The sequence below is a fragment of the Gorilla gorilla genome, chromosome 22 (assembly GCF_029281585.2).
Source record: "Gorilla gorilla gorilla isolate KB3781 chromosome 22, NHGRI_mGorGor1-v2.1_pri, whole genome shotgun sequence".
NCBI classification, from domain to species: domain Eukaryota; kingdom Metazoa; phylum Chordata; class Mammalia; order Primates; family Hominidae; genus Gorilla; species Gorilla gorilla.
Window position 1 is genome coordinate 37,407,317 of NC_073246.2, and position 72,089 is coordinate 37,479,405.

Sequence of the window (72,089 nt, forward strand, 5' to 3'; positions counted from 1 at the left end):
CTCTGATCTGTTGACCCAATAGATTCATCTCTCAATGCAATTATTGTTAAATGTGACTACCCTTCAGTGGTTCTTTGCTGTCTCCTGCATAAAGAACAAATTCTTCAGCCCAGTTATCAAAGGCTTCAACATTCCAGATAAATTTTCATCCAAATTAGCCTAGTTCTCGTATTCACACACAAACTCTGCTCTAAGAAGCACAGTCTCATGTCCCCCTAGACACTTTCCTCACATCTTCATTCAATTCCTCTCACCTGAAAGAAACTCCTACATCTTACCTATCCTTCCAGAACTAGCTCAAATCTTCCCAACACTGTCCCTATATACCTCTCCACTCCCTGGGAACTTAACCACACTGTGTGATGTGTATTGTCTGTTATCCCAACAAAATGTATACACCTTCTCAAGAAAATGAATTTTCTTACTCCTCCTTTATCTCCTACAATATCTATGTCATTGCTTAGTTACACATTACATCACATTAAATACTGTTAAAATGTGTATTCAGGAAACCAGAAAGATGCATGGCCCAGTAGTTGTGTTTTTCTGGTCAATTCTAATTAATTTCTCTCTATTTCAGAGAGTGAGGGTATTGGGTGCCCAAAGTGGGTTATTATAAGAATAAAAAATGATCTCATAGGTAGAGAGAGGAACCAAAAGCACAGCTGGTCCACACAACCGGGAAGCTCTCAGGAAAAAAAAAAGCCTCCTCATTACTCAACAGCCCTGTGGTCTTCCTTCTTCCTCTATTTCTCACTGCCTCTTGGGATTTTTCCTGCCTGCCTCTTCTGTCTCTTCAATGAAGTCAGTGTAGACACCAGTCCTGCGTCTATTAGGTGCAATAGCCATCACCAATTGGAGAGACTCTCTGTCTCTGTTTAAATTTGTAAGAGAGATACTGATTGGTCACTGGCCAACAAGCTGATTGGCTGGCATTGGGTCAGGTGTCCACTTCTGCTCCAATCGTTTATGGCAAACCTGGTGAGGTAAAGGAGCCAAGCATGGCCACCTGGGCCAACCTCCTCAGCAGGGATTATGAGAACAAGTCCTTAGAAAACAGGTCCAGGAGTCTAGCAGATGCACTAAAGCATGCCATCAGGTGTGAATCATTAAGACCTTGAATTTGAATAATGTGTGTGAACTGGGCAGAGCTCATGAAACATGTAATAAGAGACACAATTAGGATTTGCTAAATACTGGTCCTAGGAGAGCACAGTGTGTATGCAGGAGCGTTTCTATACCAGCCGTGCTCTTTCATGCCTGTCCTTCCATAACTGTGGGATGCCCTTTATACATCACCCGTCATCAAAGGCCAATTCACTCATCAAAGGCTGGAACCAACGAAGAGCTGCTCTGCTTCCCTCGCAGAAATAGTAGCTCCTACAGCAACATGTCTTCATTCATTTTTTATTCATTCATTTATTCATTTATTTTATTATTTCTTGAGTCCCTTATTCGTGCCAAGTCTTCTTCTAAGTTCTGAGGATACAGTTGTGAACAAAACAAAGCCCCTGCCCACATACACTTTCCATTCTGTCTGAAGGAGACCATTAAGAAACACTCATCACATAGACACTTGGTCAGCTATGGAGAAAGTACTAAGACAAGTAACACAGGGTAAGAAAACACTGATAGAAAATGGTATTTAGGGTGGCCAGGAAAGGCCTTTCTTAAGAAGTGATATTTGAATAGAGACTTGTGCAAAGGTGTAAAGCAGATGAAGACCTGAGAAATATGTTCTAGGCAGAGGAAACAATAAGGGCGAACTTCCTGAGGTGCCATGTTTTGCATCTTAAATGTACAGCAAGAAAGTCAGTGGTGAAGAGAAGGAATGGCTGGAAATGAAATCAGAGAAGTGGCTATGACCCAGTTTATACACACATTTCCCCAATGCCATCTTCTATTGCAGTATGGCTAATACTATAAGTAGGGCTGGTTTTATAGACAGGCAATCTTGGAGTTACACACGGACCTTTGTTCACAATGGTCCCTGAGTTGACTCAATGATGTTATGTCATCATCATCTTGAAATTCTAAGTTTTTGAGCAAGGGGCTCCACAAATAGGTAGCCAGCCCTGCTGATTATAATTATTTGTATAAATGTTGAATTCTCTCTTTTTTGTTTTAGATTTTGAGTTCCTGAAAGCAGAGGATGTCTGATTTATTATAAATTTTTATTTGTAAACATTAATTTTAATCACCCTGATAATTGAGTGCCATTCATAGCTCAAAAGCAGTGCACCAAAAGAAACATCAAATGACAATTTTTTTTTTCAAATATTCAGAACAAATACTGCTTTCAAGAGGGAAGTCACCTTGTATTCCACTAAATGCAAGAGTGTTTGAAGCATGAACATGGAGTCTCCATTAATATTTTTATAAAAACTAAAAATTCAAAAGGGAGGTCACCCTTTGGAATAATGAAGAAGATATAATGGGCCTCCTCACTGAATACAGATACAACATATTTAGAGTCACCTTTGTTGTTCCTTTATTTTCCTCAATCTTAACCACCACTGCTGCCTACTTTTATTGTTCCCACTGTCACTGTAGAAAATGCTGAATATACTCCTTTATAATTAATTTCACAATAAATTTGAATGCATTTGACCTCTGCATGGCATTGACAAGAAAGATGCCCAATATAAAAATGGAGGGAAAACTATTCACATCTGAGTTTTTCAGTCAACCCAGTCTCCTTATTTGTTCACCTTTTATTTCTACTCCCAGATTTCCAGTGTGCCTAGAAATGGTCTCCAAACTACTGCAGAGCTACCTCCCCACAAATACACTGAATCCATCAGAATGTATATTAATACCAATGAATAGTGCTCCATTGGAATTTCCTATTTTAAAAAACATATAAAAGAACTCTCTTCTCTCTCTTTGTCTTCTCCACCACATTCCGTTTTTTGACTTGTTCACATTGAGCTAAACATATGGGTAACTGGGCCTCAGTAGGATCATTCCTTCTTAATGTCAAATGGAAGCAGAAATGAATAAATTTAATATGGAACCAGGACCACCATTTTGTGTGACTGTAGTGATTTCCAACGAAATATTTCAATGCTCTTCATTGCTGCTGAGATTTTCATAGCTTGGAGCTTTCTAATCCCAATTTATCTCATGCATTTCTATTCCCTAGATTTTTTTTTAAAGTAATATGAAGTATTTAACCCTTTCCTGACCCACATCCCTTTCACCTCCCCATCTAAAATGAAAAAAAAAAAAAAACCCAGGAAACAGCCAGCTAGAACAAACTCTGTTCTTTTTTATTATCGAAAACTATCTTACAATTTAGGCTTCCTGCTCTAATTCTATATGCACATTTCCAGCTTTCTGATTAATCTGCATTTGTGGATCAGCTGCCAGTGCCTGATAGTCCAAGTGCTGAAAAACTAACTTATTTTCCTTTTTCACCCCTACCTCTGTTTCAGTTGTATAACCAGCGCTCTCTTGCTCTCTCACTCTCTCTCCCTCTCTCCCCTCTCCTCTCTCTCCCTCCCTTTCTACCCCATCTCTCTCTGGTCTTCTTTACCCCCACCTCCCATCCAACATTCTATCAATGGCTAAGTGGTTAGTTCCAAATACATGATATCTCCCTAATGGATCTACCATTTTTATTCCCACTGGCAGGCCATGCCCCTGTCTGCTAGGCTAGTGCAGTAACCTCCCAATGGCTAGCTAGCCTGGAGTCCTCCTCAATCTCCTCATCTTCCATTCTGCTGCAAGTGTTAGGATTCTAAGAATGGTATAATCTCAAGCTTTTCCATAGATCCCCTGCTCCCCATACCTACTGTATACAAAGCAACATCCAAATTCATTAACCTGGCACCAGAATCTCTCTAAATTCCTTTTTACTTAATCTGCCATCCTTGCCTTACATATTGTAGTGGATTGATTTGGGTCCCCAGAAACGATATGTTCAAGTCCTACCCCACCAGGTACCATGTGACCTTATTTGGAAATAGGGTCTTTGCAGATGAAATAAAGTTAAAATGAGGTCATACCTGAGGTGGGGCCTAAATCCAATGACTGGTATCTTTATAAGAGAAAGGGAGGCTGATTTGGAGGCAGAGATATGAAGGAGACCCAGGGAAGAAGGTTGTGTGATGGCAGAGGGAGAGATTGGACTAACGCAGCTACAAGCAAGGGAAGACGCCAGAAAGGACCGTCCCCCAGAGGCTTCTAGCCTCCAGAACGGTAAGAAAATAAATTTCTATTGTTTAAATCACCCAGTCTTTGGTATTTTATTATGTTTATGACAGCCCTAGCAAACTAATAAGCCATATTTTAAAAAGGAAAAAGAAACGATTGGAATTAATTTTAGCAACATATTATTGGCCCAATATAGCCAATATATTATCATTTTAACATGTAGTCTATACAACAACTATTAGTCAGATATTTTACATTCTGTTTCTGGTACTGTACAGAGTCTTTGAAATCCTTAGGCACCTCCCAAATTCCCTTCCCTTCCCAAGACACTCAGCCTTGTCTCTGTTTCTCCCAAGTGTCCAACGTTTCAGGCACCCCAATGAGTGAGATGGAGTCAGTGAGCAACAAAACTTAACATCATGTCGACTTGTGTGGGATTACCTGTAATTTAATGTTTACTTTTTCTAGTAAAGGTTAAGCTCTACAAGGGCAAGAACCAAGTGTGATTATTTTACCAAAGGGGGCATTGATATTTCTTGAATGCAAGAAATAATCATTAAATGAATGAATAAACTTGATCTTTATAGCATCAGGCAAAACTGCATATTTGACAGATGGCCTGTATCACATTGTAGCATAATAATGGCTTTTCCATAAATGAGTTTCTGAGCTTTCCATTAGAACTTTAAAAATGAGGAAAGAGGATCTCAGGTTAAATTTTTTGGTATCTCTCCCAGTACCTCATGTCATCCAATATGCATAGTAGATGCTCAACAGACTATAAACAAAAAGTATTTGAAGATATGGATTGTAATATTTTTTGTCTATTTTCTCACCCATTTTGTTATTACAAATAGATGTGAGCAAAAATAAAAAAAAGAAGGGGAGAAAGAACGGGACTCCAAAATGAAATGGTGGCCACTTACTTCTTGATTTGAGTGGAATTTCTTCCAGACATTCAGATGGCACTTTAACTAAAATCAAAGCCTGTCAAATGTGACTGCAGATAATCCAGATTATTCCAGGTCTGTGCAGTGCTCACTACTCACATCTGACACCTTCAGACACTTTGTCCCAACTCCACCCAGCAAAAGGCCAGTAATTACAGAATACCTCCTACCTCCAAAAAGTTTGTCTTTTAAATTAATAGACTCTAATTTTTAAAAAACAGTTTTAGGTTTACAGAAAAATTGAGCAGAAACTGCAGACAGTTCCCAAAGACTCCCCCCTTGCCCCAAGTTTCTTTTTATTAACATCTTTTATCAGTGTGGTACATTTGATACTGATATTGATACACTACTATTAACTAAATTCCAGAGTTTACATTGGGAAGCCTCTTTGTGTCCTGTATTCTATGGGTTTTGACATATGCATGATGTCATGCATCCCCCGTGATGGAATAGTGTCACTGCCCTAAAATTCCCCTGTGCTGCATTTACTCACACCTCCGTCTCTCCCTCCAAATCCCTGGCAACCAAGTATGCATTTATGCAACTATAAAAATGCAGGCTTTATGCAAAATACTATGTAACTACCTTCTAATTTAATATTGACTTTTCCCCGGAAAATCCAAAGTATTGGAGATTTATCATAAGCTGATCTTTTCACTGTCTCTATAGTTTTGCCTTTTCCAGAGTGTCATACAGTTGGAATCATACAGTGTGTAGCCTTTTCAGATTGGCTGTTTTCACTTGGCAAGAAGCATTTAAGATTCCTCCATGTCTTTTGTGGCTTGATAGCTCTTATCTTTTTATCGATGAATAACATTCAATCCTATGGATTATTCCAATACATTTCATCACCTACTGAAAGACATCTTGGTTGCTACACATAAGGATGCTATAGACGTTTGTGTGCAGGGTTTTGTATGGACACAGGTTTTGAGCTCATTTGGGTAAACACCAAGGAGTATCCTTGGTGAGTCTCCTGGTAAAACTATGTTTAGTTCTGTAAGAAACTGTCAAACTGCAAAACGTGGTTTTGATTGCCATTATCATTTTGTCTCCTTTTTTTGGAATAATGATGTTTGAGAGTTAATCCAACCCAACTGGTCGTGTTATACCCACAAAAATAAAGGCTTCAGGGTAGAAGGAAGGGCAGGGGAAAGAGAAAGGAAGAAAGTGCATGTGAGAACATAAGCTTCTCAGGATTTTCAGCCAGTTGTCAAGGGGGAGGGCTTCCTGTTTTTCTCCTCTGTGTTACAGACCAAACGTTGCTGGTCTCATCATCACAGACAAATTAAAGCAGCTGCCAGCACTGCTGGGAAGTCCTAAACCCAGCAGGCAGCTTCTCAGTTGCAGAGACACCTTTGGACAAATTCGACTCCTCCAGGGCCTGTCTGGAGGGAATGTGTGAGCTGTTCAGCTCTTGGGGCACAACACATAAACCAGCAACAAGCGTCTTCTCTGCATCGTGGTTGACATGCATTTAACCGGTGAATCTGAACCCACATCTGTTCATCCCCATAACACATGGAACATGCTATGATTGTCAATGCCAAAAACCTGAAGTTCTAAAAAGCAGCTCCTGAAAGTTCCTTTCCTAAACAGTCTGGGGCTTAACCCAAAGCATGTGTCCCTTGGTGAGAGAGGAGGAGTGGGCTATACTCTCAGATATGGGGCCATAATCTTAGAAACTTCCCTGTCTCCCACCTCCACCCTCAGCAGCCAACATTAAACAGGAATAACATCGGAAACCAAAGGAGCCACCCAGACAAAACACAATTTATAATATTTTAATCACTACTGGGCTAGACAAATGTCTTCCAACACAAACTTCCCACACATCCTCCATTCCTTTTATTTTACTCCCACGAATCCATAAAGTTCCTCCACGGAGATATTGCAAAACCTTTGTGCAAACGGGATATAGCTTCCAGCTCTTTGTATGATTTCATGGGAGCTTTGGTACAAAAGAGTGGTTTAGTATCTTGGAAAGTCTCCTTCCAAAGAGAAATGGGATGACATTGCACATTTAAGGTGTCAATCTAAGACTAATTTGCAAGTGACACCTCTGTACAGAGTATGTCAGTGCTAGAAGCGTAGGAGCCTGGGTGGGATCTGCAGCTGGCTTCTGCTGAAGCAAAGTGTGTGTAAATTTGGAGAAAAAGCTCAGGGACTGTGCATTTCAGTTCTCTCTTCTCTTGTGAAGGAACTGCCCTAAGTGTTCCTCTGAAGCGTATAATAAACTGAAAAGTTTATTTACTTATTTTTATCAGTAGATGTCAAAAAGAAGCCTATCCTTTATATCAGAGTTAAAATTTGTACCTTTCTGTACCTGGAAAAATTCTCCTGATTTTTAAAACAGGTCTCCATACCTTTTATAAGCCACAACAGGGCTTCTTTGGAGGCAAGCCACTGTCTGGTGGTCTCAGACAAAAAGAATTCTTGCAGTAAGCCAGGCAAGCAGTACATATCTAACAATATCTATTCCTCCTCTTCTCCCTGACTTAATTTTTTTTTCTTTTGCCAGGAGCAAGTATCAAAGTATAGAGCCTTCAAAAGTGCTCTGGATTCCATTACAAAGAAAATCATGAATAATGCATCCCCACCTCCTGCTTTTATTTAATCTCAGTCAGTGAGAGCTAGAAGTGCATTACTGTGTCCAGCTGCATCCCTGGCTCCGGAGGCTGGAACCTGGGGCTGAGGGACCCACAAGCCCCACAGGTGCTGTGCACCGCAGAGCCAGTTAACCAGCAATCCTGCTCAAGCCCCGGGAGACTGTAGCACCAAGGGCTCAACCCTTCCGGATGCCTGGCTTGCCGTGGATGGTTCCTATACCTAGGGAGCTGCAGAACCCACTTTGAAACTGACACAGCCTGTGTATCCCGGGATTACATCTCCCTTTCTCTGTTTTAATAAAGCTGTATTCCTAATAAAAGGAACAAACAGCCTATCCCACATGCTGAAAGATCATGACGAGAAGTCTGCCCAGTCTGTTATGATTCGATGTCCCATAAGCTAAGTCCCTCTGCACTCGTGCACATTGAGCACGAAATATAGGCAACTTGTTATTTCCGTCCATCAAGAGCAAATTATGATGATAGCTGGCTTTTGAATGTTAGAAACTACAGTGTTTTTCATTTCTGGGAGCACATCTTGTGTGTCACTATGTGCTATGCCTTTATGTTAAATAACATGTTTATGCTGGGATACAAAACAGTACGATGGCCACATGAAAAAGACTTCATAAGGTACATACATATGTCATATATCAATATAGTTTAATTAGTGTAAGTTCAACATATAGAAAAACAGCTACTCTTGGCTGGATGTGGTGACTGACTCCTGTAATCCCAGCACTTCAGGAGGCCAAGGCGGGTGGATCGCTTGAGCTCAGGGGTTCGAGACCAGCCTGGGCAACATGACGAAACCCCCTCTCTATAAAAACAATTAGCCAGGTGTGGTGGTACACGCTTGTAGTCCCAGCCACTCTGGAAGCTTAAGAGAAAGGATCATTTAAGCCCAGAAGGTCAAGGCTGCAGTGAGCCAAGATCACACCACTGCACTCCAGCCTGGGCCCCAGAGTGAGACCCTGTCTCAAAATTAAATAATTAATAAATAAAATAAACAAAAAGAAACAGCTACTTTTTGTAATTTGGAATCAGAAGTTTTATATAACACTTTTGAAATAATCAGGAATGTAAATTTACGTAAATTTAGCTGGGACTCTGTGTTAACATCTTTTTCGTTGTGCCTATTTTTCATGTTTTGCCATGCTAACATTTGCTATGTGCCCACACACACACGTGCAATTCTTTTCTCCTCTATTAGCCTCTGGTTCTGTACGTTTCCATCATTAACTGAAGCATTTGCAGAACGAAATGGAGGTTTAGCACTTTGAGAGTTGTTTTATTTTTACAACCTTGGCAAAGCAAGTGTCATTGATTAAATGTCTGAATTCCAGGAGAGAGAAACTTGGCAGATTTTTGCTAGGATGTTGGACTGGTCCCAACCAAAGTAGAGATTGCAAGCGATGGTTCTTATTTTAATGTATGCTAATAGATATCCTGTGGCTTGTCATTGGGTCTCCAAGGGAAAAACAAAAAGAGTATGTGGTGTATTGGGGAGAAGGATAATAGTCTCTGCGTATAGGGTGGAAGGAGGAGGCATCCTGAAGATGAGCAACTGCTTCATTCATTTTTATCTCTTAGAGTAACATGTGCCTGCGTCAGTCCTTAATAACTCTTGTTCCAGAGTGTCCCCAAATCATTATTCACTTGTTTCACTAGTTTTGGTGAAAAATGATGGATCAAGGCTTCATCCTAGCTTGAGATCATTTTTGGATGCTTTTGCTGTTTTGACACCGGTATGTACAGCTGGATCCAAGGAGATACCACCCTTATATAGTTTCACTGCAGCCCACACTTGGTTTTGATTAATTTATTAACCCAAGATGTCCCTGGGGAGAGGGGGGTTACGGGAAACACCTTGAATTCTTTTGTTTTAACATTTCAGCATTGCTATTCATAGAAACTACCAAGCCTTTAAATCCCCTATCTGTTCTTGCCAGCAAAGTAAAATATGTTTTTAAGTGTTTGAAAACAAGGGAGAGTAAATGTGTTTTAAATGTATCACACACACACACACACACACACACACACTTTGCCCAATATTGTTCCTGGTCACTTCTTACATCCAGAGGCTGAGAACTTAGACCTGCCCTCTGACCTCCTAAATTATCAGAGGTGAAACTCCCTCTTAAGCAAGATCTATATCTTGGAGAGTTTCCTCTCCCTCCTTGCATTCCCCAGGCCCATCTTTTCTACAAAGTGCTAGAGTGTCAGTTTTATGGGATGCTGAAACCTTGCCAGTATAAATTCTGCCCGCATTATTCTTTTCAGGAAGGCTCTGCAAACATTTAATAATAAAAGTGAAATGGGTGCGACTCTTAGTTAATAAAGACCTCATCTTGTGGGAAACATGAAGCCTTGAGCATAAAACCAGAGCTATCTTTTCATCTGGGCCTGTCCATCATCACAGTGCCCAAGTGCTTAATTTAAACTGCCACTTCGCCAAAAACTCAACTGGGCAGAGGATGCACTGTTCATGCCAACCACCGTAAGGCCAAATTATTCTATTTCTAGCAACAATCACCTTCTTCAGGAATCTATAATTTTCAGCTTATGATAAACCTTCAATACTTTGGATTTCCCGGGGGAAAGTCAATATTAAATTAGAAGGTAATTATATAGCATTTTGCATACAGGCTACATTTTTATAGTTACATAAATGCATACTTTATTCAAAGAGGTGTTAACCATATGTGTCCCAATTCAGTTTCTAACAAATTTCCTTTCACGAAAAAGATAAGAACTTATAATGGTCACGTAATACAGATAGGTTATTTTAAGAGGTATGAAAAATTAAGTTGAACATCTTCTGGATATGTGCCTGATTTTGTTTGCCCAAGTCTTACCCTTTGAGCAGATGATGCAAACTATATATTAGTGACTTAGGAAATAATAGTATTTTATTATAAAATTAATAATTGGTCAGAAAGGAAACATCTGCCAATATCATTCTCCTTCAATGTCCTTCAATTCTGAAAAAATAACTCAGATGACATTTTTATTAATACTTAAAAACTGATACTTAAAAATTTCTTAAAAAAACATAATTACAGTCTGAAATATAATAGATTCTCAAAGAAAAGTACACATTCTCCTTTCCTCTTCATTTAGCACCTGTTGTTGGCCAAACAACAGATGATGCCTTGCCTTCAGGGTAAAAATCTAATTTGCATGTAGGCGCTTGAATGAAATTAAGCTCCACAAGGTGTGAATAACAAGGGGTGGCCTGCTCTAGTGACAATAGGCAGCTCTTCTCAAACAAGGACCTTGAAAGCTTGTTAGTGCTAACTGAACTACTTTGCAGTGTATATCCCCATCTGGAGGCCGACATCAAATTTGAGAGTCACAAGGAAACACAAAGGTCACTGTGGAAAACCAGGGCCGTGGCATTGCACAATTCTAGCCAGAAGCCAGACTCCTCAAAGTCTAGATGTATGGTGCCCCCTGGAGCTGTGCAGTGCACAACCTGTGCATCTGGATAGGTCAGTCCTGAGGCCAGCCAACTCATTTTATAAGGCAAGAAACTGCAGCCCAAAGAATATATATGCCTGGTTGGAAGTTAAGCAATGAGGCACATTTCAACTCAATATGAAGAAAACATTTTTGAAACAGGAAGCTGTCAAAGATGATGTTGGTTGACTCAGGAGGTAGTGAGGACCAGTTACAGGACATTCGCAAGCCTAGGCTGCTCTACCATCTGGTATGGACTTTCAGAGGGGGCTTGAAATTAAGGTGTGGGTAGGGGCTGGCCTTCATGGCTGTTAAGGTTTTTCCCAACCCTTAACTAAGGAATCCACTGTTCAAACACAAGTCTTCAGGCTACTGAGCACCAATCGAGGTATGGGGACCCTGAAAGGCAATAGAAATCAAAAGATCTATTTTGAGAGGACTCTAACTTAACGACAGGAGGCAGCAACATCAGTGACTTTCTCAGCTGCTACAAAAAGTAAACCATTGTCACAGACACAATTTTCCCATTCTCCCCCCTGCACTCGCGTCATACCCAACTTCCCCTTCCCCTCAACACTGCAGAACTTACTGATAACTAAGCCATGTCTAACCCTCTAGGAGTAGTTCAAGAGTCCTGGTAAAGACCTAACAGGAAGTAGAAATTACATATGAGCAGCATGTGTGTGTGCATGTGTATGTGGTGTGTATGTGCACATGCATGTGTGTGGTATGTATGTACACATGTGTGTGTGTGTGCATGCACACACTGCATGGGTGTATTTCCTTAAGCCTGCTTTACAAAATCAAAAAGTACTTCCAGCATCCATATTAAGGCTGTCTCCAGCACTGCATGCCATTGACATGCTGTAAGTCACATAGAGGATGAAACCAGGGTTGGGCAGTCAAGAAGGGGCATTTGTAAGGGCTGGTGGCATGACGGCTCCCATCTGTTCTCTCACTTTCTTCAGAAGTGAAAAATTAGCCCTGGATGGTGTTTTATGAGATACTGAAACTAGAATTCCCTTAACCTCATTCATAAAACTCAAAAGGCAGGGTAGCAATTAGAAAGGTCATGGTTTTTCGGATCTTCAGTCCTGAGTTGCAATCCAACCTCTGCCACCTTGTACTGTGAAACGTCGCCGAGTCCAATTAAAGTTTCTGAGCATGGATTTCCTCATCGATAGAACAGAGAAAATACCTTCTGCTGCATAGGGTTGTTGTGAGAATGAATGAGATAACACAAAAGAAACTGTGCCTGGTACCTTAGAAAGACACAGACGCAGGTGGTCATATTTCAAACCCACAATTCCTTCCTCCCGACATCAAAGCAAACATGAGCAGAAAGAGTTGTACATGAAGAGGCATGGCTCTCTCTTTAGTAATTTTCAGCTTATGATAAATCTCCAATACTTTGGATTTCCCGGGGAAAAGTCAATATTAAATTAGAAGGTAGTTACCTAGCATTTTGCATAAAGCCTGCATTTTTATAGTTGCATAAATGCATACTTTATTCGAAGAGGTATTAACCATATGTGTCCCAATTCAGTTGCTAAACTACATTCGGTTTGTCGTGGCAGTAGTCCAATAGCATTCCCAGGGCTTGTTCATGAACCAGCTTCACTCAGGCAAGGCTTTTCCATGTTTTGGTTGCCCCCTTTGAACAAAGCAGCCAACTTAGTTACATTATTAATGAAAATATCTGCACTTTTCCCCAAATATCTAACTGTGTGGTTCTTCTGAGATGCACACTGAAGAAATGAAGCAAATTCCTAGGTAATTCAAGCACAAACTGAATGGAAACCTCAAATTTCAGGCAAAGGGAACACCTTAGCATGAATCACATAAAGTAGAACCTTGCAAGTGTAGACAGGCTTATGGCATCCTATGCCACCTATGTGAAGTAGGAAATGCAAAAGGAGACGAAAGCCATCACCCCAGAGAAGCAGCTCATTCACAGTACAACGATGAACTCCAAAGCCAAATGAAATAGCATTCCTAAGCTTCCCATGACACAAGATTTCCTATCATATTCCTTTGAGTACCAATGAGGTAAATTCTCCAGGAGAATAAAAGATGCAGGGGTTTGTGGAATGTGCGATCCAGCAGTCCCACCCAGGGGCACTGGGACAGGACCCACAATGGGGCTGTCAGGCAAGCTCTCTATCTGTCCAGAAAACAAGACCCCAGTGAGCATGGTTTTGGGGAATGATGTAGATGGTATAAATATCAACCAAGTCACGTGACATCACTCCTCCCAGATCATTCTACTCCTCTCTCAGCACCCTAGCCTGTAGAGAAAGAAGAGTCACAGGAGGAATGAGAATGTATGACAACTTTGAGGACAAGGAAAAAATACCCCAAATAAATGTATGATTGCATGTGGCCAAAAAAGAACAAAAATGTTGAGAAGGTTTTGTCATGCATGGTAGGTAGGTTCCATTCATTTACCAGGGCAGGAAAAATGTAAGTCTCTATGATCCCCAGGAATGCTGCTTCTGAATTGAGCCCCTGGGAAATTTTCTGAAAGTGCTCCAGCACGTTGTTTCTCGATCAACTGAGTACGCCCAGTGGTGGTCTCTTTACCTCCCCCAGGAGATCTACAAAGAATAGATAATAGCAATGTTTCACCCTGCCTCGTACCAGATGTGTGGCTGCAGGAAATTTGCATGATCTACCTAAGTCTTAGTTTTTCACGTTTGTAAAGTGGGACTGATAATACTTACTTCAGGGCACAGTTGTTGATTGATAGAGGGTGTGGGTGGGCTTGGCCTCCAGAGTATGTCATATATAAATCAGTCTTCATTTAGGGGATTTTTTTCTCCAGGATCAACTTTACTCTGTAATTCTCTTTGCTGTTGTCACCCTGCCCCACCCAGTCCGCCCAATTCTGCAAATAATAGACTTTCTTTTTCTGACTCATGATAGAAAACTTGAGACATACAGGAAACTATGAAGAAGAAAACAAAAACCTATACTCCCACAATCCAAAGGAAACACCAGTAAAATTTTCTTAGGTATACTTCCAGTCTAAAAAAAATTTTACAGCTAAGCTCCTATTATTGATATAACTTTTAGGTTCTTTTCTTTTCCTATCATTTTATTATGACAGTTTTCTCTTGTCACTATAACTTTTGTTTGTAATGTTATCTGTGGTTTTTGTGTGTGTGATTATAAAAATGATATACTTTGCCTGGAGGCCTTCTTGTTTCATGACAAGTAATGAAGCACCTATAATTGCCCAAACCCATGATGGCCAAGAGGAAGGGCCGGCTCCCAGGATAGGAACAATTATAAAATGGGACTTGGGAAAACCTTTCTTGGTGAAGCCACGTGGCAAGTGTATTAAGGGCTACATAAATGCAATCAGCAAAGACGCACCATCTGAGTTCCCACACCAGCTCTGAGATGGGGCATGAATATAGACCTGTGAGTCACTGAGCCCTTGCTACAAAAAAAAAAAAAAAAAAGAGAGAGAGAGCTCTGGAAAAGCCATGTAGCCCACTAGGAAGCTGAAATGCCTGAAGTATAGCTAAAATGCAGTATTCCTGGTGTGCTTATGGTAGGTATGGTTCTGTTATACAGGCAAAAGTATAATTTTAAGGAAAAGATGAAAGGAAAGCAAAGAACATGATCTGCAAGGGCTAGAAGTCTTCTGAATAAATAAGGACTTTAGAAACAGCCAAGGGGATAAAATATTCAGAATGTAGAAAATAATAGTCATGACCAAATTATTTCAGGATAATCCCTGAAAAAAGGATGTATTTTCAATTGTATTTTTCTATATACATTTTAATAAAAGTTGAATCATAAAGCTTATCCAACTCTACTCCTGCTTTTGATTTTGCATGTGACTACAAATTTCTTACTCCGTTAAAATGACTGCAAAATATTCCAGCAAGAGGATGTACCAGAATTTATGTCATTGTGTGTATGGTTGTTGCATAATTATAAACATCTCAGTAATAAATATCCATGCTGAGAGCTTGGTTTTAGCTTCTTGTTATTATACTTCCAAGGAATAGATACCTAGTAGGGGAACTCTGAGTGAAGAGTATCAACTTTTTTATAAGATTCTTACTATGCAACACCATTTAAGTTTCAGAAAAATCATTTCAATTTCCACCTCCCTTAGCAATGACTGAGCAAGTCTACGTGGGCACACCCTTGCTAACAATGGCTTAACTAGGATGGATCTTTGCTAGTTTGATGTACAAAATGCCATTATGGTTTAAATTTGCATTCTCTTTTTTTTTTTTTTTTTTTTTTGAGACAGGGTCTCGCTCTGTCCCCCAGGCTGTAGTGCAGTGGCGCGATCTCGGCTCACTGCAAGCTCCGCCTCCCGGGCTCACGCCATTCTCCTGCCTCAGCCTCCCGAGTAGCTGGGACTACAGGCGCCCGCCGCGACGCCCGGCTAATTTTTTTGTATTTTTTAGCAGAAACGGGGTTTCACCGTGTTAGCCAGGATGGTTTCGATCTCCTGACCTTGTGATCCGCCCACCTCGGCCTCCCAAAGTGCTGGGATTACAGGCGTGAGCCACCGCGCCCGACCTAAATTTGCATTCTTTAATGTGATTTCTTTGGTTTTGATTTTGATTTACTTGGGATTTGCTTGAGAAACATGTTTTCCCGTTTGCTTACTGCTATTTGAGTTTCTCCTGTGACTTGTCTTCATAGCTTGTCCCTATTTTGCTCCTGGAGTTTCCATGCCTTTCTTGTGAATTGGTAGTTCTTTACATAAGGATGATTGCTAACCACAATCTATCTGTTATATTTGAAGCAAATAATTCTTCTAGTTCATTTGCCTAGTAATGTTTATAGTATTTGTGACACTCAAATGTCTTTGATTTTTATTATCTAATAGTTTTTGGGTGATTTTTTTCTATTAACTTATGCTTAGAAAAGTCTTTCCTAATCTGTTCACGAGATATTCACTTCTATTTTCTTATGCCATTTTTGAAAATGGTGTTTCATGGAGTGTTTTGAGAAACACTTTTGAGTTTAAGAATTTCAGAAACCAGAATTTCCATTAGCCACAAAAGCAGTGTTGGAGAAGTGTGACTGTTGCTGCCTGGATTTCAGAACTATGAGACTGTCATTCATTGGTTGATCTTTATAGCACATGTGCTCAGATAGTACCATCCAAGGTTGGTCAGGGAGGGCTTAGAACTGGTTCTGGTGACTACATCATCCTCTGTTCAAATAATAATCATTTTCCCTTCCTGAACTGGAAACATGGAAAATTTGTATTTTCAGTATCCATCCATCTCTACCTCTTCCACATCTCCCCCACTTTCCTGTATTTCTATTAACTTCTCTTTTACATTGCTTTATATATTCTCTATTTTGTATCTATCTACCTTCCCTACTGACCTATTGACCCATCTATCTATCTATCTCTTACCTATCTACTTATCATCTTCCACTGATATCTAACTCTTTAATGTCTATGAGCCAATATTCTATATTTATCTTTCCACTCATCTATATCTATTTCGTTATTTCATCTCTCTATATTTCCACAATAATCTAAAAAGGTGTCTAGAACTTTTTATTATCATTCAGATTTCTACAGTGTTGATTCTGTGGTTTATCTAAAGTGGGTTTTAATCCAACGTTTGCAACTTCTAGTTTCCTTGCAAATCCGCTGCATTTTCTCCACCTCTCATTTCATATTGGCCTGCATCTTAACCAGATATTCCTTTCCATTTTAGTCTGTTACGTTCTCACTTCACTTTTAAATTTTATGTTATGAAATTCATATTGTCATATCTTATATTGAGAACACAAAACAGATGCTTTGTAAAGTTTTCCTGCTGGTGATAAAATGTTTTATTTTAATATGCTTTATTTCTGTGCTATGTGTTGAATTATGCCCCCCTCCCGCCCAATTCATGTGTTGAAATCCTACTGTCCTAATGTACCTCACAATGTGACCTTTTTTGGAGACAGAGCTGCAGATACAGTTAGTTAAGATGAGATCACATTGGAATCAGAGGGATCCCTAATCCAGTATGACCAGTGTCCTTATAAAAAGGGGAAATTGGAACACAGACACACAAACACGGAGAATGTCATTTGAAGATGGCTGCCACAAGCCAAGGAACTTCCAGAAATGGCCCTTCTCTAGATCCTTCCAAGGGCACATGGCCCTGCTGACACCTCAATCTCAGACTTCTAACACCTCCTGAAGCCCTGGATGTTTCTGGACTACATCCAACTATAAGGCAATAAATATGTCTGTTATTTAAGCCACTCAGTTTGTGGTACTTTGTTAAGGCAGTCCTAGCACAATATACCCTGTGTCATCTTTTATGTTTTGAAATTTACGTACCTGGTGTTTTACTTGGTTCGTGCTCATTATTGACCATCATGGTTCTGTCCCAGGTAGCAGTGATTGTGTCAGTAAACTAGGCTGGATTTTGTTATTGTTGTTGTTGTTTTACTGTCTACTAGGTATAAGGAATATCCCCTCTCTGATCTAAAGACAAGGATGAACTGATGTCCGTGTCTCCTCCTCCACATTCACATCCAGCATCCAGCAGTCACTTGATCTGTTAAGGCTATGCTTCATTGAGAACATTCTTCGCCTCTACCCTGGGGCCTGATGACCTGAAAATGCCGATTTTCTTAAATATTTTGGTTCAATGTGTTGTTATTCCCTTTCTAATGCAATACATGAACATTACAACCTTCAGAATAGGTGGCATCCAAGATGTTTTCCTTCCCAGACCATTTGTTTTCCCAACTTCACCCCTCCCTATACAACTCACACCACTTTTCATCTCTGCGCCAGGCTGGATGCATTCCCAGGACCTGCAGTCTCATTAAAATTTGGAGATGTTTGGAAGGGTATGTCTCTCTGGGTGTGACATAACTAACTGTTCAGAATATCTCAAAATGCAATAGTCAGTTAGGATGCATTGGTACCTCCTTTGTCCCATGAAGGCCCTGAGACCCTGCAGGAGGTATAGCCGTAATAGCAGGTGCAGTCTCTCACCTCCATTTCTTTATAGGCATGTGAATATTCCTCCTTAGGTCTGGCAACCATTCATACATAGTCCTACATTTTAGTCTTGTTGACATCCTCTTTGCACATCTTTTTGGATTTTAATAAGTACTTGAATGTCGCAGGAGGAAAGTACAGAAGGCCTGCCATCGACTCAGAGAAGAAAAATGCTGTTTGTCAGAGATATAGACCAATGGAACAGAACAGAGCGCTCAGAAATAATGCCACATATCTACAACTATCTGATCTTTGACAAACCTGACAAAAACAAGAAATGGGGGAAGGATTCCCTATTTAATAAATGGTGCTGGGAAAACTGGCTAGCCATATGTAGGAAGCTGAAACTGGATCCCTTCCTTACATCTTATACTAAAATTAATTCAAGATGGATTAAAGACTTAAATGTTAGACCTAAAACCATAAAAACCCTAGAAGAAAACCTAGGCAATACCATTCAGGACATAGGCATGGGCAAGGACTTCATGTCTAAAATACCAAAAGCAATGGCAACAAAAGCCAAAATTGACAAATGGGATCTAATTAAACTAAAGAGCTTCTGCACAGCAAAAGAAACTACCATCAGAGTGAACAGGCAACCTACCGAATGGGAGAAAATTTTTGCAATCTACTCATCTGACAAAGGGCTAATATCCAGAATCTACAAAGAACTCAAACAAATTTACAAGAAAAAAACAAACAACCCCATCAACAAGTGGGCAAAGGATATGAACAGACACTTCTCAAAAGAAGACATTTATGCAGCCAAAAGACACATGAAAAAATGTTCATCACTGGCCATCAGAGAAATGCAAATCAAAACCACAATGAGATACCATCTCACACCAGTTAGAATGGCAATCATTAAAAAGTCAGGAAACAACAAGTGCTGGAGAGGAGGTGGAGAAATAGGAATGCTTTTACACTGTTGGTGGGACTGTAAACTAGTTCAACCATTGTGGAAGTCAGTGTGGCGATTCCTCACGATCTAGAACTAGAAATACCATTTGACCCAGCCATCCCATTACTGGGTATATACCCAAAGGATTATAAATCATGCTGCTATAAAGACACATGCACATGTATGTTTATTGCGGTACTATTCACAATAGCAAAGACTTGGAACCAACCCAAATGTCCAACAATGATAGACTGGATTAAGAAAATGTGGCACATATACACCATGGAATACTATGCAGCCATAAAAAATGATGAGTTCATGTCCTTTGTAGGGACATGGATGAAGCTGGAAACCATCATTCTCAGCAAACTTTCGCAAGGACAAAAAACCAAACACCGCATGTTCTCACTGATAGGTAGGAATTGAACAGTGAGAACACATGGACACAGGAAGGGGACCATCACACACCAGGGCCTGTTGTGGGGTGGGGGGAGGGGGGAGGGATAGCATTAGGAGATATACCTAATGTTAAATGACGAGTTAATGGGTACAGCACACCAACATGGCACATGTATATATATGTAACAAACCTGCACGTTGTGCACATGTACCCTAAAACTTAAAGTATAATAAAAACAAGAAAAATGCCATTTGTAAAAGCTGCATCACATTCCACCACACAGACATACCCTGTGATTTTTATTTATTCCCCTATTGCTACACTTCATTTTCTTTATATATTTTCTCTACAAAGAACATCCCTACAAACAAATTCTTGCCCACACTGCAGAGTATGTCCTGAGAACAGATTTCTAACTTTGTAATTAGTGAGAAAAAGACATGATTGCTTTTTTTTTTTCTTTTTGAGATGGAGTTTTACTCTTTTTGCCCAGGCTGCAGTGCAATGATGCGATCTCAGCTCACTGCAACCTCCTCCTTCTGGGTTCAAGCGATTCTCTTGCTCAGCCTCCCGAGTAGCTAGGATTACAGGCACATGCCAGCACACCCAGCCAGTTTTGTATTTTTAGTAGAGATGGGATTTCACCATGTTGGCCAGGCTAGTCTCAAACTCCTGACCTCAGGTGATCCTCCCACCTCAACTTCCCAAAGTGCTGGGATTACAGGTGTGAGCTACCGCACCTGGACAGGATTCTTAAAATATACTGGCAAAGTGTTTTTGAGACATCCTTCCCAATTAAAGTTCCTACCAATAGTTTGTCAAAGTGCCCATTTCACTTGATTTTTGATAACATGATTGAATTTTTTTCTGATCATATTATATTTGAAAAATAACATTTAAAGAGACAAATATGTGGGAGCGGGTATAAGAAAGATCAAAGCGTGCAGACTCTGTGCCTTCCAGAAGTTTGTATCCCATTTGGAGGAAACGTTGGTACTGCAGATGCCTTGAAGAAGCCAAAGTAAGAAGACAAAGGCTGACCTTCAGAGGTGGCTAGGCAGGACCTCTCTGGGAAGATAACATCTGAGCCCAGGCCGGAGTGGGGAGCCTTATCTCAGGGAAGAACTTCTTCAGCAGGGGACGCAGCAACGCCAAAACCTAAGGCCAGTACGAGGTGGTGAGCCTGAGATAAAGAATGCCTGTGAGGCCCCAGTGCAGGGAGCAGACGCACAGGGACTTGTGGAGAGCTTAGATTTTAATTACAAGGAGCCATGTTGGGAGAATTTTGTTTAACAGAGGGATAAGGCGAGGACTAAAGGAGATTCCGTTTATAAAAATAAGCCTACTTATGAAGGAGAAAATAGACAGTGAGGGCATGAATGGAGCCCGGGAGCCTGCTGGGAGGTTGCAACACAGTCCAGAAAAGTGATGAAGGTGTAGGATTGACTCATTAAGATGCAGAGAAGTTGTCAGATGCAGGATACATTTTGGAAGTAATTGATGGAAACTGGCTTATAGGAAACAGAGGCTGAGGTTACTGACCTCCGCCACTGATGGAAAAGACTGAATGGGGCCAGGAACATTAATATTTCTATTGCAGCAATGAAACAAATGGGGACCCATGCTGAAAATGTAGATGTAAGAGTCATCTCTATAATCCGGAATCTTAGCAGAGGAAGCAGAATCTCAAGGAGGGCAGAGAAAATGGCTTTGCCCAGAGCCCCTCACATAGCATGGGCAGATAAAATACAGAAAAATCCATTAAATTTGAATGAATCAACCAGGTATAATTTCTTAGAATAAGTATTTCTCGTGCAATATTTGGAACATACTTATGTTAAAAAATTATTGTTTATCTGAAATTAAAATTTGACCAGAGGCCCTGTGTTTTTATTTGCTGTATCTGGAATCCCTGCATGGGGCATTCCAATAATCCTGGTGGAGGAGGATTTGGTTAAGAAGAATCAAATGCAGCATTTGTATAACTGGAAGAAAAACAGGTGCAATGAATGGTTAGTTTTATTTGTCAACTTGGCTGGGCCACAGTGTCCAGATATTTGGTCAAATATTATTCTGGATGTTTCTGTGAGGGTGTTTTCGGATGAAAATTAACATTTGAATCAATAGACTTCGAATAAAACTAATTGCTTTCCCTAAGGTGGGTGGGCCTCATTTAATCAGTTGAAAGTCTGAATAGAACAAAGACTGATCTCCCCTGGGCAGGAAGGAACTCTGCAGCTGAGACCTCTGGACTTTGAACTGTAGCATCAGCTCTTCTCTGGGTCTCCAGCCTGCCAGCCCACCCTGAAGATCTTGGACTTACCAGCCTCTACAATCACATGAGGCAATTCATTAAAAATCTCCCTCTCTTTCTCTCTGTTTCTCTCTCTCTCTACCACATACACACACACACACACACACACACACACACACACATCCTGTTGATTCTGCTTCTCTGGAGAACACTGACAAATACAACAGGAGTGTGAGATGTCCCAGGAAGGCAGAAGTCAAAGAGCTTTGAGGCAAGGGAGAACTGACTTGGCAAACATAGTCCACTGGTGAGCTTAACCTAACTTGTGGCATCTTATCATTTTATTTATATTTATTTAATCAGGCATGAGATTCCCTACTTTTTCTTAATGATTACCCATTTCTAAGTTCTTTATAACTACAGCCTTGAAGCATGGAGTAGGGCCTTTCTTTTCTGACATGAATATCAGCAATTTACTTTTGGCGGATGCTTTTGGTGGCCCACGTGGCAAATAAATATAATTCCAGGTGGTGGTAAGTGCTGTGATAAAAGGCAAAATAGCAGAAAAGGGAGAAGCTGGAGCTGCTGTTGTCAACACGGTGGTCGGTGAGGAGAGGACATCAGAGCAGAGACCTGAATAAAGTGGGGGAAAGAGTGAAGCCAATATCTGGGGGGAGATCATTGCAGACATAGGGAACAGCCCATGCAGAGGCCCTGGGTGGGAACACGCGGTGGTTGGTCTTCCCGCTGGGGACAGGCAGCAAACTGCTATCAGAGAACTTGGGAGTCAAAGTTGGGTACATTCTTGTCCCAACCCTGCCATTCACCAGCTGCTTCACGTGGAACAATTTCCTTCTCTTCTTTCAGTGTCAGCTTCTTGATCAGAAAAGCAAAGCAGGTGGATAAGTAATTCCTTATGGTCCTGGTTATCCTTCACATTTAAAGGCAGAGAAGTGTTGTCGTCATTTTCTTTCCAGTAGAGTGTTATTTTCAGTGACTGCAGTTTTGCATTTCCTATATCTGCCTATTTTGAGTTCACATTCTAACGTGTGTAGAAATCTTTTGTTTAGAGATTTAACATTGGAAGGCATCTTTGGAGTGATGGAGCGTGTTTCATCTGTGATGAATGAAAAAGCTTCCTGTCCTCCTATCTTGCTGGAGTTGTGTTTTCACACATCCTGTGAAGGGCAAGACCCAGTGGGACAGAGTTTTCCCAGAGAAATGATTAGACTACAAGAAAAAACCAGAGCCATATAATTTATGGCACCATGTTAACAGCGAGCATAGTCAACACGCAAAGCCGACTCCGCCAGATAAGAAGTTGCTTTGGAAACTGGCCCTGCACAAATCACAGACATAGCAGTGGCACATGGATGGGGACCACATTCTCTTGTGTCATTAACTAATAAAGAGCTCACAGAGGAAAAGCAAATATCCCAGTTCTTTTTAATGACTGCTACTCAAAATAAAAGAATACTTTTGTTTTGTTCTATTGTTGAATTTGCTAGAATACTGCAAATACTGTTGAATTTGCTAGAATACTTTTTATTTCACCAAGCCTAAAAAATAAGGAAAATTGGCACCAAAGGAAGTTTCTCACAAACTTATCTTTTTCAGGACAAAGAAGTAATTCAATCAGATGGAGAGCAATATGCAAATTCTTAATAAGTGAAAAAGATCATTCATACCCTGGGCCCAGCAGGACAGACAGAGGTACAGATGGGAGCAGTCTCCCTTTTCTCTGAGCTAAAAGGCCTGAAGTTATCTGCATCCAAAACCTGGGTATTACGGCTAAGGGAAGGAAACGACCTTTTCAGGTTTCCTCCAGTCTGTTTGCAGGCCTATGGTAAAGACCAGGGTGGGCTGGTGGATTCTCAGGCAAGCTCCCCCTGAAACTGTGGGGAGGTGATTAAAGGATTAAAATTTGCATGCAAAGCAATAGATATTCAAACCCTTCCTACCCGCCCCCCACCCTCAATGTAACAGAGAAGATAAAAGCTGTTTCCTTTCAAAGCTTCAGGTTAAAGATGGAAGAATTAGCCAATATGTAATTGTATAGCGGGGCACTCAGAAAGGGCTGAGAGGAGAGAAGGCAATGATATCCAAATAGCAATCTGTGCTTAGAAAAAAAATTAACCTCTGAAAAGGGAGAAATGTCATTGTCTAAGGTGGCTCTCGAACTGGGGGTGGGGGGAGAGCGACGATTCTTACGCCTTCCCAGAGGACACCTGGCAACAGTACAACTGGGGGTGGGAGGGAGGGGTGCTACTGGCCTCTAGTGGGTACAAGGTAGAGGGGATGTTAATGCATAAGGCAGCCTCCCGCAGCAAAGAATGAGCCGGCCCCAGTTGGCAGATATTGAGATGGAGAGACTGAGAAAGGCTGAGAAGCTGTGGTCTAAGGAGAAACCCTGGTCTAAGGATCTATTCTGGTATTTATCCAGTCTATCCGCTCAGGATGTTTCCCGGCCCATCTTGACTATTCCCGGGGAACCTCAACCCAACTCTTAAAGTGAAGCCCCAGGGTTTGCCTTGTTCAGCCTTAGTGCCTGGAACCTCTTGGCCTATGAAAGCCTTATACCCGGGGAAGCGATTGAAGAGAGGAATCTCTGTCCAGGGCTAATTGATTCCCCCAAGAACTGTGTATCTGCTCTCTTTGCGGTCAAGGAGAGAGGATTTATGAGACACATTAAAATCTATCTGTGTCTTTCTTTGTAAATAAATTGTTTAGAGTCTCAGATTTCGATCTAAATAGTTACAAACTTTATCAGGCTTTGCTGTAGTGTTGTTCAAAATAAGATCCTGCAATTATCACTCAATTGCTGCCTTGGAACTGAGACAGGCAGGCGCCGTGGGCACGGTCCAGGATGGCACACTGCTTGGAGATACAGGTCAGGGAGATGCTTCCACTCCATGTTTCCAAGAGAGCACCGGACATTCTTTGTAACGCACGTCTGTGTGTCCTGGGAGGGTGGATGAGGAGCCATCTGAACTGTCTGCTTCAAATTTATAACAGCCTTTTTGAAAATGAGATTGTCAGGGGCTTGCAGCCCTGGTACTGCCTCTGTCAGCTGCAGGGAAGACAACAGACTGTTCACACCTGTGTGCTCCGGGAACCAGGGGATGACGTGCCACCACTTGCTCAACTTGGGACGACTGGTACGACGGAGTCTATAAAAAGACTTGGTCTTCTAATTACTTTAATTCATTTTTTTAAAAGCATAGCTGTACTTCAATTTAGCAACCATATTCCTAAAAATGTTAGGCCATACAAGCAAACATTTTTGTCCTTTTTTCCATGATCACTCCCATTAAAAAAAAAAAAAAAAAAAACACCTTTTGGGCATTTTTCTGATTGCTTCTCCACCTCCTTGAAATTTTCATATGATACAGTGTGTATCTGGTTATGTATAATGGTCCTTAGGAAGGCCACACACCTTCACAGTAGCTAGGATCTCACCTTGGGAGCAATACCAGTCTCTTTGAGCACGCCTGTGCTACACTGCATCTGCCCATTTGATTTGACATTGACAGTAGCCACTATCAAAAAGTATTCAAGAAACCGGGCACGGTGGCTCATGCCTGTAATCCCAACACTTTGGGAAGCCAAGGTGGGTGGATCACCTGAGGTCAAGAGTTCGTGACCAGCCTGGCCAACATGGTGAAACCCCATTCCTACTAAAAATACAAAATTAGCAGGGTGTCGTGGCGCATGCCTGTAATCCCAGCTACTCAGGAGGCTGAGGCAGGAGAATTGCTTGAACCTGGGGGGTGGAGGTTGCAGTGAGCCAAGATCGCACCATTGCACTCCAGCCTGGGCGATGAGAGCGAAACTCAGTTTCAAAAACAAACAAAAAAACAAAGAAGCATTCAAGAGCCTGAAATTTTTTTTTCAGTGATTTTTAAGTCTATTTTTAATGGCTCTTTGTGGGAACAATGGCAAGAAGATTAAAATTATCTGCTAGATAATCAAGTAATGTCTGCAGACATTTGTAGCCTTTTCTATGAATGGACTTATTTATAAAACTGATTTATACAACATCCATTGTTTAAACTTACTTTTTATGTACGCTTGGAACAATTTTTCATGTAATTACATAAATTTTGGACATCCTTTTTATAGATGTGTAATATGCCATGCTAAGTATGTAGGTTATCAGATTTAAAGAACTAGTTTTGTTGGCTATTTAGGCTAATTCTGATGTGTCTCTATTAGAAAATGCTGCAGAGAACAGATGCAGCTCATCTTCATGATTTTTTGGATGCATTCATATTGTAAGATGCTAGGAATTCTTTTGCCTTTTAATTAAAATGTACCAGCACTTAAATGATCCATTATAAGTAAAAAATCTCCCAATAGATTAAATAAAGCAAAATAGTAACAGATCTTTGCATGTCTGTGTCTGTCTGTGTGCAACTTAGACTTTAATTTGTTATTTAGCTTAAGGCAATGTGTTCCTAAATGCTACTCTAAGAACTTGTACTTACCACCCCTTCCACCAAACACAGACACCTTCCAGAGGACCCTTGCCCTCCAATGAGATCTCTATTGTCTTATATTAATTTAACCCTGCTGTTCTAGGTATATCAGAAGTCCCATAGAGTAGGCCTGTTTTAGTTTCCCAAGGGACCACATAAAACATTGTACCTGGTGTGCTCAAGTTCAGTGAATTACTATCAGGACTTCTTGGAGTCTTCTTTCCCCTAAGATGCCCCAGTTTCCATGTTGTTGGCACATGTCCAGGTGCAGTATCTCCTCCAAACCTATGACTGGATCACTGATTGGAATTCTCCCTGGGGGGCTGCCCCTTCCTTCACATTCTCAGCTCCATGCCCTGCCACCCTCTCCTCAAGTAAACAGCTCTTGAGATTTGACCCAGGAAAAGTCAAGTCCAACAGAAACTCCCAGAACATTATACCCCGGCCCCATTTGTTTTGAAAATAGTATCGAAGCTTACAATTGCAAACATACAAGTGCTTAATTATTGCTCAGTATCCATTTTATTTTTAGATATTCATTGAATTCCATTCAAATGTCGATATTAGCAATATTAAAAATAGATGGCTGCAATTTTTCTACTGATTATATAAAGACAGACACTTTAGGTAATGGTCACATATGACGTGATTAAATTGTTTTGCTGTCATTGTGTTAATTGTGTGCCAAAGTTAAACATATTTATCTGCAAATTCAAATCTGCCTGGATATTAGCAGTAATTATGGCAGTAGCAGTCAAATAAGTGTCCTCATGTGGTCGAGAGAGTGTTTGAGGCTATGGTAAATATCATAAAAATATCATAGTCTATCATGTGTTTGAAATACTATCCTCTGATAAATGACTACTTTTTAATACGTGTTTGTTTTCCTGTGTATGAGGCAAATGGAAAGGAAAATACTTTTTGAATGAGCTTGTTCATTGACTTCAGAAATGGTGGAAACCTTGGCAGTGTCTGCATCCCCCCGCTCTGTACTCAGCATGGGGCAGCCACCGAAGGCTCCCGGCCCCTCACCAAGAGATACTGGAAGTACCACAAAAGTTGAGAAGCAGCTGGTGTTTGGCAGGTGAGGCAGAGGATATTATTGTTATTGATTATTGTATCCTGATTATTATCCTTCAGGCCATCTTCCTGGTAAGGAGGCCCTTAGACAGGTAAGAGCCCATAAGAGTAGTCAATTTTGATCTTCGTGTTCATCTCTGTGATTTTCTTTCTTAATCTATAAAAAATATCTTTGTTGAAGAAGCGGTTATGTACCAAATGTTTGTGTCCTCCCAAAATTCACATGTTGAAGCACTAACCCTCAAAGTGACTGTACTAGGAGAAAGGGCCTTTACAGAGGTAATTAAGGTGAAGTGGAGTCATAAGGGCAGGGCTTGATCCAACAGGATCAGTGTCCTTACAAGAAGAGACAGGAGAGTGCTCAAGCACTCTCTTCACCATGTGAGGACATAGCAGGAAGGCAGCAGTCCACAAGCCAGGAAGAGAGCCCTGACCAGGAACCAAATTGGCTAGCACCTTGATCTTGGACTTCCAGCCTTCAGACCTGGGAGAAAATAAGTTTCAGTCATTTAAGCGAGCCAGTCTATGGTATTATGTTGTCGCAGCCCAAGCTGATGAATACAGAAGGAAATGAAAATAATGGGGATTCTGGCTTAGCTTTGGCACCTGGATTGTCTGTCACTTGTAGATCTATTGAGCATCCAGCTAAACATTTTGAACCTCCCTGGGTACCTGAGTCTGTGACCAGTGTTGGAGACTCAAAGATCTGTAAGACACAGTTCTCATCATTGATAACCTACAGGTCACATTTGACAGGCTTCCATCAGGGAGGTCTTGTGATTACACAGTTCTCATCGTTGATAACCTACAGGTCACATTTGACAGGCTTCCATCAGGGAGGTCTTGTGATTCATGGCCACATCCTGTCCCCGAGTAAAGAACCTTACTGTGAGTTCCTCAAATTGTTGATGTACTGATTAATGCACGACCTACTGACATTGAAAAGGACACTGATTTGTTTCTGAATCATGAAGTTTTGCTGATTTGTCTCTGAATCATAAAGTTTTACTGATTGTCTTACATGTCCACATTTTAGCCTGTATGTTGCAAGCTGTAGCCAATGATTAAAACCTCTGTATTGCACCTTAACCAAAAGGATAACTCTATAGAAGGAATGGCTCCCTTCCTTCTCAACATTCCTCTAAAAGCCTTCCTACCTGTAACAGACCCTAGAACATGCTGGACTTTGTCAGTGTGTCTTCCCTGGTCCATCCTCACACTTGATTTCCAATAAACCTGTGGAGTCCTGATAAGATTAACATTAAGATTAAGATTAAGATTAAGATTAAGATTAAGATTAAGATTAAGATAAGATGAATCTCACTTGGGAGAGAGCCCCAGGTGGAGAAGAACAATAAGCCATTGTTCTGAGAGCCAGCCAATCACAGACAACCTACAGACATACAATGACCTTATTCCACCTATAGTCCCCTCCAGCTCTGCTGACACCTTGATCTTGGAAGAACCACCTACCAACATGGTTGAAGGCAGAGGACAGGACCTTCCTTTGGGGCAATTGCTCTGGTGCCTCTGTTCAGGGGAGGTGTCACATTCTAAATAGCTGAGCATGGGCAGGAAGCACAGCAAGAGTGCCCAGGTAAAGGACAAGTGTCTAGATCTAAGGACACAGTTTCCCAATGAGCTTATATCCCAGGACATGGGTTTTGAATCCAAAACTGGGGCTCAGGGTGTGAAAGACATTAGGGAGAAAATGAGACTTTTGAGAGTAATGCCCGGGAACACCCAATGAGTAGCTGAGCCAGAAAGCTGCAGATTTGTATGGATATCACCAAACATCAAGCAAAAGGCTTTTCCTCTCTGAAGACCAAAATGACCAATCATAGTGATCAGCCTTGAAAACAAATTAGAAAAGGCTGTGCTTGGGAAGCTGGGAGGTACGATGATATTTTAGTGCCTTAAATCTGAGTCGGGGTAGAGACAAGATTCTCTGAGTTGAGTCTATGTTATTCCTCTGAGGCTTGTTGACCAAGGGAAAGTTAGAAAGTTATATATATGTGTGTGTGTGTGTATGTTTTAAAGTTTGCTACAACTGGACTACAGTCCAGAGGGGAGATATATATATATATATATAATATACACACACATACACACACATACACACACACACACTGGGTGTGTGTGTGTGTGTGTGTATGTGTGTGTATATGTTTTAAAGTTGTGCTACAACTGGACTACAGTCCAGAGGGGAGATATATATATATATATATATATATATATATATACACACACACACACATATATACGTATACGTGTATAAATATACGTATATACGTATATACGTATATATACGTATATACGTATATATATATGTGTGTATATATACACACACACACAGACACACACATATATGACATATATATATATTATGTATTTAAAGTGGTGCAATGGACTATATGTTTATGTCTTCCCAAAATTCATACATTGCCATGGAGAGGGGTCTCTGGGAAACCAGTCCTACTAAACCCTAAGGTAATAGTATTAGGAGGTGGGACCTCTGGGAGGTGATTAGGTCATGAGGGAGGAGACTTCAAGAATGGTATTGCTGCTTTTATAAAAGGGATCCCAGAGAGATTGTTTGCCCCTTCTACCACGTGGGGGCACAGGGAGAAAACAGCCATCTCTTAGGAACTGGGCCCTCAGCAGACACTAAATCTGCCAGTGCCTTGATCTTGGATTTCCCATCCTCCAAAACTGAGAGAAATAAATTTCTTTTGTGTGAAAGCCGCCCAGTCTATGGTATTTTAATTAGAGCAACCCAAACAGGACTGAGAGAAGTAGTATTGCTGCAACAGGGGAAACAATAATGGTAAAATATACAGGGTGGAGGGGCCCTGGTCTTTAGAGACATCATATTCTTTCTTATCCTTGGGCAGAAACAGCAGGAAACTAACAAGAACTTCCAGCAGCAGGTGCATGGTGAGCTCATCACTATTGCAGTCACATCAGGCTGCCATTCAGAATACCAAAGATGGGGCAGCTTACACACCAGGCATGACTTTCTCAGTTTTGGAGGCTGTAAGTCCAAAATCAAGGTGGCAGCCAATTCTGTTCCTGGTGAGAGTCCTCTTCCTGGTTTGCAGATGACTGGCTACTCTCTGAATCCTTACATAAGGAAGAGAGCAATCATCTCTCTCCTGAGTCTTCTCCTAAGAGCGCTAATCCCATTCATGAGGGCTCCACCCGCATGACCCATCACCCCCAAAACCCCATCTCCAAATACCATCACTTTAGGGATTAGGACTTCAACAGAGAAATTCAGGGAGGGGACCACAAACACTCAGTGCACATCAGTAACTCACAACTTCTCTCGTAGTTCCCTGTGGATGTGTGGAAGAATGGGTATCTGTCAAAAGTTAGACACACCAGGGGAAAGGAAAGCCTGGTGATTCTATAGAACTTCCTTGTACTCCCGTCTCCAATTCAGGATCCAATGGCAGGGGAATGGGCAACAAAATGCCCTGAGAAGCTCATGAGGCCAGCACAGAAGATGCCATGAGTCTCCTGTGATGTTGGGAAAGGCATCTCTCTCAGTGGACACTGTGGGGAGGGAAGGAGGGTCTGGGAAACAATGCCTCTCTCGCTTTTTTAAATCTAAGAATTGCACATTCAGAGGTGAGTGGGAGTACAGTCATGTCATCATCTCCACATTTCATTTGATAAAGGATAGACGGTTTTGAGTCATAGACCTTTAAATATGCATGGGGTGGGGGTGGCATTAGATGAACCCTAGTCTCAAGTTGCTGGGTGAGATGAAGTCAAACAGTATCAAACCCTTTCATTCTGCTAAAAATGAGCCAAGACCATGAGCTGTAGGCATTTGCTCCAAAATGATATACTGCAGTTTTGCAACTTTCCTTTCTGTGGCTGCTGCTGTCCAAAATGCCACTTCCCTCTTAAGTTCTTCTATGCACAGTTAGAAAGATAAAATGCTAAGCAGTTGAAAAGGGTTGAAAAAGAAAGATGTAGGTTTAGGTCCGGAGCCTGGCGCACCCGCCCTAATTTGAGTCAGGGACCCTAGGCGCCTGCAGCTCTGGTTCAGGTTGAGTGCCTCCTGTCAGGATGTGAAGCTGCTGTCCCCCCCGGGGGCCTCCGGCACTGCTGAGGACTCAGCAGTCAGCCTCTCCTCCCACTTGGGCTCATTTACAGAGAGCATCTCCAGGAATCAGTCATGGGGAAAGGGGAAACGCGGAGTGACAACCCAACATGTAGAAAGTTCTCTGCTGCCTTGGTCAGGCTTGTCAGCCTCACAGCCCGTCCTGCTCCTGCAGGAGGAAAAGTGAGCAGAACTCAGCCCGGAGATGAGCCGCAGGCCGGCAGCCCCTGCCTCTGCCCTGTTTGTTGTGATTGCAATGCAAGGCTCTCTGTAGGTGTGGGGGATTCGGGTTAAATGGGTCTCCAGTGGTCCAGCGCTCCCAGCAAAGGCCGACCACAAGAATTAGCGGGCTAGTTATTTACCATAACCATATACAAAACCACAAGCATCAGCATTCCCTCAAATACATCCGAGACGCTGTATATCTCTTTATTAAAGCCTGTCAGGGTTTGTTATTGCACAGCTTGGCCTTGAACCCCAACTAAACCAGGCTGCTTGAGCGAAGAACCAAGCAACGCAAGCATTCAGGCAGGACCATTATAACCCTGAGGCCAAAGGCAGAGGCAGGGGGAGGAGACGTCTTCCTCTCCTGCCTCTCTCCTTTCACTTTCACTTCGAATTGATTTTTAACTACATTCGAGCTCATGATGATAGATGGCTGTAAAATATTTTAATCATTCATAAATAAAGTATTTATCTTGTGTGAGTTATCCGGTCTCCTTCACTTTAATGAACACTGCATACATCACGCTAATCCATTACTATCAATCATAGGTTTCAAGGTAGGCAATGTAAAAACTTAGAATTGTTGTCATCCCTTCTAGGCCTTTGGACTAAGATCAGGTTTGGTTGCTATTCTTATCTGTTTGCTTAGTTTTACTTTGCCTCATTCTCAGACATTTTTTTCAAAGCCATGATGTATGCATTCTAGCACACTGATGTCATTTTGAGTTCAAATGCCCCACTGGTTAAGAAAACAGCACAATGTGGAATTTTCAGCTTTCAAAAAGGTCTTTGCTACAAGACAACTCAGATAAAGAATTTAGCAATAGCCAAGATAGAGTGGTGGTGAGTAAGTGATGTAATCAAAGGATTGCAATTCCCATTCTAAATAACTCTCTAACTTCAAATTTGACTACGGGGTGACCAACCTATCCGGGTGTATGTTGAACTTCCCTGGTTTGAGCACTGAAATTTGCATGTCCTGAGAACTCCCTGAGTCCCAGGCAAGCCAGCCTGGCTAGTCGCCTAACTATGATAAATTCAGTCTTTGGCATAAGTACATACTGTTAAAACTTCATGTGTTAAGACACAAGAAGGCAACCATCAATCTACGGTGTGAACTAGATGGAGAAGCTCCCCACTGGTGGAACACAGGACAGTCTGTACAAAGGGCAAACTCTTGCTAGTTGACTTCTCCTGCCTGTCACCACCACCTCTAGATTTTGAGTAGTTGGAAGTGGTCTCTGCAGGTACTTCTGAAGCTACAGGAATCTCTGGGCCACGGGTGTCTTCTTCAGGGCTTTTTCCTCCCCTGGTAGCATTCATAGGCTTTTTCAAACACAGGGTCTTCCCTTTAAAGGACTAGCAAGATGAAAAGAGCAAGGCTGCCCTTAGGTATAGCTGCAAGCTCCACAGAGAAGAGGACAACTCTGTTCTGTCACCACCGCCACCTGTCCTGCTTTGGCTAAAGCTAATGATGACTGGGGAAGGAAAGGTTCCCTATCTTGTGGCCCTGGAGCAGCCCTGGGACCATCTCTTTGCCTCTTAGGTCCACAAAGCCTCCTGAATTTAGTACAATGCTGGCCCCTGGGGTCCCCCTTTGAAGAGCAGGATAGTTGAACTTTGTAGAATGTAAATTACACATACAGTACAACCTCCTGGAAAAACACAGCGTCTGAATGCCCTTTGACCTTCTGGATCATGATTCCTTTGTCCCCTACATAAGGAAAACAGAAAATATGTTCTATAAATAGTTTCTCTCTCATCTTTTTAGAAAAAAGGTTGAAAAACTAAAGGGAAAGAAAGAAGAGGAAAAAGAAAGTTTATCAATACCTGTATAACTGAGGAAACCTTTTCCTGTTTCTATTGTATATTGAAAAACCAACTTACGAATCGCCCTTGCTTGCTAAATGATTTACAAAGGTCAGTAATGAGGAACTCCGAGATGCAACCTCAGTTTCACTTGGCAGCTTTATGTGGACATCCTCACATTTGGAAACAAGAAGTGAATTTCATCTCTACACCCCTTAAAACATCCATCAGGTTAAAATAAGGAGCAGTCAATGTAAATGTTTAACAACCAGTTCTCGGTGAGAAGGGCAGAGGGGAAGCTCTGGTTTGTAGGGTCTGTGGATTCCCATGATGTAAGTACTCCCACCATGCTGAGTTCAAGTTACCAAGGTGATGTCACTGAACCAGAGTTGGGAAAACGTTCTCTAGGGCTGGGTAAGTGAAGGGTAGGCAGGTGTCTTCAGCACAAGAGGAGAAACAGAAGGAAAACTGGCTAGAACAGTGGTTCTCAACCCTGGCTGCATATCAGCATCAACTGCTGGGCTTAAAAAAAATCCCAATGCCCAGGCCACACTCCAACCAATGAAGTTGGACTTTCTATGGGTAGGACCCAGGGATTCCTGTGACTGAAACTCCTGAAGCAATTCTAATGTGCAGCTGAGACTGAGAACCACTGCTCTTTCACGGAGCTTGAATAGTATTCCCTTTTGCAGAAATGCCTCGAATACTTCTGAGACATTGTATACCTCTTTACAATAGCTTGTCAGGGATTCGCAGTTTGGAAACTGCAAAACCATGAGTAGGATGGCAATCATTCTTGAGTGACACCTTTTGGCAGGGCTATGCTTGCCATGGTCACACAACCATGGGGGATGAAATGAGGACCCAGTTGAAAGAATGTGATAACCCCAACATGCACAAAGTGCTCTGAGGCCTCTCAGCTAAGAGATGGCTGCACTTTTCAGCCTGCTTTGATTGCAATACAATCTGTAGGTGTGGTGATTTGGGTAATTAGATATCCAGTTATATGCAATATATTCTGTTTTCCTTTTCATTTAGGCTAAGACATTGATATGAGTGAATATTTACCTGAAGCAAGTAAAGATATTGGTATATATTATGAATGCAGAAAAGGTGAAAAATGCTAGAAATAGCACAAAAACCAGAGAAATGTCATGATATAACTCTTAATGAAGTTTCTGACACGTGTCTATTGTGTGTTTAATAACTGTGTATGCTGTATGTTAAGTATGGAGATAACCCTATCAAGATTGAGAGAACTCTTGTTTTGGTTAGGCACTGGGGAGAACTGAATCTACCACTTCTGCGTTTTTAAGAAAATGTCCTAATCCTAACACTTTGGGAGTCCGAGGTGGGCAGATCTCTTGAGTCCAGGAGTTCAAGATCAGCCTGAGTAACACAGCAAGACATTGTCTCTACAAAAAATTAGCCGGGCATGCTGGCACATGCCTGTAGTCCCAGCTACTGTAGAGGCTGAGGCAGGGGGATCGCTTGTGCCCAGGAATTTGAGGCTACAGTGAGCTGTGATTGTATCACTGCTCTAGCCTGGGTGACAGAATGAGACCTGGTCTCCAAAAGAAAAGGAAACAAAAGAAGAGGAAAGAAAAGAGAAGAGAAGAAAGAAAAGGAAATGTTCTTGTTGAAGTACATGCACACATAGAACAGTGCAAAAATCATAAGTTTATATCTCAGCAAATTTTCTCAAAGTGAATATATCCATGTAACCCCCATGCCAGATCAGAAGATGGACATCCCAGTACACCAGGACCTTCACTTGGCCCCACCTGGCACTGCTCTTCTCCCCTTCATGTAACCACTATCCTGATGGGTGACCACACATCAGCTCCCCTGGTCTTTGAACTTCATACAAATAGAATCATCCAGAATGCACCCTTTTGTATTGGGCTTCTTTTACTCAACATTATTTGTGAGCTTTGTCAATGATGTGACTTGTAGCAGTAATTCATTCATTCTCATTTTTGGATAGTATTCCATTGCATGGATTATGCCCCAATTCATTTATACATTCTGCTACTGATCTAAGTTTTGACACTTACAAATACTTCTCCTATGAACATTCTTGTACATGTCCTTTGGTGCATATGAGTTTATAATGTGTCTTTGTTTTAAATTTCTGTCCAATAAAACTCTGTCCAGTGTCTGGTGAAGCTGAAGTTCACATAGCACTTCAGGTTATGACCAAATTGCCACTGATGACCTGTTTTTAATGTTCTTACAGGCAAGGCTGTTATATTTTCAAAGCCAAAAGGTGAAAACGTGAAAAACTGCCTGAATACTTGGCCCCTAGCATGGGATAAAGAACATCTGAAAGGAAGTCAGAAAGTCTGAGTAATTTGAAAAAGTGCAAAAAGAGACCATGTAATCCATCCAAGGTGATATGGTTTGGCTGTGCCTCCACCCAAACCTCATCTTGAATTGTAGTTCCCATAATCCCCACGTGTCATGGGAGAGATCTGGAGGGATGTAATTGAATCATGGGGGTGGTTACCCTCTTGCCCTTCTTATGATAGTGAGTTCTCATGAGATCTGATGGCTTTATAAGGGACTTTTCCCCCTTTGCTCGGCACTACTCTGTCTTGCCACCATGTGAAGAAGGACATGTTTGCTTTCTCTTCCATCATGATTCTAAGTTTCCTAAGGACTCCCCAGCCATGTGGAACTGTGACTCAATTAAACCCCTTTCCTTTATAAATTACCCAGTTTTGGGTATTTCTTCATAGCAGTATGAGAACAAACTAATACAAGAGGGTATTATGTTTGAAAGGAGCCTTAGAGAGGAATAGTTCTCTTTTTTACTGGGTGAGGAAACTGAGGCCCAGGGAGATGAAATAACTCATTCAAGATCACATAGGTAGAAAGCAGCTGAACCGTGCCAGGGATCTTTTCAACTCCTAGTTGGCTACTTCTATAACATTAAACTGTCTACATTTTTAGAGCTAGACTGATGAATTTTAGAACGTGCCAATGTAAGTCAAAATGTGAAAGAGGAGAACTTGTTTCAAACACCTTAAACTGAATTTCTACCCCAAAAAGAATTCATAAACACACCTCTCTGTCTCTTGACTTTCCTCTGTCCTCACTCAAGCTGCTTCCCAGTGACACCCAAAATCCAAAATCCACCATGGCCTCCTCCAATTTGTTCTTCAAGTGGACAGCATGGCCTTTGCATATGTAAATCTGATCCCTTTATGCCCTTCTAACACTTGTATTGTTCTTAGAATAAAGGTCCAAATCTTCAGGGTGCCCTAAAATGACCTGGAGAGTCTCATTCTTTCCATTTCTCTCCTCCTTTGGAATGCTGGAATGCTGGAATGCTCTCCTCCTGTGCTATGCCTCCTTTGACTACACCTCCAACAAACCCTGCCCCATGAAGCCTTCTTTCCCTTAGAAGCTGGTTTAATTATCACTTCCTTGGGAATCTTCCCTAAGTTCCTGACTTGGTCCATGTCCCTATTACACCAGGCACCTACTCTTGGCTGCATCCGTTGTAGCTGTAATACTACATTTACTTATCTGGTCTGTCCTTCAATTTGTGTTGGTCTCCCTTCTTAGACTCCATGAAGGTAGGGTCACATCTGTTTTTGCTCATGATACCTGATTCTCAACAAATATCTGTTTGGTGAACTAATATCTGAATGATTGTTTTCTAGTACTTTCTGTTTCATCATTTGTATTTGTAGACTATCAAAAACATCTGATACATTTATCAGAATTTTACAAATTTACCACTATTTACTTAAATATCAGTAACTATCAATTTAGATGAAGATATGGAAGATAGGCTAATCACATTTTCAGGTAACAAAAAGTTGGAAGGGACAACTGGGTAGAAGAATCAAGATTGTAAAAGTTTAGAATGACAAAGTAAATTTGAGCAATCTTACAGCATGCACAGGACAAAATAGCATGTCCATTTTTGAAGTTCCAGAGGTGAATAAGCATGGTTCCTGAATTGAACAAGCTCATATCTGATGGAAATATAAAATGTGAGCATGACCTTACAACAACACTTCACATGCTTCCATCTGGTGTGAAATTATAAGGTCTCTAAATTAGCACTTTTTCCCCAGGGTTAGGCCCGATTATATGGAACTACCAGACGTAAGACAGCATATGATGAGTTCAGCTTCATTCTTGCTATTGAAGAAATAATTTTTCAACTGCTATGAGGTTTTCAAAAACTTTTAAATGTGATTTGGTGAAATTTTTTAATCTCACCAGAAGAGTATCTGGACATTTTTCTCAGTCAACTATGACTTCATCAAAAATATCACGTACATACATTTAAAACGTCTATGACACAGCTATCATTCTGAGTGCACTTCTCCCTGCAACCACACCTGGAAGTCTCAGGGGTTCTTACCTACAGTAACCTAGGGCATAACCTGGCTGGTCCTCACGCCTGGCAGTCACCAAGATCCTATCTAGTTATCTCTTAGTAGATTTCTCCAAAATTGGTGCCAGCTACCAACTTATACACACCCCAGTCCATATACCTCTAGGCCACCATTAATTGTACTGAATTGTCACCTTGATTCATGAAAATACAAAACAAAAAAGTAATTTTTTAAAACAGATTACAGACACAAACTCTGATGTAAGCAGTAATAAAGTAATACCTGGCTGAAATGCTGCCTTTGTCCACGCATGGATTTAATTAATATAGTCTCTCCCCTCTAGGGTGGACAGAAATATCCAGAGCTGTGCTATGAATTACGTACATGGAAGTTGTTATAGCCTATGTTTGAGAACCCCACTCCATCATCAAAAAGAAAGAAAAAAAAAAGAGAACCACTCTCCATTACAGAGGGAATTGCATAGTTAACCCTGGCCAGGATTCACGGAGAGATAATTTTATTTATGCTGGTTTCTTCTTTCCCTCCTTTAGCTATTCCCCATTGACTTGGATATAACTAACTTCCTTTCCTCCATATCCCACAATCTGGATAAAATAGGCAAATCCAGCTTTGAAAAGAAATTGACACTAGAAATCAAATTCAAACAGGAAATTCTATGATCAACTTATTTAAAGTATTAAAAATTATGTTCCAAATTTCAATATATGGTCTCCCCAGATAAAGTTGAGGGAATGAGATTTGGTGCCATTAGACTGACAAAACGGAAATTATGTTTGGTGATATGATTTGGCTGTGTCCCCATCCAAATCTCATCTTGAATTGTGGTTTCCATATGTCATGGGAGGGAGCTGGTGGGATATAATTGAATCATGGCAGCCGTTTCCCCCATGTTATTATTGTGATAGTAATTTCTCACGATCTGATGGCTTTATAAGGGGCCTCCCCAGTTGCTCAGTTCTCATTCTTCTCTCTCCTGCTGCCATGTGAAGAAGGACATGTTTGCTTCCCCTTTCACCATGATTGTACGCTTCCTGAGGCCTCCCCAGCATTGTTGAACTGTGAGTCAATTAAACCTCTTTCCTTAATAAATTACCCAGTCTTGTGTGTGTCTTTATTAGCAGCATGAGAACAAACTAATACATTTGGTAAATGTTTTAGGAGAAGACAATAGCCTCTTAAATATCTCTGAAAATACTAGAAAGTATAAGGGAAACCAAACCAAAAACTGTGTTGTAGAAATGTCTTGCGTCTCTTATTGCTTAAAAAAATACAGAGCATTCATTATTCAGATTTGTGTCCATTCTATTTTAATGCTATCCAATTAGATGTTCCTCCTGACAGGAGCTGGTTCCATCTAATAAATTCATTAAATTATGTCAACACTTATATGACAGGACTTGCAAAATCTTGTTCAGTACTCCCATTGCACCTCATCAGCCCTCATGTAGAAAAGAGAACATCAACAAAAATTGAAAGCCAAAAATCTTCCTCATAAGAAAAAGAAGTTAATGTTTGAAAAGTCAGAAACATTAATATTTTCTCCTCTTTTGTGGATAGTCTCATACCCTTGAGGCCTCATTTTCAAACTGGCTAAAAATGAAAGGATGAAAGAGTCCACAAATGCATAGCATAATTAGTCTGGATGTACTGCAATGAGACATTACAACTTACAGAGACCCTCTTTCTACAAAAAAAAAAAAATTAGCCAGTATGGTGGCATATGCTTGCAGTCCCAGTTACTGGGGAGGCTGAGGGGGAGGCTGAGGTGGGAGGATCGCTTGAGCCCAGGAGGTCGAGGCTGCAGTGAACTGTGATCATGCCACTGCCCTGTAGCCTGGGTGACAGAGTGACACCATGTCTCAACAAAAACAAATTATAACAGAGAAGGCACAAAGCCTTCATGCTAGACCAAAGAAGAAAAGGACACTTTTGCGTCATTGTCACCTCCTAACACAGAAGTCCTAGATGAGGCCTGACCTTGCTCTTTAATGCCCTCCTCGGGGGTCTGGTGACAGTCAGCAGCCAGATGCCATCCAAGAAGGGCTTAGCCCTTTATATCTGTTTACCTCCACAAAGGACCTACACACACAAGTATTTGCGAACGATGCTGTCTTCCAAAGCCTCCTGTTGCTGTATGTTGCTCTACTTGCTTGACCTCAGGTAGATTCAGAACAAAAACTGAGAGTTGTTTCTTGACCAGATGGAGGGTTATTCTGCAGGAATTAGGAAGACCCTGTTGCAACATTTAAATGTCTAGGTGATAGAAGATACACAAACAGATCAGAATGTAAAAATGCACGTGGACTGTGTATTTGGTGATCATCACCACATAAACTATGTGCACATATTAAGTAGAATTAGAAAGCAATTCTGGAGTGCTGGGGTAAAGAGTGTTCCCTTTCCTTTTTTTCCCCCAAATTTTATTTTCTAAAATTATATCGGTTTTCTTAAATATGAAAGAGAAGGCAAGCTTCCCTTCCTTGACAGCTTTTACTTAGACCAGCGCTGTACAATATATATTTTTCATTATTGTATCTCTAAGGAGCCTTTTTAGACATTTTTAAAAAACGAATCTCCCTCCTTTTTGAAAATTCAATGCTACATATTCACTGTGTACTGTATGCATATCTGTGGTTTAGGCATAAAAATAGTTTTTGCTCCCTCCCACCAAGCACTGTTTTTGTCCTCTTGAGAGTCTAGAATTTGAGTCCAGATGGGCATCTGAGACATGAGTATACGTAACAAAGTAAGGTAGTCTTACCTTTGTTCATTGCCTGGAATAGACAACTAGATATTGGTTTTAGCTGGAGGCAGTAACAAGAGCGCTAAGATTAGGGGATTGCTGCTGATTTGAATGATCTTCCAGGGACTCAATCCATGTGGAATTAACCCAAAAGTTTAGACCCTTTCTGATCCCTCTGATGAGGGTCAAGAGGCCCATGGTCAGCCTGAATACCTCTGATACTGCCCTTGAGGCAGTCCCAATTCCCAGTCACCCCATGAATGAGCATTCATGTTCACTGATGAGTGTTTTCCCAGAGAAAACAGCCCAGAATCCACCTTCAATCAGCCACCCTAGCAGCTACCTGGAAGCAGAGGCCCGAAAGATTGGTGCTCAGGGGCTGAGACTTCTTCAGGGAAGCACAACCTGGATGGCTTTGAAATGACTGTGTCTGGAACCCGCACAACTTACTATTGCTGTTGCAGAAGATCTCATCAAACGAGCTTCCTCTGGAGGGAATTATGCACAAACAATACTAAAAGAGGTTTTAAAATAACTTCACTTTTTGGGAGAAGAAAAAGAGCACTTAATTTCTGGACTTTATTGAAAGTCCCTGTCATGTCTTCAGAAATCCCTTGATGGGCTGTTTTATGACTCCATCAGCAGATTAGGCTCTTCCTGCTCCACACTAATTGCTAAGCATTATTGCCTAATAATTGTGCCATTAACCTATGTCAGCAGTGTAACTATTGTGATTCCCATGCCATGCTCAGAAGAGCTGTTTCATCTAACCTTTTGAAAGCAGAAAATCATTAGACAGTGGAATCTATTTCTCTTTGAATAGTTGTTAACTTACACTTGCCCAATGATATTAATTTTTGACACATTTCTATTTTGACGTATTTACTTAGCAAAATGGAACATTGAACCTTTCTGCTTTCCTATGTACATGTATCATTTACTATGTAGTCACCACCAAATTAAAAATGGAAAAAAATAACCTGTTTTATCTCTTATTAAAAATAGAACATAGATCTTAAGTTATACCCTCTTTGCTGCATACTTTCATCTATTTATTTGCTGTTTATAATAGTAAAGATGGTCACTCTTCCTGGATGTCAATGGCCAATGAGGAATGCATGGCCTTGGGCTGTTCTTCAGATCAACACGGAATTCCCAACCAGGCTCTAATTCCTGCAGAAGTGCCTTGGCCTTGGATGCTTGTGCTTAAATAATCCACACATGACTCTCTTAACCAAGCCAAATGCACTTCTTTCCCATTCTGGACACCAGAGGTAGAGAAGCTCAAATCCTACCCTGTAGTCAAAGGCTGAGGAATAAGGTAATTTAAGACTTCAGTGGTTGTTTCAACTTACAGCACCATCTGCAACCCCACTGGAGACCTCAAAACTATCAGACTCCACAGACAGTGCTAAACTGCACCCTGTGGATGTGACACGAATACAGTTTTTCTTTCAGTGTCACTTAACGTCATGTGTTACAAATGCTTATGATCTAATGCATTGTATTAAATTTTGAAACATTAGAAGCTTAAAAACTGTATAAAACCCTTATCATGACATGTATGTAGGCTGTTTCCATAAAGTCAACAGAAATTAAGGGGAAACTACAAAATGTAAGTGACAAAAAATGTGTTAAATAATACAATTTTACAGCAGGCATAGAAAGTTATCACAGGAAGGGATCTTGGAGTTCTGTGGTTCAATTTCTCCCTGTCCAGGTGAGTGCCCAATGGTGCGATGACTTGTAAGGTCATGCACGGGTCTACGGTGTATCCCAGAATTGTACCCAAGGCCCAGAGCTTCATGAGCAGCAGGGCTTCTCATGCCCAGTCTCTCACCGTGGGTGTTCTAACAGAGGCTTCCCTCACTTCTGGACAGAATCATGGCTCTTTCTTTCCATCTGAATGAAGGCTTTTCATCCCATCTCTTTCCCTCTGGGCCCTTCCCCATGACCACTCCCTTCTCCTCTCAGGTATGTTCAAGCACAAACCCATCCCTTGCTCTGAGGATCTCATCCCTGCTGTGTGGTATTCCAGCCATACACCTTCTCTTTAGCTGATGTTTTCTCTAATTCCTTTCTTGACATCCTTCATTATGAGCTTCATCTAAATGAAGGTCGCTTTTTCCCATTTTCACCCTCCTGTGTCTGTAACGGCTTCTCCTGAGTTCCCATCTCTTAAATATTCCACATTTTCACATTGAAGCATCAGGGCTGTGCAGTGGTTATAGATATGAGCCCTGAATCCCACATGTAGCCTTTCTATGCCTCAATCTCTTCATATATAAAAAGTGACTAAGAATAGTACCCAGCTCATTAGACTGTCATGAGGACCAAGTGGCAGAATCCACATGAAATCCTTAATGTCCTTCAATTCTTATTGATCAGAAATCACCCAGGGGTGTCAAATATCATCCGTGGACTAAATCCTGCATCCCTTTTATTGTTTTCCCTTTCTCCTATTTCCAGGTTCCAGGGAATTCCCATACACACTACCTGTTTACACTGACCCTCACTATAAAAACTTTTTGTTGGCCGGGTGCAGTGGTTCACGCCTGTAATCCCAGCACTTTGGTAGGCCAAGGCGGGCGGATCACGAGGTCAGGAGATCGAGACCATCCTGGCTAACACGGTGAAACCCCATCTCTACTAAAAATAGAAAAAATTAGCCAGGCGTGGTGGTGGGCACCTGTAGTCCCAGCTACTCGGGAGGCTGAGGCTGGAGAACGGCATGAATCTGGGAGGCGGAGCTTGCAGTGAGCTGAGATCACACCACTGCACTCCAGCCCAGGGATGAAGCGAAACTCCGTCTCAAAACAAAACAAAAAAAAACAAAAAACAACTTTTTGTTGAACCTTGCCTTATCATTAAAATGTGCCTGGTCTGTGATCCATCCTGGGGGAACCAATTATAAGATTATCTTGTTAATTTAAAAAGAACATTTTTAACCTAAAGTGTTAATGCCAGATGTCAGATTACTAATTATTGCAGAGCCATGTGAACTAAACAGGGTGAGATGTGTGGGACCAAGGGGGTAGTTACAAACACCTCACAAGTCATGCCACTTTTCAGGTAAAAGTCTTCCCCACCTGCAGGTCACCAGTCTCCTAGTCTCTGTGCTGATTGGTGCATTTGTCTTGCCTCCCTTAATAAATTTTAAGTTCAAGGGCAGATACCATGGTTAATCCAAATGTTGTTATCCCCCTTCAGATGATGCAATAAGTCATCATGACCATAATTATCATCATCATCATCATCAGAGAGTCAGTAATAGCAGGCACCCATATTAATCAATAACTAGAATGCGGAAACACTCTAAAATGCAGACAAAGCAAAGGAAAAGATACTATTGCTACCACTAACACCCAGAAAAAAATCTAACTTATCAAGTCTGTCTTGCTCATCTCTGGTTTTATGACATCATGAAGTAGGCAACTCCAAAAACCACATGATGACAAGTAGCAAATGCAAAGCATTATTTGCAGTGACATTAGCATCATTCAGTGTTCCATCTGGGTCTTTAATCTGTAAAAATGCATTAACACCAACTAACTGTAGTCCACAGTCCAGCCATAGATGTTTCATTCATGTAAAATATTGACATGTCGACAGACATAATTACTGAGCTTTGTTGACTCAGAGGGCCAGTAGGATTCTCCCAGCGCAGTCTGAATCAACAGTCTGGCTGTGTTTAATAGCCCCTATAAGGAGCTGGTTTCACAAAGAGTGTGATGATTCTGGGTGAAGAGGAAAGCTCATAGGACCTGAGATAGAATCACAGAGACCTGATATGATGTAGTGGCTTTGTTTTTTAGCTAGAGTTTTACAGTTCTTCATAGGGAAAAGAAAATAAGCAATCCATTAAACATTAGCAGCATTATTTCAGAGATTTCACCAAACCCTATCTAAGGCATGTCCTGCCCAGCAAATTGTGCATGCTAAGTGCTTTGTAGGGTGCCTGGTACATCATTAGGGCCCAGTCAATGTCTGATGTTGTCATCACTTCTTGTCTCCTCTATACACATGGAAAAGTCTTTTTCATATGTGATAGCATTTCCCAAAGCAAATATTCGTACCCATGTATAATTAATTATATACTTATTTGTGATATTGTGATATAATAAAAAAACATCTATCTGGTCTTCATCCCTGGTTCCTAGCACAGAGCTCCTGTCTCTGTGCAGGCTGCTATAACAAATTACCATAATCTGGGTAGCGTAAACAACAAACATTTACTTTTCACCATTGTAAAGGCTAGGAAGTCCAAGACCAAGGTGCCAGCTGATCTGGTGTCTAGTGAGGGCCCTCTTGCTGATTTGCAGATGACTCTCTTCTTGCTGTATCTTCACATGGCAGAGAGAGATTCAGCAAGCCCTCTTCATATAAGAACACTAATCCCATTCCCGAGGATTATATCCCCTTGACCTAATTACCTTCCAAAGGCCCAACCTCCTAATACAATCACATCAGGAGTTAAGATTTCAATATAAGATTTTGGGGAGGGAACACAAACCTTCAATACACAGTAACTCCTAAAACCCTATAATTTCCTGAATAGGGTGATAGGAACATCTTTTGTTATAATATTTCATCTCAGTACCCAGTTCCTGACATAAGAATTTCTAAGACCCTTGGAACCCCCAGAGTGGTAAGAGTGTCCTTTTGAATGCTAACAAGAGGACTGGTGGTTGGTGGCTGGTGGCTCCTAGATAACTTCAGGATAGAGGGACAGAAAGACCAAGGCATGATTAAAAGGTTGAAAGGTTGTACGGCGCCCCAATCCCCTATCTCCAGAGAGATCAGAGATAAAGTTAATCATCAATGGGCAATGATTCAATCAATCCTTTCCAAGTAATAAAATTTCCATGAAACTCCTGTAATCTACAGATTTCAGATAACTTCCAGCTTGTATTCACATGAAGGTGCTGGGAGGATGGTGCACCCAGCATGGGCATGGGAGATCTGCACCCTTCTCCTCTGTACTTTGTCCAATGTATCTCTTGCATTGACTGATCCTGAGCTGTATCCTTTATATTAAACCTGTAACCATAAATGCAGTGTTCCCCTGAGTTTTGTGAGCCATTCTAGCAAGTTATCAAACTTGAGAAGGAGGTTGTGTGAATCTTCAACTTGCAGCTGATTGATCAAAAGCACAGTTGGAAATCTGGGACTTGCAACTAGTGTCTGAAATGGGGGAAGTCTTGTAGGACTCACCCCTTTGCCTGTGGGATCTTCCTCAGATCCAGGTAGTTAGTGTCAGAATTGAATTGAATGGTAGGATACTCAGTTTGCATCCAGGGAGTTAGAGAACTAATTGGTTTGGGGGAAAACAAAGCAGTTCAGACGGTTTGATTTTTACAGCTTAATATCATCATGATAATTACAAAAGCGGCACCTTGGATCACAACGTTCTAATGTAGACATGGCAGTTACAATTAAAATTAGTTCATTCTACACTTATCACCTGCCAAGTTCTATGCTAGATCCATTGAAATAGTCACCTAGATTGGTTAAGGGTTATTAAATTTAAAAGAAAAAATAAATTTAAACTAAAACATTGTCTGAAACTAAACCAGGTTGGCACCCCCTCTAAGAAACATCACCTGGTTTGGTGCATCCTCTCAGAAAGAGAGCCATACAGTGAAGTGGAAACACACCCAAAAGCTCTGCAATATTCCTAGAAGCTCTCGAATCTCCTTGCTAACAGAGCTGCAGAAGGGAAACACAGACAGGAAGCACCTGTTTGACTCAGACAGCAGCCCTAATGCAGTGCCACTCAGGAGCATTCCCTCATTTGAAGACCCCCCAATTACATGAAATTACCAACCCCATTAAATTCCAGCCACTGCCATTAACTATCATTAGGGCTAAATCAGTTATCTGATCACATCCTGAAAAAGTGGATTTCCCGAATAAGGACCTCCCAATTAAGAGAGGCGTCCTATATCAGAAAGCCTAAATTCCCTGAGTAGTCACTTAATTACCATATCTACAAGTTTCTACTGTGCCGATCTCAAGCACAAGTTGCTTGCAAAGCAATGGAATGAAGCCAGCAGACAGGCAGAGAGAGGAGGCGCATTCAGTTATGGGTCTAGGTAATTAACTCTTCAACAAACAACCCTGGCACTCTACAGAGTTGCTCTCACCATGCTCCTCCCTTGTTGCAGAATCTGCTCTTGTATGTAGATGAGCATTTAACCTAGGTATGTTTCCATAAGGCATCTTCAAAATCAGTGCAAAGTATAAACCCAATCCCTAGCTTGCTTGTTGGTCTCCACACTTGACACATAACTCATATCGCCTTTTCCAAGCAGTGTCCTCTGTGGGTGTGCCTTGCTATAAATAATTTCTACACCTAGACACGGTTCTTATATTTATGTTTCTTACAGCACTGAACATAGCGTCTTGCATACAGTAAGCACTCAACACTTTCTATGAGTGACTGAATCATGAAGCTGAATATGAGATTTTAAGCCCAAAGATTTAAGAAATGTAAAAGCTAAGTCTCTTTCTGGAGCGGTGTTACACCAAGATGATCCATAAAATGCCAAAGAGTAAGATGAATTCTTGGCAAATACTACAAGTCTATTATGAAACAGCTTACCATAATAGACTTGGATCTACTTGAGTCTAATCGTATCTCCCTAAATATTACGAAAAGCCTAATATAATACAACCAGCTTATAATCCCTGGGTATCCCACAAACAAATCAAACTCAAGTTTCTAAACCAGGACATGTTATTTTTCCTTTCCATTTTGTGTCTCCTGTGTATTTCTAGACTCTGTTAATGGAGCCACCACTTACCAAGAGCGCCAATGCCAGAAACCTTAATTTCTGTCATTTCTTTACCTGCCTCTTGCTGATCCTCCCTAGCTCTCTCATGTCCCATTACATCTATGCCCATACGTATAAGCGTTGGCAGATCGTTTCTTTCATTGCCACCTCGGAAATGTCCCTCAAGTCCAGCTTGTTCTAGCTTCACAACCACGGTCTCAGCTCAGACCCAAATTATCTTTCCCCAGATGACTGCCAACAGCCCTGCCTCCATGTGTCCCTCAACGACATCATTCTTCCTACTACATCCAGGGTAATCTTCCTCAATTAAAAACAGAGAAAGCCAAAAAGCTGGATCACTTTATTCTCCTGAGTTTTTTTTTTTTAAAAAGAAGAAAAAAATCGAGTTATTGCAAGATAAAAATCTACAGTCCTTCATTTGTCATCAAAGCTCTTTGCAATCCTACTCGGATGGGCCCAGGTATGTGCCTCATCCTGCAAAATGAACAACCATGGGTTCTTCCTGTAAGGCGCCCTGATCCTGTTTGACGGGGCCCTTGTCTCTCCACCACTTGTTACAGTAAGCAGAAAGTTTTCCCACATTTAAAAAAATTCCAGTAGGAAACCTTTTCCAGAGGTATGTTTCTAACATGACATTCCATTTCCCTTATTTCTGCATATTTTTTTAATGGCACCTTTGTTGCCTTGGGTGGCTTTTTTCCTAATCGCTCATTCTTAAGCAGTTGAAGTCCTCACCAGACCTGACCTTTGATGGCAGACAGGGTGTGCATATTGCTCTTGGCCCGACTCCTTGCTCACTTGCCCACTGTGTGCTGGACAAATTCTCTTCTTGGATATGGAGCTCAAGATTGCTGTATAAAGCTCCTGGACCAAACCAATGTCCATCAGGTTGTCTTTTCTTCTCTTTAAGTAAAATGTTTTAAGGTATAATTTACACGCCACACATTTTAACATATAGTTTTAAAAAATATTTTTATCAATACCTAATATTTGCACAAATCTATGGAATAGGGTGACATTTTGTTACACATATAGAATGTGTAGCAATCAAGTCAGGGTACTTAGGGTACCCATCACCTCAACCATTTATCATTTCTCTGTTTTGGAAACATGTCAAGTCCTCTCTCCTAGCTATTTGGAAATATGCAAACATTATTATTAACTATAGTCACCCTATCCTGCAATCAAACATTAGAATGTATTCATCTACTTGTATAAGCATAAAGTTTGATGAGTTTTGAGAAATATGTACGCCCGTGAAACCTACACTCTTATTAAGATATAGAACATTTCCATCACCCCAGAAACTCCCCCTGGGCCTCCTTACATTCAATCCTTCCCATCTCCCACCCCCAGCAACCCTCATCCACTTTCTATCATAGTTTTGCCTCTTCCTCTTCCAGAACTCCTGTGATGGAGTCATTTACGACGTGGTCTTTTGTCCCCAACTTCTTTCTCCCAGTATGTTTTTGAGATCCATCTGCATCACTGTGTGGCTTGCCAGTTCATTCCTTTCGTTACTGAGCAGGATTTCAATGTGTGGCTATATCGCATTGTCTCTCCATTTACCTATTGATAGATACTGGGATGTTTCCAGTTTGAGGAAACTAGAAAATACATGTTTTTGTAGAAAGAGAAAAATAAATCATGGGTTCACATCATATTTCGAACTTAAAGGAAAAAGTATAGGATTTCCACTTGATTAGTTGATTTTATTTTGTATCTCCAGGATGCAAATCTGATTTTCTAATGTCATTAACAAAATTACTTATTTCCTTGTCCTACAATACATTTATATGTATATCTGTATAATTGTTTGAAATAACAATACTGATATTATTATAGAATTATTATAGAATGCAGTTTAAGATTTTTCTTTATGTTCTCTCCTTAGGTATGTCCCACATGGAATATACAATTAATTTCTGTGCTGTCATATAGAAATTTCTGTGCTGTCTCTACAGTTTTAAAATTTCATTTTGATGCATAATGTTTAGTTCTATAAAACATTCACCTGGTTCCAAAGTCAGATCTATATAGCAAGACCTATTCAGAAAGGTCTAGTGTCTAATCTTGTCCCAACATTTAAAAATAGTTTATTTATCATTCTACTGGTTCTTTGAAAAAATCTAGACATGTGTGACTATCTATGGGTATTACTCGTTTCTTACACAGAATGCTAAACACATTTATATGGTTTGGCTGTGTCCCCACCCAAATCTCATCTTGAATTGTAACCCCATAATCCCCATGTGTTGTAAGAGGGACTCAGTGGGAGGTAACTGAATCATGGGGGTGGCTCCCCCATACTGTTCTCATGATAGTAAATTCTCATGAGATATGATGGTTTTATAAGATGCTCCCCCCTTCACTTGGCACTTATTCTCTCTCCTGCTGCCCTGTGAAGCTGTGCCTTCTGCAATGATTCTAAGTTTCCTGAGGCCTCCCCAGCCATGTGGAACTGTGCATCAATTAAACCTCTTTCCTCTATAACTTACCCAGTCTCGGGTATGTCCTTATAGCAGCATGAGAATGGACTAATATACACATGCTTCTTCACCTTAAAATATACCTAGAAGATATTACTTCATGAAAACAAATCTTCCACATTTTTTTACACAGATGCTTCTGTATGGATGTACCACAATTAATTTAACCAATCAACCAACAGCTGATGGACATATGGGTTGTTTCTAGACTTTTCTGTTTATAAACCACGCTTCAATAAATAATCTAGTGCAAATATCATTTTATATTTTGCCAGTATCTTTGGGATTGTCTTCCTGAAATGGTATTGCTGGTTCAAACGGTAAATCCTTGAGTACTCTAAATAGTGCCAAATTTCCCTCTACAGAGCTGTGTCATGTTGTACTCCCACTAGCAATGCACAAAGTGACACTTACTCCAGCCTTACCATAGAATGTGTTGTCAAACTTTTTCATGTTTACCAATCCCATAGTTGAGAAACAGTATCTCAGTATAGTTCGAGTTTGCATTTTAGCCAGTTGCCCTTTTAATGGGGAACCAAATCATTTTTCCCTCGACATCTGCATTCACACCTACAGATGTTTTCTAATCTCCCTTTGCTGGCACAGTAATTTCTGTTCTCCCCCAAAATCCCCCACCCCCTCATTTAGGGCCACAGACTAGGTGGAATTCCACCACCTGACTCTCCCTTCCATGGTGGAACCAAGCTTGCCTCAAATGCAGTTCTGGAGCGACAGTATCCTGGGATAGAAGCAATGTGAAAGGCAAAAAAATGCAACTTTGCAACTCTTTCCAGAAATATATTTTTCAATAATTATAGATGTCGTTACTGTTACATCACAACTTTCATTTTCCCTTCCTTGCTCAGAAAATACCACCATAATGGATTCAAATATTATGGGAACAAGTTGTTAGAAGAGAACACATTATCTTATTCTGCCACCTGGACTTTGAGTTCCGAGGCCCTGGGTTGGTAAACTCTAAAGAAGATAAGCTGGGCTCCTCATCTATGTTAGCTATGCTCATAAGGACATCTGGGGTCACATTCTTTTTGCAGCCATGGATCAGACTTGGGGAAAAAAGATAAGAATAAACCATTGTAAAATTCAGCTACAACTTAACATCATGGTGGCAGAAAGAGAAAGAGTCAAAGTGAACCCAATTGCCAAAGCATTACTACGAAATAAAAGTCAACCTCTCCTGATATCTCCTGCCATTTCTTTCTGGGAAACTCTGTCCACATGGCATGGACTTCCTCAGCAGGGGGACTGAGTCCTGGAAATGCATGGAGCTCTCCAGGCACTGACAGGAACTGACCAGGCTAACCAGACCTCCAAGGACTCACCCACAATCCCGCCATCGGGCCAGTGCTTTTGTTCTCTGCTCTGTCTCACACTGTCCTCTGGAGAGGTTTAGGCTCTAAAGCCAAAACCCTCACCCTTTCCACAAACAGAGTTTGTAACATTTTAGTGTAATTTCACCAAGCATGTTGGGAAATGAAATAGCAGCCCACACCCAGCGGTCTACTTAAAATATCAGCAAGAAAGGCAAAAATTCACTCCCAGGGTGGCAAAAAGCCATTCCAATCCTCAGAGAATGAGCTCAGACATCTACTGAGAACCAAAAAGCATCATCTGCAGAGGGTAGCTGGGCTAAAGTAGACTGTTTAATCAAAATGGGCACACTGGTTTCAAGAGTATGAAGGTCTAACCTCACATGTGCTTTGGTCGGGAGAAGCAAAAAAGCAGAAGAAGGAACTGGGGGCCACATTTAGATCCAGATTACTGGACAGAAAAGTATAGTCATAAAAACTCAGAATCAGACGGTGGGTTGGCAGCAAATGACTTTTTTCCCATTAAGTAGTTTGTGGGTGGAGGCAGATCTCCAAATACTTCGTGGCAGTGCCACTGAGTAAAGCACGGTTCGTGCCTCGATTGGTTAATACCAACACTGACACATGCTCCATCCTCCTGTGGAACGAGAAATACTTTCATTGATATTATTTTTGGGTAGATGAGCTGAGACCTTTCTTCCTTTCTCTGGTCAAATTACTTAGCATGATACATTAAACTAAAAACTGTCCGCAGAAGTGGCAATACTTAAGTAGTGATGATCTCATTTATTTGAGGTTTGACACAAGCCAGCAGAGTGTTTATGACTCCCAAGCAGGCATCAACAAACCCCAAAAGGCTGTTATCAATACTAAGTATTTGCCTTAACTAGGACATTCCAAGAGTGGCTTCCCATAGTGGTCAAGTGGTAACCTCTGTGGTCAGCTTTACTTGGTGTTACAAGTTATATAAGATAAATACTGGAAGACCTGGTTTAAATTCCATCTACCTGGGCTGATGGTCTGTGCCAAAGAATACATTGTCATTAGCATGTTCAGTTGAGAATTACATCAGATTGCAACGAGTGTAATGACCTCAAATATTTACAGGTAAGACCAGGGACTTACTATGGTGTGCCACTAATGTAAAGAGACTGTACAACAGTGTCCTTCAAACCTTAAAGTGCATGCAGATCACCCAGGGATCTTGCTAAACTGCAAACTCTGATGCAGTAGGTCTGAGATTCTGGATTTCTAAGAAGCTTCCAGGGAATGCTCCTGTAACTGGGATGTAGTTGGTCCATGGCACCCACTTTGAGTAGCAAAGCTGTAAAAAACACCAAATGTAAATTCAAATAATTTTTCTCCCTTCAAGGCAGTCCTAGGAATGTAAATTCCAAAATGGTAGCCATTGCTCAAAATGTTCTTTAATATTTCTCTCTTAGATACAATTTTGCAATGTGTTCTAAAATCAGTTCAGGTATTTTCTAGTTACTCGTTCCTTTTGGCTGCTGCTAATAATGCTCCATTGGCTCGTTCAACTCATCCACCAGCCTTGGTGCCAAAAAAGGCATGAATTCAAAAGACGGGCTCCTGCGTCCACGGGCAAGTAAACATTTTCCAAAGTTGAATCGTTTGGAAACTAAAGTCAAATTTGCTAGTTAAATACTAGTCTTGATCATTAGCTCTTCCATGCAAAAATAATCAAAAAATAATAATAGTAATAATATAACTAGTATTTAAATGCATTTTGGTTTGGTTTGGTTTGGTTTTTGAGACACGATCTCACTCTGTTAAGGTGCATTTAGCCATTGGCTATAAGCATGCTATAACAGTTTGTTTGTTTTTTTCCCACATCACCTCTGGGCAGCATCCGGGAACTTTGTGGGACTACGTCGATGCAACGTCAATGAAATAATAGTAATCTTCATATCATATGGTGATATTATTCACATTTGAATTTGCTATATAAGATTTACTATGTGCCAGGCACATTTCTCAGGGCTGTTTCACATGCATCCACTTATCTGAGCCTCACAGCAACCCTACAATCAAGTCACCCTTCTTACCTCCATGTGCAGGCTGAGACACCTGAGGCACAGAGCAATACAGTAGGGTGGGTGGTTCCAGCAAGTTGGTGAAAAATCAAGAGCCCAGGCTCTATCACTCCTGCATCTTGGTGGCTGCTGTCATTAGGAGTTGGTTTGCTTGACCCAGATAGATAAGTGAAAGCCAAAACCCACTATGACTTCTGTGGAGCTTGGACTCCCCAACACCCATTTCCCACCTTTGCAGCTGCCTGTGCATGGTGATCATGCCACAGCAGGGAGGTAGGGCCTGGCCTTGGCATGCTGAAGTCCAGGAGGAAGCACTGAGTTAAGCTCACAAGTAAGAATCAAGGACATTTGGGTCATCATTTGAAAAACCCTCGTTATAAGTACCAACATCATGAAACATTTTTATTTTGTGCATGAAGGAAGAATTGCTTCATACAGTGGTAAAAAAAAAATTCTATGAAACCTCTGCATTGGAAATGGCTAAAAAATATTAGGACCAGTTGTAGATCAAGATGTTTTATCAGGTTCCCTTGTTAAGTGGTCTGTTCTGGAGCTCCTAAGACATGCCAGGAGATCCAGCAGTAAGTCAAGAATGACTTCAAAGACAGTCCTGCTAAAATAGATACTAAGCGTGGCACCCTGGGTCTGGCTTCAGGTAGTAATTGATGTTTGGGAGGTACACATTTTATTTTATGAAAGGAACAGATAAGTTTAACATCATCAGATATTTCTCTCTCTCGCTCGCTCTCTCTCTCTCTCCCCCCCACCCCCCCCCCCCCCGGAAGCAAAGAGTATGTTTGCTGTGTGTGAATCAACTTAAACTGGTGTGTGATGGAAATATTTCATGGTGAGTTGCCCATGTAACTGAAAAAAATTATAATAATAGCAAACACTTAAATGGTTTATGCTGTTTATAAGTATTAGCTATTTTAATCAACAAATTGATCCTATGAGACAGGTACTGTTATCATTCCTATTTTTCTAATGCAGAAACTCTATAGAGAAGTTCTGTGACTCAACTGAAGGGCCAGATGGGGAGTAAGCCATGGGGATAGAATTTAAGTTGGGGCAGTCTGTCCTCAGTGCCATTGCTCCTGCCCTCCAGGAACACTGCCTCTCCATCAAAGTTCCTCTCCTGATCTTACCTCCAGGGACCTCTGCGCAGGCTCTTCCCCTTTTCCTGCAGTGTCAAAATCCTGCCCCTAGTCCTCAAGGAATGACTCCTCTGGAGTCCCTCAGGTTTAGAGTTGCCAGATAAAATGCAGGATCAAACATTGCATAGAACAGCTTGGGCACAGTGGCTCACGCTTGTAATCCCAACACTTTAGGAGGCTGAGGCAGGAGGATTGCTTGAAGCCAGGAGTTCAAGACCAGGCCAAGACCAGGGCAACACAGTGAGACCCCATCTCTGAAAACAAAATTAGTTGGGCATAGTGGCACATGCCTGTAGTCCCAACTACTCAGGAGGCTGAGACGAGAGGATCACTGGAGGCTGAGGCTGCAGTGAGCTATGATCATGCCATTGTACTCCAGCCTGGGTGGCAGAGTGAGACCATCTCTAAATATGTATTTATACACACACACAAACTATACACACATACATGTGCACACACATGTATAAACATACACACATATTATATATTGCATAGAACATACTTATACTAAAATTCTGTTTGTTGTTTCTCTGAAATTCAAATTTAACTGGTTGTCCTATATTTGTATTTGCTATTAGGTTGGTGCAAAAGTAATTGCAGTTTTTGCCATTACTTTCAATGGCAAAAACTGCAATTACTTTTGCACCAACTTAATATATTTGACATTCCTACTTAGAGATTAGCTTCAATATCTTCTCCTCAGAGGCCTTTCCACAGACTCAAGAGCACGCCTCCTCCCCACATTGCCATTGTCTCCTCACTGTAAATCTCTGCATGGCACTCAAGCACATCTGACTCCTGCTATGAGAATGTCACCCAGTGAAGCAGAAGACAGACATGCTTGTCCATCTGGTCTACCACTCTATAGATTGGATAAAGATAATGTGGCACATATACACCATGGAATACTACGCAGCCATAAAAAAGGGATGTCCTTTGCAGGGACATGGATGAAGCTGGAAACCATGATTCTCAGCAAACTAACCCAAGAACAGAAAACCAAACACTGCACGTTCTCACTCATAAGTGGGAGGTGAACAATGAGAACACATGGACACAGGGAGGGGAGCACCACATACCAGGGCCTGTCAGCAGGTGGGGGGTTAGGGAAGGGATAGCATTAGGAGAAATACCTAATGTAGATGACGGGTTGATGTACAGCAAACCACCATGGCACGTGTATACCTATGTAACAAACCTGCACGTTCTGCACATGTACCCTGGAACTTAAAGTATAATTTAAAAAGAAAAAAAAAAAGCCTAAATGAGTCTCTGATGAATAATAGGTATGTGATAACAGTATGTGGAAAGAATAAATGAATGTGTGTCACCTGCTGCAAGACTTCTGCAGGATGTTTCCTTACCTCCAGAGAACACAGAAAAGTTCACCAGAAGATGTGCTATACGTCCTTGTCTTTTCCATGCTTTGTGTGAGTAACCTGGAACTAAACACACGTTCCCAATTTCCTACTTCAAGGGCAATGAATTTCCCAGTGCCTGATGGTTATTTATATTTTAAATATTTTGAAAGAAATGTCAGTTTCCTTGCAACAGATTAAGTGTATGTTCTTGAAAATGGAGAGCACGATCCCCTCAGCATGCATATGGTAAATGCCCTCAAACACCCAAATAGAGTCCACGTCTTTGAAAAACACTTGAACACAGTAACAGCCAGGAAGAAGTGGTCTATTTTTATACAGCAGCCCCCCACATGACACAGCAAATCAAACACATTATTTCACTAATTCTTTTTTACCTGTTGCTTCAGGTGAATAAAGTCACAATGTGTGTAGAACAAGTGAGTGACCCTTTACAAAGACTCTTGTTCCCACTAGAGATTTCAATGTGGCAAGGAAATAGCTCTAGAGTAGATCATTTTTAACCTAGTGAACAGCCACAATGAAGGTTTGATAAAAGACGAACCAAATGAAGTAAGAACAGGAAGCTTGAGACTCTCTGCTCTGCTCAATCCACACCATTTCCAGAACGGGTCAAGCACTCAGAAGTGCCCTGTGGCTGTCTGGCACTAGAAACTTGTGGAAGGTAAATTTTTTATGTTTTATTTTTCATTAAAACAGACTAAGAAATTGCCTAAAGGCAAGTTCCATATGTTTGGCTGTTGTTTAAACCTTAGTTTCTTAAATACATTTGAATAAAACTATGACAGAAGAATCATTGGTTGCTAATTTTTAAAAGAGTAAGTATTAGGTAAAGATAAAATGAATTATTGACTTTATTTCATAGTTATAATAAGTTGGAAAGACTCTTTTACTTTAATCATTGTGGGGAAGAAGTATAAGAAAAATTTTAAGACTATTGGGGTGCAAACCACAGGGTGTAGCCTCTATCTACTCCGCATGCACCCTTCTGAAGTTCTTATATCCTAACCTCCTTTTTCATCCAACCTTAAATGATACCACAAAAATGCACTTACCGACCAAGCCTTTTTTTTTAATGTCAGAACTTTTCTCAAAGTGAAAAACACCAATAATACACACCCTCCATTTTCCCACAAATCCCTCTTCTTTCCCTATATCTTATCAACCTTTCAACGAATTGATCAACACTCTCCATTAACAAACTTTTAAAGTAAGAAAAATGGATGATGACTGCTTAAAATGAGAATGCTACTGTAAAAATCATTGATTCTTTATCTGGAAATTCCAAAATGTCACCCAATGTAAAATGAACTGGCTTAATGAGAATTTTATACTAAACTTTCTCATAAAATGTTATTTTTTAAAAATAGGGAGGAGTGAAAATGAACTTACTGGGAGGTACAGCAAACTAGCAAACTACTTATTTTGTATTTGGGGGAATGTGTGGAACCATTTAGAGGTACAGAAGCCCTCTCTGAAAGAAAGAATGATTTGACAATGTTATTTGAAACTTCCCAATGCCAATCTTTTCGAAGTCTAGCTGTTTTATTAGTTACTGAGAGAGGGATATCAAAATCTCCACCTATGGATGTGGATTTATCTATTTTTTCCTTTAAGTTTGTCAGCTTTTGCTGACAAGTCATAGCTCAAATTTGGGAAACACTGTTTTGGGAGACCAGAGAGGAGATACGACCATTGAACCAAATGAACCATGATGCAGCTCTCTGAACTGATGTTCACAGAAGTCGCTGCCCTACACATTTGGCAATTCTATTTTAAGATATGACCATGTTTTGGTCTATATGCAAACCTTTCCCTGAAGTGCCAGTCACCTTTTCCTGAATTGTCATTTTTCTCAAACTGTTGACTAAGGATGAACATCTGTTAAGAAATGCCACCTCCTGTCTGAGAAACATGGAGCATGTAAAGCCACTGTAGGGAAGATGACATGCAATCACTATAACGCACGGGCTTTCCTTTAAGTCAGCTTTGCCATGTAATCTCTTCAGCATGCATTAGCTGTATAGCCATTGGGATGTTTCTTAACTGCTATGAACTCAATTACATCATCTGTAAAATGTCTTTGAAATAACTATCTCATTAGGTTGAAGGCCATGAGGATTTAATGAGATAAAGTATATATAAACTGCTGTTCATATAGTAGGTGCTCAATAAATGCTAGCTTCCCTTCTGCATTTCTGTTTATATGCTAGCAAGGTCAAGAGCAGATGCATAAACAAGACTGAATTTTCTTGTCCGTATTTATAAGATCTTAACTCATGTTCAGTAATTAACACTAATATACACAAATGAAAATAGAACAAAATGACTTATACACACTTTCAGGTATCTCACACACAAATGCTTTAAATGCCGTTGAAAAGTTTTGGGACCTTTTCAGTCACTTTGAATATTCTGTTCATCGATCTTCCTTTGCCCCCAGACACCATTTGGGGGTCTCACCACATCCTTCTCTCTGTGACTCCTCTGGTTGGTGCCATGGCTGGCAAAGTCCTAAGGGATGCCAAGAGAATTCCCCTCTATCAGAGCATCTGGAGAAGCACACCACCTACAGAGCTCCTGGGACACGTCCAGGAGGTTAAATGTCTGTTTAGAACCATTATCCATTCTCTATTACACACATAGGGGACAGTCCACGACCATTCATTGCATCAAGATCAAAACATAATGTGTTGCAGGTAGGGAAGATACACATCACTTGGCAATTGCATTGCATTTGCTATTCAGGTTCTCAAAGCCTTGAAAGACAGCAAATGTCTACAATTCCCCAGTGCGAGATGATGGGAGATATAAACTAAATGGCAGAGATCGAAATCTCTTCTTTGGCATTCCGCAACATTTGAGACAGGTCTAAAGACCTATGGAGAAATAGGAACACTTTTACACTGTTGGTGGGACTGTAAACTAGTTCAACCATTGTGGAAGTCAGTGTGGCAATTCCTCAGGGATCGAGAACTGGAAATACCATTTGACCCAGCCATCCCATTACTGGGTATATACCCAAAGGATTATAAATCATGCTGCTATAAAGACACATGCACACGTATATTTATTGCGGCATTATTCACGATAGCAAAGACTTGGAAGCAACCCAAATGTCCAACAATGATAGACTGGATTAAGAAAATGTGGCACATATACACCATGGAATACTATGCAGCCATAAAAAATGATGAGTTCATGTCCTTCGTAGGGACATGGTTGAAATTGGAAATCATCATTCTCAGTAAACTATCGCAAGAACAAAAAACCAGACACCGCATATTCTCACTCATAGGTGGGAATTGAACAATGAGATCACATGGACACAGGAAGGGGAAAATCACACTCTGGGGACTGTTGTGGGGTGGGGGGAGGGGGGAGGGATAGCATTAGGAGATATACCTAATGCTAGATGACGAGTTAGTGGGTGCAGCGCACCAGCATGGCACATGTATACATATGTAACTAACCTGCACAATGTGCACATGTACCCTAAAACTTAAAGTATAATAATAATAAAAAAAAACAAGTTACCACTTTAAAATAAATAAATAAATAAATAAAGACCTGGATGTGGACCTGAATTTTAGTTTAGATACTGGTATGTTTCCGAACCTCAAATACAAGACCAGTAAGATGGGGATAATAAAGACTTCCTCCTGGCGTTACTGTTCAAGAATCAGATAAAGCAAACGTGAGATATTGGGATCATCTTTGCTTACCTTGTAAAAGGCAGACTCTAAATCATTTCTAGGAATTATCAATGTCTATACCTTCAGTGCTGTGACTATTCTCACATTTTGCCAGTAGCTTTCCTCCAGCTGGAGTAAATTGTAAAATTCCTCACTGGTATCATGACGCTGTTTAAGGAGGTGGTTTTTCAGATGAGAGCACCAAGGCCAATGTAAATGCCACATGCATCAAATTCATGTGTGCTGATTCACAGACTAATAGTCTTTTAGCTCTGCACCTTTTTTGCGACAAAATAAATTTGTCATCAGTAATGAAACTTAAAACTTGGCTGTCAAATCCTTAATGCTCTTTGCCTTTAAAATAAAATTTGAAAAACCTTCAGTTCTATGTATTGACATCTTTACCTCTGATATATTAACAAACCATTAGCAGTTTAAGGGCTGAAAGGCCCAAGTAGTGTTATGCATGACGTCTGGGACATAGCTGAAATTCAAGGGTCTCACACCATGACCTGCCCATTATTTCAACTGAAATCTCACTCCCACACCTCGGGCACCCTAGGCACAGGGGATATTCTCAGAAAATAGAATATAAATGGCATTGGAACATGGAGACAAGACCTTATTAACTAGAATTATCACTCAACTTTGGAAATTACTTTAAAACTGAATGCCATTCTCATGGATAGTAAAATATGACACCCAAGCCGGTTCTCAACACTTTGAAATCATTTGAGTTTGGATTAGACAAAACTCCATAAAATATACACATTTGCATGCACAGAGAAAGATCAAGATTATCTGTACATGTACTTAGCTTACGAATTATAAGTGGATTTTTTGTGTATTTTTACATTGTTTATATCCACATATAGGCATATATAAATATTTACAACGAAGCCAAAATTTTTTTAAATGTACTCCAAATCAAGTTAATACTCATTAAGAAAGGAAGAACAAAATACAGCAAATTCTCCATTATTTGTGTCAATAAGGTTAAGGCACAGGTTCAGATTTTGCTTTGAAATGCAGAAAGTGATGATTTTGCAGCATGCTTATTCATATTAAAATTTTCCCCTCAGGACAGGTGGAGAATAGCTAACTCCACAGCTATGAGAAGTAGCCTGGGGGTGAATCAAACAACAAAATATACCAGGTGCATGGAATTTTACTTGGAAGTCACAATATTCCCATTTTCCAGGTAAGAAAACTGAGTCTTAAACCACAGTGGTAATAAAGAAAAAATTGTTCATGACATGTGTTAAAGACAGGAAGGAAGACTTTATTCAATGGGAGACTATTGTAATAGGTATAGGGGCCACTGCAATATAATTTTTGAATGGGAGAGACAGATTGGAACGAATTCCAAATACAGCATGACCAAGTGGAAATTTACAGCCAAAGCACAGGGTAGGGACCAGTGGATGGAAAATTAATAAGAGGAAATATCAGAGGTAAGGGGAATGTACTTACTTAATACAGCAAATCAAACACACTATTTCACTAATTCTTTTTTACCTGTTGTTTCAGGTGAATGAAGTCACAACTTGTGTAGAACAAGTGAGTGACCCTTTACAAAAATTCTTAGCAGGACTCTTGCTGAAGACAGGCCAGGGTGATCACCCATTATGGGGGATGGTGAAGGATGAGGAATCTGATCAGACATAGAAGGTGATCGAATATTGAGGGGGAGGGGTTCTGGTTCTACTGACTTAGCAGGATTCTTGCCAACACTGGACCATGCATGAGAATCCAAACATCAAGACCTAATCAGGGAGAGACTTTAGAAGGAGAGAATCTTGGCTGGGTGCAGTAGCTCACACCTGTAATCCCAGCACTTGTGGAGGCCAAGGTGGGTGGATCACGGGGTCAGAAGTTAGAGACCAGCCTGGCCAAGATGGTGAAGCCCCATCTCTACTAAAAATACAAAAATTAGCCAGGTGCAGTGGCGGGTGCCTGTAATCTCAGTTACTCGGGAGGCTGAGGCACGAGAATCGCTTGAACCTGGGGGGCAGAGGTTGCAGCGAGCCGAGGTCACACCACTGCACTCTAACCTGGGCGACAGAGCAAGACTCCATCTCAAAAAAAAAAAAAAAAACAAGGAGAGAATCTTTGTCATTTGTCAAAGCGTACCACAAAGGCTATTCCCATTTTCCTTTTATCTTTAGTTAACAAACACTTAAGTCAGTGTAACTGTGCACCAGGCACTATTGTAAAGAGCTTTATACATCTTAACTCAATTATCCCTCTGGACCACACATGGAGGCAGTACCATTATTAGCTTTGTTGTACAGGTGAGGAAACTTAGGCCAGAGAGCTTAGTAACTTGTCAAAGATTGCATAGCTGGTAGGTGGAGGAGAAGGGATGGAGTGAATCTAGGTTTTGTGGGGCCTGAAACTTACACAATTTGTGGAACTACGTAAGAAAAATAATACAAAATAGGAAATACAAAATTAGTCATGAATGAGAGAACAAATCATAACAAATTACTGATGCCGTGGAGATTCAGGGCCTTTTGAATCTAGTTGGAGTAGGGAAGCCAGTGTGTGGTCAGGAAACATTGCAAGTCAATTGACTATTGATGAGATATCAATATCAACTATTCCATCCAAGAGATATCAACTATTCCATAATTTGCTCCCAGGACATTCCATCTGCATTTCTAACTCATTTGCTTTGTATATTACGTTCTTTGACTTCACCACGGCCTTCCTTGCCCTTCCACTTCCCCTAATCTTACTCACCCTGCTGTCTGGGATCAAGTTCTGTACCATCCTTGACGCCACTAAAAGCCAGGGCCATTCCTCCCTCTGTGGTCTCCCAGAACAGTGTTTCCCAGGCTTTGAGCTGTGACTCATAAGCAAAGGCTGACAAAATTTAAAGAAGAAACAGATAAATCCACAACCATAGGTGGAGATTTTGATATCCCTCTCTAACTGATAGAACAACTAGACTTTGAAAAGATGGGAATTGGGAAGTTTCAAATAACACTGTCGAACAATTTGACTTGTCCAGCTGTAGTAACTACAAAACTTCAGAATGCATGTTCTCTCAAATGCACGTGAAACAGCCACCAAGGGAACCATATCGTGAGCCATAAATCACATCTCAGTGACCTTCTGGGAACAGAGTATATTCTCTGACGGCAATAAAATTAAATTAGAAACCAATAGCATTAAGACATCTAGAAAATCTCCAAATATTTGGAAATTAATAACATACTGCTTAATGACTCACGGGCCAAAAAGGAAGTCAAAAATTAGAAAATGTTTGGAGGACCTATCATCCTTTGTTACAGAAAACTAAATGTATTTCCCATCACATGTATAGATATGGAGGGAGAACATCAGATTTTAAGCTTTTTCTCATTTATGCCACATCCTGTGATCAATTAACCCTCAAGTTACTAAGTTAGTAACTTCCAGCTAATGCACACCTCTTGTGATTTTCAAGGACTAAGCAGAAAGAATAAAACCTTGTATTTAGAAAAACACAGAACTTGCAAAATATAAAAATAGCAAGAGAAGGGTGAGTCACTTCTCCTGGAGTGCTTCTGAATGGGTAACCCATTTGAACCTAGCTGCACTCGCAGCTGACAATCTTAAGTCTGCATATGCAATTTGCCATTGGTTCATTTTCTTCTGCAGAAGATGGGAACCTCATTCACATAATTTTTGTACAGTCCCCCATACAATACCTTTCACCATTGGGTACCATGGAGAGATTGGCAGGATGACCTACTGGATGACAGCAGTGTCTCTCTTGGAGTTGTCTGCCAATAAGCTAGCTGGACTGGAGGCTCTTCTTGCCCAGTAAGAAAGACTAGGCGTAGTCTCAACCTCTCACCTTGCCCCTGCTCAACAGCCAATGTCTCCAACCCAGGTTTGCAACTCCCCAGAGCAACTGGCACTAAAGCTTGATCTGCTTTTCTTCTGACATTTTAGTGGCCTTTTCAAAGAACTCTCTAGAAAAGTAGAGCAACAGGGAGCAGGGTTCCTGAACTGAAACACAACCCTGATGCATCCAACCATTTTTGGCTTGAAAATATTTCTCCCCAGTATCTGAGAAGTGATGTCCATGGTAGTCTGCATCCTTCTGCCTGAAAGTGTGATACTCACTCGATACCTCCCTAGACCTTTTGCTGGACAGGACTGAATGCATTAAAGTGATAACAGACCATTAACTGGCTCTCTTGGATGGAGCAACATACTAACTCAACACAGAAGATCACATTGGAGTCATCTCGGCACATTCGCTCAGAAATACTCATTTTAAGACATCTTAAAGTGGAATTTATGGGATGAAGTCAATAATCCATATTATTACAAGTTTATAAATAACTTTTTCACTGGTAGATAGTTAATATCTTCACAGAGCTATAATTTTTCCACTGAATCCCCTGTATATAAGAACACCTTCCTTAAAAATTAAAAGTTAATATTTTTAAAAAGAATATCTTGTGTGTTTATTCAATTGGGTCTAAATTTCTGCATAGAGAATGTGTTCTGTATATATTATAGATGTTTCTGCAACCACCACACATGGCCAGACTTATTTTTTTATTAATAAATATAATATGATGCTTTAGAATGTTTCATTGTCCTTTTTATTTAAATAAGTTATCAGTGTGCCTGCTGTACCCATCGTAAGGCCTCTGGGTACATTCATGAGATATATGTGGTTAGTTGATTTTCATGGTAAGATCTAGTTTTCCCTCCATGACTAATTCTAGTGTTTTAGACAAATATCGTAAGAAATGCCTATCTTTGGAGCAGACAGATTTTGCAGAACTCTGTATATCCGCGCTCTGGACCTCTACACTGTAGTTACATCATTCTGAAGAAATTAGTAATATCCATCATATCCTTCCAACACGAGCAAAAACCACCAGGTGGGGATTGGGCAACAAGACAGATTAGCATTCTAATTGCATCTAAAGCAAAAAGTAAAATTTTTAAATAATAACTTTTGACATCCCTGGAAAGCCTGTAGCAGACCATCTTTAATTTTAAAAAAAAATTAAAAGGTTGTCTCTAACATTTCCCTGATGGTACCTTATACCACCAGTTTCTTAAGCACCTTCCATGGGCCTAACCCCAGCTATAATTCTGGCCCTCACTGGAGTTCCAGGCACATGAAAGCAAGGACTTGCTCATTTTGTCCACTGCTAAACCCTCATGCCTGGCCCAGTGCATGACACATGGAGACACTCAAGAAGTCTCTGTTGGTGGAGTGTGTCCACTACTGTATGGGGGCTTAAGGCTAGAGGCTCATTCCAGCAGGCACATTTCCTGGTCTGCCTTCATGGAGATAGGAGAAAGAGAACAATGGAGGGAGAGAGGGAGAGGAAGAACAAGAGAAGAGGAAGCAGAAGAGTAAGATGAGGAAGAAGAAGAAGAGGAGGAGAGAGAGGAAGGAGAAGAGGAAGAGGAAAAGAAGGTGAGGAGGGGGGAATAGATGATGTCTTGTGCTTTCATTACCCCAAAGCATTTGAGTCAAGCGTTAAGAAGTTATGCACTCAGACAATAAATTAAACTTATCATTTTCTACCTGATAGTTTAAACACCACATGGTTACCACCTTAAGAAATATGAGAAAATGTAATCATATTGGTTAACATGACTTCCCATGTTTTGTTCCATATTCATAGGAGTGTCATTCCTTCCTACCAAGCTCCAACCAATGGACGCACAGGCAGGTCTTCTTTTGTCATGTCTCCTGCCAGTCTTCCTACCTTATCCACAGAAATCATTTTATATAGATCCATAGAGTGTCACACCCAGGACAGTCAAGTGTCATACTCAGGACCATCACTTGTCACAGAAGCAGCCTGCCCCCTTAGCCCACGGGATGCAGCTAATGCCCTTCTGAGACTATTGAGCTATGGTTTCATGGAAATTTCAAGGAAGGTTCTCACTAAGGCCATGATCTTAGCTTGGAGCATGGTCTCTAGGGCTGAATGATCTTCTAATAGTATGTGTTCACCATCCCTTTCCTTCCACCATGTGAATCTTCTCTCGGGCCTCCACTTCTCTATGGGCTTCAGTACTATATGCAGGAAGCCCCAAATCTGTGTCACTACAAGGAGCCTTGACCTTGACCTCCTATAGGAAAGGCACTGAGAGTTATCCCAAGGATAAAGCCCCATCATTTTAGGACCAATACAGAGTCTAAAAGATCACAGCATGAAAAGAGAGATCAGAGCAAAGATTAACAGAGCAGCACTTCTATTGCCAAGGGCAACAGGTTGCACCTAAAAATATTTCTGTTTTAAAGGAGAAATAGTTCAAATGACTTCTTTAAAACAAATAAGCCTGATTTACTACAGTTTACAGATTCCTATTTGTAAGAAAGAAAGTTCTAGACTTAGAAGATAAATAAATGAGTGAATACATAAATAAAAGCTTCTGACCCCATGGTCCATGCCCAGGACACATTCACTGACGACACGCATTCATAAATACTCTCTAAGAACTACACAGCTGTGGTTAGTCATATTGTTTCTTGATTAAGTAACTGTAGTTTCATTCAGATCCTTTTAAAAAATACATTTTTAGCATATCTTCCATTTTAAAAATACATTTTCTCATTCTTGCCATTCATGTACTTTGAAACGCTTCCCTAAAGATCGACATCAACAGTGTTGAAAAAGTAAATATTTGGGAACAGGAATGAATCCTAGTGGAATGGGTTCCTGCACCAAAGATCCTATGAATCCATGCTTCATTGTGCAAAGTGAACCCCTACTCTTATGGACCTGCTGCTAGAGCTCTGATAGGTGTTGAATGATCCCAGAACCTGAAGGACCTATTTGAATTCAGATCATTGGTCTTATCATCCTCAGTAGCTGTATCTTTGTCAGTCTACAAGTACTAGCCTTGAAGTTTTATGACACTTTATTCTCATAAGGATCATTTTTTTTCCATAGCAGACAGACCCTACATACCCCTCAAGTAAACCCTTTTTTGCACTATAGAGTCTACGTCAAGGAATCCTCACTGTGTTTACATTCTGATTTTCAAACGTTGCAATTTGTAAGTAAGTGTATGTGTTGCCTTCAGGGCAGTGTAAATAGCTTGCCCAAAAATCTCAGCATAAATTTTCATCTCTCCTTTCAAGGCCTCAATTCTCTTCTCTACCTCTGATGATGTATTGACTTGGGTATTAATCATCTTTAAGCATTTAATTACTGTCTGAGTGCCATGTCTCACCTTCAGTGCTGTTCCTCACAAAGCTGGATCCAGTACAGTACAGCATCTTTAAACCAATGCACAAATAACAGATTTGTTGCTGCAAAATACTTTTATGCAGCATCAATAAAACCTCTCCAGCAAGCACAGAGAGCCAATGGTCAGAGTCCCAGGGGGCCTTCCACACAGGATACGCATCTTGTTACAGAATTCCTCAATGCCTTTTTGCTGTCTCCCTAATGACCAGTTAAATGGTCTCCCTCGAGGATGCTTGAGTCAGCGCCAGCTTGAAAACTGCTGAGGAAACATCCTCTTTTACTGGAAATGATTTCCATCCAACGGCCATGTGCCATATTTAGACTCACGGCTTAGTAACACCCAACAGAAGGGGCTAAGTTTGCAGAAGAGGAGGCCCTGTGCTGTGAGAAAAGAACTTGCTTTTGTCTGGCCAAGTGACCGCAGGGGCTGGAGCTGGTGAGTCTGTGGTGGTCTGGAACCCGAGGGACAGAAACGCTCCATTCTATCTGGAGAGACAGGCGTCTCTTCTGCAGGGCAGCTGGTTCTTCCCATGCTGCTTGTCTTACACATCAGAGACCTGACTGGGGAGGTGGTGATTCAAGTCTAGCCCACGTCTGCCTGGCAATAAGACATTAAAACCCAAGGACTCTGTTTGCCTGCGTTCAACAGGCGGGATGGATGGCAGGCAAATCTATCTTCATCTCCCTTTAAAAGTAAATCACACAAGAATGATATTAACATATCTTGAGTCACAGAGTAAAATTCTGCTAAAGAGCAGAACCACTGAATTATAGAGCTTTAAAATGTATCTATACATATTAACACTAATAATTTAATATAAACATTTAAGTGTGGATATGAGATTTTAAGTGCTCTCTTTTCTCTCTCAGTTTTCCTTGGCCTCTCTATTCTCCCTGCTCCCCAATATCCACCCACATTAACTCATACAATCAACTTAGCTTGCACCCTTCCATGTTCCTCCTCATGTTCATCTAGTTTTATGCAGACACGTATACATACATCCACACAGATACATCCTTTATGTCATTGTTTTCTTAAAAAGTAGAATCCCATGACAAACACTTCTCTGCATCTTGTTTTTCTCTCCCAAAAAGAGAAAGGAAAACACCTCCATGTCAACCCCTATAGCTGTGACTCAGTCTCTCTAATAGTTGTGTATTCCAGGCTATGGAAATTTCATAATTTTTCCATTCATTCCTTTATGGATAAGGCAAAACTTCTTGCAACTCTGTCTTGCTCTATTTCTATAATTTCCAACTGGAAATCAAAACAAAGAATTCTTACACAAATCTTACATGTATTTTCTTTAACAAAAACCAAGAAAAGTTCTCCCTTAAGCCCTAACACAAGCCCATCTTATTTTCAGTGCAGAGGGCAATGCTGTTTTAAAATGTGGGTTTTATGATTATCCAAGGACTATGAGGCCAACAGCTCAGGAAAGGACTACAATTGCAAAGATAGCTCATGACTCACAGTTCCCCCGAGGAGGAGGCAGCCATGTCATGCAGGGTCATATGCGGAAGCACCAGCGTTGGTCAGGAGGCTGAGGGAGTGAGGGGAAGGCATGAAAAGAGGCTTTATGAGGGATTCCAAGGAATGAATGAGTATAGCAGGATAAGCAAGCTAAGCAGGTTTAGGGTTAGCTAGCTTGAATAACTTCTGCAGGCTCGAGGGTTTAGCAGCTGTCCTGGGTTGTCCAACATCTGCCCTTGGTGTGATTAGGGCAGGTAAACAGTGGCCCAGAGGTGGTTGGCAGGGTACGGGCTTTGGACTGATTGGCTTGCATATGAAAGGTGCTCTTGTAAGTTAGTTGATTGTTATCTTTGGGAATTAGCTAATGCTCTCCCCTCCAAGGGGCAGTCCCTCCTGACCCGTGAGACCACAGGTGCCAGGGCTTCAAGAATACAGAAAATAAGAAAGAAGTTAATACAAATGCCTAGACACTCAAGCAATGTTTGATAAATGATAGGCATGCTAATCAAGGAAACACAATACACTCTGCCTCCTGCCCAAAGGCACAGCTCCACAGACAGCCAGGTTGTTGCATAGAGCCTTAGTCTCCGAGGGGTACAAATGAGCTCCTTCCAAGGATGAGGTGGGGAGGAGTACTGTTGGGGCTGAGTGGCTGATAGCTAGCAGGACAGCATAAAGCATGGTGAGCTACAGCTGCGGCAGGGAGGATGATCATAGTTTCTGTTTGTTCTACAAAGCTTGCAGTCCTACCTAGAGACACCTACTTGGCCTCAATTTCCTTGCTCTCCTGGCCAATTGCTGCACACTCTTGAGCAGCAAGTGGAATGGCAGAAGCCCCCTCCCTAGAGTTGGGGAGTCTGCTGCCAGTTCTTTGACCATGTTTACTTCTCCACTGAAGAAGCTCTCTGTTGTTCTGCCTCCAGCATCCCCACATCCCCTGCTTATGGAAGGAAAGATGAAATCAGAATTCTCCTTGCCATGCATGAAGAAGGATCTCATTAGACCTTGTACTGGGGCTTCTTTGCTAGTTATGCCCCTGTCCCCACACACGCTGGTACATAATCACTCTGTGTTGTATGCATTCATTCCTTGTCATTTTGTCATGCATTTATGAAGAGGATATAGGGTTAGAGATATGTTATTCCTGAAAATAAATATCTGTAAAGGGGATCATGAGTGCAACAAGACAAAAGAAATCAAGGTGTTTGGATTCTTCCTCTTCCTCCCCATCAGCCTTCCTCCCTCTATTCTTCCTCTTCACTGTCTGGCCCTAATGCAGGTGTTGTTGAGTTTGAGTTAATTGAGAAAGAAAAAACTGAGTTTAAAACTAGCCAGTCCAATTTAATTCATTCAATAAGCATGCACTGTGAGTCCATTCTATACAAGGCTTGCAGATGCTACAATGAGCAGCATGGTCCCTGCCTTCAAAACACTTGTTATTTAATGATAAAAAATGATTATATATTAAGCATTATCAAAAACTATGAAGGGTCTGAAATTATAACCTACTTGCAGGCTAACAAGTTAGTCCGCCACAATTTCATGGATGCTGCTAGAAGACAGGAGACTCCTGGGTCAGAGACAAAGAACTTCACTACTCACAGCACAGCAGGCGGCATGAAGTTTGCATTTACTTTGGTTTCCCTTACCCCTCAACCCTTGCAGAGGTGAGGAGGAGAAGCCCAAGTGGAGGTTGCATACACAGTGAGTTTGTGTCACAACTGAGGAGCTACAAGCTTAGAAAATCCAAATCTTCATAAAGGGCTGCAAGCAAACCTGCCGAACCCTTTGCCCCAGCAGGATATACTATCTCTATCATCCAAGGATGTGCACGAAACAAACATTCTTGAAAAGATAGTCCAGAAAAAAATGTAGTTACTGTTCTTCTTATAAGACATGCAGAACCATGAGGGACCTTGGGGAATTGTCTCCCTAAAAGCATTTACCACCTGTCAGGAATTGTCTTAAATTCAGGATCTCACTTCATCATCACAGCCACTCCACTTGACGTCCCACTTCCTATCCTGCAGTGTAAGAAATGGATGCATGCCTCAACTTCAGGCTCAACAATACATAAATAACAGTGGCCAAAGAAATTGGATTCAAATCTGATTCCAAGTTGTGACCTGCATCCTCAAGAAGCTTGTCTATCTTCTTATGGGAGGACAATCAACTGTCCAAAAGATGTATATTTTCCAGGTACATAGGTAGGAGTTTTGTCAAAGACAGGGTGATATTTACCACTCACCTCCTGACATGACCTACCTACAACGAAACAAAACTCACTCAGGAGGGTCCTGACTATGTACTCAGAAATTATACCCATGCACAGGTAATGATGGAAGTCATGAGACAAATCTCAAATAGATTTAATAAGCTAAACCTCACAGGTAACTCTTTTCCTCCATGAAGGTATCTATCCTGGTCAAGGCATCAAAATGACCACAGTGTTACTGTAGTATGTATTTATCTGACAGAGTAGAACAATAACTTGAAATTTGCAAATTGAAGTATTGTAAACATAGGCAATTGCTATGTTTAGCTCGTGTTTCTCCATTCCAGAAATAATTATTTACAGCCCTCCTAGGGCCAAGCTGATTCTGCCTGCCCTTGCATTGTGGGCATTTTCCATTCACAGCCAGACCTGCCAAAAGCAGAGTATCTGAATGTTTTAACTGTGGGTTTTCTTTTTTTCAAAATCCGGTACATTTTTTTGGTATTTAATAAAGCAGAATGAATAGCATTGACTATGATACCTTTCCAAACCTAGATATTTTAATTTCATCATTCCATGTTTAACCTAGGAAACAGTGGCTTGTTTAGTGAATGTGCCAGTTTTATGCTTTGTGTTAATGTGACCTAAGCGAAATACAATTAAATTTTAAATTAACATATCCTTATAAAAATAACTTAAATCTTTATCTTCTCTAACTCTTCCTCTGAAGAGAAAATTATGCTTCTGCCAAAAAAGCAGCAAGTGGACTATGTGCCCAACTTCAGACTTGGCAGGGTGGTGTTGCCCTTGGATATCAGGAATATCTGGATGCAAGGACACACTGATAGACTCCATCCCCATCACTACCCTCCACCGAAAAAGAAAAAGAAAATAAACACTTCAGGCTTTTTTCAGTTATCGAAAATGTGTGAATGGTGATCCATGTCTGGTCTTCATCCTAACTTCAGTTCCCACCCTCAACCCCAGGCAACCCCTCCACCTCAATTCCATAGAACCTCCCTTAAATTCCCCCTTCAGCCAGTGGACAACACTGAGTGTTATTACGGGTTGTATTAGTCAGTTCTCATGCTGCTATAAGGACATACTCAAGACTGGATAATTTATAAAGGAAAAGGGTTTAATTGGCTCACAGTTCAGCATGACTGGGGAGGCCTCAGGAAACTTACAATCGTGGCGGAAGGGGAAGCAAACACATCCTTCTTCACATGGCAGCAGGAAAGAGAAGTGCTGAGCAAAAGGGGAAAAGCCCATTATAAAGCCACCAGATCTGGTGAGAACTCACTCACTATCACGAGAACAGCATGGGGGAAAATGACATCCATGATTCAATTACCTCCTACTGGGTTCCTCGCACAACACATCCAGATATTACAATCCAAGATGAGATTTGGATGGAGACACAAAACCAAACCATATAGGTTAAATTGTGTCCCCCACCCCAAAAATGTGTATGTTGAAGTCCTAACCTTCAGTACTCAGAATGTGACATTATTTGGAAATAGGGTCATTGCAGATGGAGTTAGTTAAGATGAGGTCATTATGATGAGTCCCTAATCCAATATGACTGGTGCCCTTATAAAAAGGGGAAGTTTGGACACAGAGCCATGCACATGGGTGGGAAGAATCCCAAATGAATGGATAGGCAGAGGGTTGGAGAGATGCATCAACAAGGAACACCAAAGATTG